Genomic DNA, 67,664 nt, shown 5'->3' on the forward strand with positions numbered 1-67,664 from the left:
ATTCGATTGTTATTTTTAAATTATTTATTAGAAATTGTTTTTAATTCGCCACGAGACCAGCTTCACATCTCTGGGAAAAGGTGACCTCTGCTTCCTGCTTTAAATTCCCTCGTTGCACTGGCACAGGAAAGCATTAACCCCCCCACGCCCCCCCTGCTCCCTGCTCTCTCATTGGCTTCACCAAACACACAAAAAAAAAAAAAAAAAAAAAAGCTGGGCAGGATTAAAAAGCAAAATGCCCTTGTGACAGAAATTAGTTTAATCTTTTTTAAATCCCCAATTGCCTCGCCAGCCTCTGGCCTCGCCGCTGCCAGCTCCGGGCTTCGAAGGGAATTTTAACACGGCAAAATTCTCCGCTTTCCCTTCCTGTGTGCCGTGGCAGAGGGAGGGGGAAGAAAGCAGGGATGGAAAATCATTGGCAATTTATCCCTCGCCGTGCTGAGGAGCCTGGCTGGGATGCAGCCTCGCTTTGTAGCAGCTCCTGTGCTGATTTTCCCTCCTCACCAGCCTGGATTCTGGGTTTTTTGGACCAATTTTCTCCCCACCCTGGGGTTGTGGTGAGAATTTGTGTCCGTGCAGAATTGCTGGGGCAGCTGTGCCAGAGCCTGGAATGGCTGGGAGGAAGGAGAGGACAGCAGAGCCTGCTGGGGGCAGGCTGGATGCTGTGAAAGAGAACAAGAAAAAACGCCAAAAAAGGAGAAAAACCCAACCCTAAACATGTTCAAAGTGTACCTTGTTGGAATTAATTGTAATGTAATATATTATTTGTTGACTGTAGTAATTAGGTATTTATGAATATATTGCTGTAATTCCTGAAAACATCCCCCAAAAAAACCCCCAAATAAACTCTTCCACAACGACGGCAAAGAATCCTTTCTCCCTGCTCCGAGCACAGCTCCTGCCGTCACTCCTGCCATCCTCCCGCCGTGCCAGCCCCTGGGTGGGCAGGAATGGCACAGGAATGGCACAGGAATGGCACAGATGGCAGCGGGAGCCCGGCCCAGGTGCTCGGGAAGGGCAGCGCCGGCAGCCTGGCACCCCTGGGCACCACCGGGGATAATGGGAGCTGCCAACAGCACAGCCCTGCTCCGGCCAGAGCCCGCCTGGATCCTGCTTGAATCCTGCCCTAGATCCTGTCTGAATCCTGCCTGGATCCTGCTTGAATTCTGTTCCAGATCCTGCCTGGATCCTGCCCTAGATCCTGCCCTGAATACTGCTTGGATCCTGCCCTGGATCCTGCTTGAATCTTGCCCTGGATCCTGCTTGAATCCTGCTCTACATCCTGTCTGAATCCTGCCTGGATCCTGCCTGGATCCCGCTTGAATCCTGCCCTGGATCCTGCCTGAATCCTCCCCCAGATACTGCCTGGATCCTGCTTGAATCCTGCCCTGGATCCTGCTTGAATCCTGCCTGGATCCTCCCCCAGATCCTGCTTGGATCCTGCTTGAAGCCTGCCCTAGACCCTGCCCCAAATCCTGCCTGGATCCTCCCCCAGATCCTGTCTGGATCCCGCTTGAATCCTGCCCTAGACCCTGCTTGAATCTTGCCTGGATTCTGCCCTAGATCCTGTCTGAATCCTGCCCTGGATTCTGTGTGGATCCTGCCCCCAATCCTGCCGCAGATCCTGCTAGAATCCTGCCCTGGATCCTTCCCTAGATCCTGTCTGAATCCTGCTTTGGATCCTGCCCCAGATCCTGTCCGAATCCCACCTGAATCCTGCTCTGGATTCTGCCTGGATCCTGCCCTGGACCTGCCAGGATCCTGCCTGAATCCTGCCCTGGATCCTGCCTAGATTCTGCCCTAGATCCTGTCTGAATCCTGCCATGGATCCTGTCTGAATCCTGCTCTGAATCTTGCCTGAATCCTGCCCCAAATCCTGCCTGGATTCTGCCCTGAATCCTTCCAGGATCCTGCCCTGAATCCCACCTGGATCCTGCCCTGGATCTTGCCTGAATCCTGCCCTGAATCCCACCTGGATCCTGCCCAGGATCCTGCCCTGACTCCCTCCAGGATCCTGTCCTGGATCCTGCCTTTGCCTGTCCCTCTGCCGCAGGGAAACGGGCCCGGAGCCAAAGGGGAGCTGCAGGATTTTCCAAGCATTGTTTGTGACACAGCCCAGGATTCATCTGATGCTGTTCTTCAGCTGCAATTATTTTATTATTATCTTTTTTTTTTTTTACAGACAGCTTCAGATTAAAACCCCAAATATTACAAAAATAAAGCTGGTTGATATTCTGGTATTTCCCCACAGCCTGGCATCTGAGAGGGAAAACCATTTTCTTTTGTCCTTCTCCAAAGAGCAGATGGATCTGCTTCCCAGCTGATCTCCCCAGCAGACACCTCATTGCCGCCACATCTTCCCTTCTTTCTCTTTTTTCTTTTTTTTTTTTTTTTTTTATTTTATTTTTTCCCCAAGGCTCTGAGGAAATCCATGGAAGCACCGCCCCGAAATTTATGCCTTTCAAGGCAGTGTGTGGCCTGTGCTGCCCTCAGAAGTTCCCTCGCTGAAGTACAACCCGAGAGATCCGCGCAGATTGGAGAGGCTGCACAGCTGCCACCCTGCCCGGGGCCCCGAGGGGACACGGGGACAGTGGCACCGCCCCAGGGGACATGGGGACAGTGGCACTGCCTGCTCTCATGCCCTGAGGGGACATGGGGACAGTGGCACCACCCTGAGGGGACACAGGGACAATGGCACTGCCTGCTCTTTGTGCCCTGAGGGAAATATGGGGACAGAGGCACTAACTCGAGGGGACAAGGGGACAGTGGCACCGCTCTTCTTGCCCTGAGGGGACACAGGGACAATGGCACTGCCTGCTCTTTGTGCCCCGAGGGGACATGAGGACAGTGGCATCACTTTTCTTGTCCTGAGGGGACACAGAACAGTGGTACTGCCCTGATCTTCATGCCCCAAGGGGACATGGGGACAGTGGCACTACCCTAAGGGGACACAGAGACAGTGGCACCACCTTCTCTCTGTGCCCAGAGGGGACATGGGGACAGTGCCACTGTCCTCTCTTCATGCCCCGAGGGGACATGGGGACAGTGCCATCACCCTCTCTTCGTGCCCTGAGGCACACAGGGACAGTGGCACCAGGATGTGGGGACACAAGGACAGCTGGGGCATCTCTGTGCCCTGTGGGGACACTGCAGTGGGGTCAAGAAGGACTGTGCCACAGACAGGGGACACGGTGCCACCATGCCAGGGGACACAGGGAGTGTTTAATGGGCAGGATGTGGTGACAGAGCTGGGGTCACACGAGTTGTGCCACAGTGACTCCAAGGGGGAAGACACACGGACAGGACAGAGTGACACAGAGCTGATGTCCCCAAGCTCACCCTGTGCCCTGTGTCACCCCCAGTGCCACACCCCAGAGCTGTAAATAGGGAAAGGGACATGGACAGGGCCGGGCACTGAACAAAGTTGTGTTTTGGGGGATGACAAAAAGGTGGGGAGGGAGTAAAAGTGCCCCAAGGGAGGACGGGGACAACCCCAGGAAGGAGAATAAAAACCCCTGCGATAAGGAGGGCAAAAAGCCCCTGCACTGAGGCTCTGGGGATGCTGCAGCAGCTCTGGAGCAATTCCCCCCAGCCCTGAGGGGGATCTGAGGGCTGGCAGTCCCTGCAGGGAGTGGGGGCTGCCCAGGTGCAGCAGCTCCTCAGCTCCTTCCCAGCTCCCCGTCAGAAGTCCTGGGAGTGGGAGCCCTCGCCAGGCTGGAGGTTGGTCCGGAGCTTGTACATGTGGTCCAAGGCCTGGGTGAGGAAAGTCCCGGTGGTGTTGATCTCCATCAGGGTTAAGTTATCCAGCTGGAAGGGGAAACAACAGGATCTGAGAATACAAGGTACTGGGGAAGCAGCTCACAGCTCACAGCTCCCTTTGGTGACACCCCAAGGGACTGACCCAGCTGCCAGCCCTGGGCAAGGGAAGCACCCAAGCACCATTTCAGGAGCACTCCCCATGCCTGGAAGTGCTCAAGGACAAGCTGGATGGGGCTTGCAGCTGCCTGGTCCAGTGCAAAGTCTGGTAAGGAGTGGAACGAGATCTTTAAGAACCAACCCAAACCATCCTCAAAAGGTTCAATATCCACCTCCAGCTCCTGAGTGACACACCCACAACCCAGGCCAAGCATTCCCCTGTTCCCTGACCCCCCTGGATCCCTGCTGGGAGGGTCCTGGCCCACCTTGGCATGAGCCTCCTGCTGCCGCACGAAGCTGTCGGCGGACAGGCGCAGCTTGGCCATGCGCGTGTCCCACGTGTCCTTCACCAGCGTCCGGATCTCGTCCGCCCTGGGGATGTTGTCAGAGGCACTGGGGCAGGGAAAGGGAGGGCAGGGTCAGGGCAGGCTCTGAGGGGGGTGTGGTTGTGCCCATGAGGGGTTATGTCACCCAGTGGTTGTGTCACTGAGCGGCGTTGTCACCACCTCACCCCACCCTGAGCTCGCAGGAGAGTTTGCTAAAAACCTGAGACTCCACACTAAAATCCTCTCTGCTCCTTGCCTGCAGCTCCACACTAAAATCCTCTCTGCTCCTTGTCCTGCTGGCACTTCTGGGATGGGTTCTTTCCCCAGGAATGCCCAGCTCCAATGCAGCAGCTGGCTGTCACTGGAATCCTTCTGCTCTTTAATTGCCCAGCTGGTTTGAGGCGCACAGAGGGCCCCAAACCTGATGAACCCAAGGGCTCAGGCAGGATGAAATCCCCACCTCGGGGCTCCTGGGGCTCCATCAGGGAGAATTAAGCTGGAAAGGCTGGATGGGATGTGCCACATCACCCCATGAAGGCCGCGCAGTGCTGCCATAAGGAGCTGGGAGACAGGATGGATGCACAGGGACAGAGCTGTCAGGGCTGCTGCAGCGTGCTGGGAAGGAGCAGCACGCCAGGAGCCTCCTCTCCAGGGGGAAAAGCCAGAGCTGGAATGCCCACCCTGCTTAATGGAGGGCTTAAAAAGTCAGCAGAGCCCTCGCCGGGACAAATCCCAGCCAGCAGATTTCACAAGTGAAATGCCTCAGCAGGCAGGAGCTCAGGCTCGGAATATCCCCGGCCTCCTGCTTCCCAGGCTGAGGCAAGAGGAGCTTTCCTCCTGAAGGAGAGCCAAGCAAGGAGCCTGGAGGCTGCTGAACAGATTGCAGCAGGGAACGTGTGGCGGCTCCTCCGGGCCTCCACGCCGAGCTGCTGCTCAACAAAGCAGCACAGCCCCAATGATGAGGCCGTGGAGGAGCCATCCCTGAGTTCCTGAGAGGCAGAGTCACCAGCAGGGAAGTGCTGCTGCGAAATCTTGGCAGGCTGAGGGATGAAAGCTCCCTCAACTCTCCCTCTCCCCACTGCCCTGCGGGGCTGCTGCCAAGCAAAGCTTGAAAAATGCTCCGTGCTCACACCAAGTGGGGTGGAAAATGGCCCAGCCCAGCTCCTACTCACTAGTTCAGCAGCAGCTTGGTGAGCTCCATGTAGTAGGGACTGGGCATTGGGGTGAAGGTGTCCTCCTTCCGCTCCTGATCCCGGATTTCCTCCAGTTTCCCTAAAACACAACCAGGGATGCTCAGCCCTTGCCAGGCTTTCAATGCTCCAGGGGTGTTTTCCCTCCTCCCCAGGAAAATCCACGTTGTTTCTGTAGGATCAGGACATGGATGCCTCCAAGGTCTCCCTCCTCACAGAGATTTTCCCAGGAATTGGTGACATGATGAGAGGAAACAGCCTCGGGTTTTGCCAGGGGATGCTCAGGTCAGACATCAGAAGGAATTCCTGGACTGGAAGGGTGGTTAAACACTGGAAGGGGCTGCCCAGGGAGGTTTGGAGTCCCCATCCCTGGAGGTGGCACTCTGGGCTGGATGGGCATAAGTTGATGAGGTTGGAGGTCTTTTCCAACCTAAAAAATTCTGGGATTCTGTGACCCAAAAAATCCCTCAAGATTCTTCTGAGCAAGTCTCACCACCCTCAGAGTAAATAAAGAATTCTAGTGGTGGGACATGAGATCCTTCTGTCTGAGCTGCTTTGTATTTTTTAATTAAGCTCCCCACTAATGGTGAAAACCAGATTATTTTTAATTTCATGTTTGCACTGCACCCACTGAAGGCCAGAGCTGGAGCCAGAGCCTCCATCCTCACCAACATCCATCCACTCTGGGGGAATGAGCCGACACTTCTGCCTCTGCTTCAGATTAATGGCCAACCACACAGGCACTTCCACTGGCAAGCCAGGGTTGAAGGGACCCAGATCTCCCTGGAAAACAAATTAAGGATGAGAGGCAGGCAACAACCAGGGCTTGGACTGCACAGAACTCTGCTAATGTGGTGAGAGTTTCCAGAGGATTTGGAAAAGCCTGAGTCAAACATTTGATCCTGCATTTCCTCCTCTCACTTCCCAGAATTTTTGCTCTCATATCCCTCGAGAAGGAATAACTGTTTCCAGTACATTTTCTATTCCAAGGTGTTTCAGAGGAGTTACAAACTCCATCTCCCTGGACATGCAGCTCCCAGAATGTCCCCAGGTTCTGGTCAGCCCCAGGACAGTCAGACACTCCCAGCTGGGGCTCAGAGTCCCCCCTGAGATGTGGGGGACAGCACAGCTCCCTCAAAACCTCCTGGGGGCTGCTCCTCTGCCTCTGCTCCCAACCCTCTGCCTGTCATTCCCGAATCCCTCCATCCCAAATCCATCCCCCATCTCCTCCCCCTGTTCTCAAACACCCCAGACCCACCCTCATCCCCTCAAACCCATTTTAATCCCCTCAGACCCACCCTCATCCCCTCAGACCCAACCTCACCCCCTCAGATCCACCCTCATCCCCTCAGACTCATCCCAATCCCCTCAGACCCTCCCCAATCCCCTCAGACCCACCCTCATCCCCTCAGACCCACTCCAATCCCCTCAGACCCACCCCAATCCCCCCAGCTCCTCTCCCTCACCCCCCCAGCTCCAGCACCTCAATCCCAGTCCCTCAAACCCCATTTCCCAGACCCAAACCCTGCCCCCAAGACCCATCCAGACCCACCCAGACCCGTTCCCGGTCACCCCAGGCCGTGTCCCCAAGGCCCCAGACCCGTTCCAGCCCCCTCAGCCCGGCCCAGCCCGGGCCTGCCGACCCCGATGAGGTGAATCCGGTCGAGGCTGAAGTTGGGTACGATCGTCACCAGCTCCTTCTCGGCCAGGAACTCCACCTCGGCCGGCTCCATGGGCCCGGGCCGGCCCAGCCGGGATCGGAGCGGAACCGGGATCGAACCGGGGCCGAGCCCGCCCTCGCTCCCTATTGGCTGCGCAGCCCCCAGGCCCCGCCCACCGCTTCCCGCTCCTGATGCCCGGCGCGTTTTCGCGGTTTTCAGGGGAGGCGGAGCCTGGCGCGGCGCGGAGCACGCTGATTGGCTGTCCCCGTCTGTTGCCGTGGCGCACGCCTCTCTGATTGGCTGTCCTGTGCGCGGCGTGCTCTGGCCGGGGCCTCGCGGGGGGAGGTCCGGATGGGAGCACGGGGACCAATCGCGGCGCTCCCCGCGGGCGCTCGGCCAATCAGCGCTCGGCACTTGTTGCCGGGGCGCCGAGGGAGTGGCGGAGCCCGCTGCTGTCGCCCTCTGGCGGCCGGGAGCGGCATCGACCCCCGGGCTGCGATGAGTGACACCGACTGTGATAGGTGACGCGGATTGAGATGGGTGACACGGGATGTAATGGGTCACACAGACCATGTGCGGCTGTCCCTGGGCTGTCCCTGGTGCCCAGGCCCCAGCAGCCTCCCTCCTGTGCATGCACCAGCAGCAGCGTCTGTCTGTCTGTCTGTTCAGTGGCCCCTGTGCAGACACCCATGCTCAGGCACCTGCCATCACTCACCTGTCCCTTTCCTCTGCTCCCCATCCATCCATCCATCCATCCATCCATCCATCCATCCATCCATCCATCCATCCATCATCCATCCATCCATCCATCCATCCATCCATCATCCATCCATCATCCATCCATCCATCCATCCATCATCCATCCATCCATCCATCCATCCATCCATCCATCCATCCATCCATCCATCCATCCATTCATCCATCCATCCATCCATCCATCCCCACACCCACACCCAGCTCAGCCAAGTGGTTTCTGGATGATTTTGGGGTGAAGGCTGCATCCCATTTGCAAGTCCCCAAGGAATCCCTCCCCACCAGACAAATCCACCTCTCCCAAACCACCTTGGGCTCAGCCCTGGGACCACCCATGGATCATCCACCACCCTTGGGATGAGCGTTACCCCCATCCTGGGGTGTGATCCAAGCCCTGGGCACCCCCAGCCCACCGTCCCCATGGGTGGCACGAGGAGGGTCCCCGAGCCCCGTTCCCGGAGCAGCCCCCGGTGCCGCCAGCACGTTCTGGGCGCTCCGGGAGCGTCTCCCCCACGCTGCGCTCCCCTCGCGTGTCTTTTGCCATCTGCTGCTGTCATTAAAAAATTAAATTTCCATCTGCTTTCACACTCCCGCCTCTCCCGCCGGCTCCGGTGCCGCCGCTCCCCGGGAAGCATCGCCCCCGGCTCCGGGCTGGGATGGGGCTGCTCCGATCCCGATCCCGATCCCGATCCGGCGGGATGCAGGTGACACTGGCAGGATGCAGGTGACACCGCTGAGTTCATTTTCCCGCTGCTCTTTGCTGAAATGGATTTTTCAATCCCTCCTGAAGAGCTGGGGACACCAATTTTGGCCCCCAACAGACACAGGGGGGTGGTCCTGGGGTGTTTTTGGGTGCTGGGGTGTTTTTGGGGTGCACAACCCACGCTCCCCATGCGGACACAGCCAAGCTGGGTGAGCAGGTGACAGCGCCGAGTTCATTTTCCCGCTGCTGTTGGCTGAAATGGATCCTTCAATCCCTCCTGGAGAGGTGGGACCACCGCTTTTGCTCCCAAGAGGCATAAGGGGGTGGTCCCGGGGTGGTTTTGGGGGGCAAAACTCACTCCTGGAGAGGTGGGGACACCAATTTTGGCCCCCAAGAGGCACAGGGGGTTGGTGTTGGGGTGTTTGGTGGTGCTGGGGTGTTTTTGGGGTGCACAACCCGCCCTCCCCGTGCCGACACAGCCAAGCTGGGAGTGCAGAGCCCATGGGGTTTTATTCACCGAGGGAGGCTCCCCCTCCCCGGCGCTGCCAGGAAAAGGGACAAACCCCAATCCCTGGTGTCCAAACCCACCCGTGTGGGTGCCCCGCGTGTCCCTGGCAGCAGCAGCCGTGCCCTGGGGGCTGTGGCTCCATCCCGATGGGTCCTGCAGGGCTGGGTGTCCCCGGTGTCCCCTCTCTCAGCAGGGGCTGCAGGGCGAGGGACCCTCCCCACGCCGGGCCAGCGCGGTGCCCGTGGGCGTGGGCGGTGTGACGATGATGGAGGGCACGTGGAGGTGCTTCTGTCCCGCCCTCGGGGTCCCCTCGCTGCCGTTCCCGCTGCTCACACACATCTTCAGGCCTGGGGAGGGACATTTTGGGGATAAAACAAGGAGATCAGGCACCAGCATCCTCCGGCTCGCCGCCCTCCTCCGTGCCAGCCCTTAACGAGCCACAGCATCCTCACATCTCCTCCCCATGATCCACCTTGGATTTTGGGGGGTTTCAGAGGTGGATCCCCCCCCCTCCCTGGACCACCTGCCCAGCCCACCCCTCCTTAGGGGGAAGCAGATCGCTTTAATCTGCTTTTTTTTTAATCAGGAGAAGGCACAGGCACAGGCGGCATCCAGGGAGGTTTCAGCTCTTCCCAAGCAAGGAAATGCCTGGAGGGGACAGACACTGATATTTTTAATCTCTTTTTAATTAAGGATAAAGCCCTGCCTTATGTAAGGGAGCTGGAAAAGGGGGAGGGTCTTTTCATTTATTCCAGACTCCAAGCTCAGCAGAGGGGTTTGGAAGCACAGGGGAATATTTTGGGGCTTTGTCCTGGATTTGGGGCAGGATTGGGATTCCTTGGCTGCTTCAGTTATCCCTTGTTGGACAGGGGTGGGTTGTGAGACCCCAAACCCCCCTGACCACTCCCTGCCAACATCCCTGATGTGGAGAGGGGGCAGAGCTCATTTTTGGGTGATGCATCCAACTCCGTGCCCATCACACGCAGAATCCCACAGGATGTGGGCTTGGGAAAGGCCAGGGAAGATGCAGCCCTGCATCCTGGAGAAGGATCCTCATTAAGCTCCATCCCTAACGAGCCCAAGGGCGATTAGCAGGAGTCAGAGGGATGCAGAGCTAGTGGGAGATGCCATATCCAGCCCAGGCCAGCAGCACTAAAAGCTCTGCCCCTGTGCAGACATCCCTGACGCCATTCCCAGCCCGAATCCATTAAGAAAATTCAACTTGGGGAAGAAGCTCCTGGTTGGAGTGTCCCTGGGGAGGGTGGAGCAGCGAGGGATGCTCGGGGCCAGCATCCTCCACCCCACCCATGTGTCCCTGAGCAGCCTTTCCTGCCTCTGAGCAAAACCCACCTGATTCACTGAACCCATGCGTTCTCCAGAGCAAAAGGTGCGGGGCAAGCACGGGAATGGGAAAACAAAGCTGGGAAAACAAAGCTGGGAAAACAAAGCTGGGAAAATCCTCTTTGGGGTGATCCACGCGCAACAGGTGGTACTTGAGAAATTCCGCCGCATTCCCAAACTCCACCCAAACCCGCCCACACCTGGGCCTCCTGTGGGTACAACCATCCCTTCAGGGAGCAGCAGCAACACCCCAAACCCTGAGCCCAGGCTCACCTTTCAGGCAGGATAACCTGAGCCCCATGTTCTCATCCTCTCAGCGGCATCCAGCCCTCCAGCCCCGCCGCCGGCCCTCGCTGCAGGCGCTGGGGGAGAGACAGGGGAGGGAGGCTCAGGGAGGCGATGCTGGGGGCAGGAAGGAGCAGGAGCTCGGAGCTCACATCCCTCCCTGCGTGTCTGTGCCTTCGGGAGCCACAGGAAACGCGGCTGCTCGCTCGCGAAACCACCGCTGATGTCACGGCACCGGGGTGACTCAACCCGGCCCAACGGGGCCCAGGAAGAACTTTTTGGGAGGGTGGAGAAGGAGCCTGGTGCTGGCTGAGTGGTCCCATCCCAGCTTCTCCACCCCTGAGAGTATTTCAGGATGAGAAGGCTGGGAGCAGGAGGAATTGGGTTGGTTTTAGGTTGGTTCTTGCAGAGAAAACCCCACAATTTCTCTGTTTCCCCCTGTGCAGTCCCATCCCAGGTTCCCCACCCCTGAAAATATTTCAGGATGAGGAATTGGGTTGGTTTTAGGTTGGTTCTGGCAGACAAAACCTCACAATTTCTGTGTTCCCCGTGTGGTCCCATCCCAGCTTATCCACCCCTGAAAATACTTCAGGATGAGAAGGTTGGGAGCAGAAGGAATTGGGTTGGTTTTAGGTTGTTTCTTACAGAGAAAACCCCACAATTTCTGTTTCCCCCTGTGCAGTCCCATCCCAGCTTCTCTACCCCTGAAAATATTTCAGGATGAAAATTGGGTTGGTTTTAGGTTGGTTCTTGCAGAGAAAACCCCAAAATTTCTCTGTTTACCCTATGTGGTCCCATCCAAGCTTCTCCACCCCTGAAAATACTTCAGGATGAGAAGGTTGGGAGCAGAAGGAACTGGGCTGGTTTTGGGTTGGTTCTTGCAGACAAATCCCCACAATTTCTCTGTTTCCCCCGTGTGATCCCAGAGCTGCCTCCCTTGGGCTGAGCAGGAGCAGCTGCTGGGACGCACTGCTGGAATCCACATCATCCACTGCTCCTCTCAGGCATCCCTGATATCCCCAGAGCTTTTGGATGGGTAATTCCCGCTGTGGGACACCATTCTTTCAAAATGCTGAAAAATTTTCTGCAAAAAAAATTCCCTTTATTGGGAAATCTTCACCCCTCCTCCCACAGCTGCTGGGAAAAGTTCATTGGGATGAGGGTCAGTGGCTCATTTTGGCTCTCCCAAGCTCTGGGCCACACAGAGAGCCAAGGAAAGCCTCTCCCTCCCTGCCTGACCTCTGCCTTTCCAAGAAGCTCTGAAATGGGTTGGCAGCATCTCGCAAGGGGAACTGAAAATTTGCTATCTCTGCTTTTAATTCTGTATTTTTATCAGTTCCCCAGGTGCAGCCTGAGCTGTGACCCAGCCCCACAGGGCTGGGGAGTGAAGTCCTCCCCAGGACCTCACTTTGCAGCTCTCCTGGAGGCTGCCCAAAGATCAACAAATCTGTTTTGAGGCAAATCCTGCGGGGTTTGGCACCTGCTGGTGGCTCTGGGACAGAGGAGGGTCGTGCTGGGGACACACAGCTCTGTGCACAGGGGGTCTCCATCCTCTGGAATCTGATCCTCTGGGATGGGGACACCTAGATCTGTGCACAGGGGGTCTCCATCCTCTGGGATCCGATTCCCTGGGATTTCATCCTCTGGGATCTGATTCTCTGGCATGGGGACACCCAGCTCTGTGCACAGGTGGTCTCCTCTCGGATCTGATCCTCTGGGGTCACCCCCTGTGGCCAAACCCTTGCAGAGCACACAGCAGCCCCCTCCCCATGGATAAGGGCCAGAATTGGGGTGGAGGATTCCCCCTGCCATCATTCCAGCAGGATTCCTCCAGCTCGGCTCCCGTGTGCCAGCACCAGGCCAAAGGAACGTTTGCATCCCGGCGAGTTCACGCTCCAAAAAGCCCCAGACGCTCACGGCAGGTGTCACCGGAGCGGGGACCGAGCTGCCGGGCCAGGGGGGACCCTCAGAGAAAAGGGAAAGGGACAAAGGGACAAAGCCGGGGCGCCGAGGGGGTGGCACTTACCCGGTGCCCGCAGCGGCGACGCCCGCGGTCGCATCCCAGCTCCCGGGTGCCGCAGGCTGGCACGGGGGATGCCCGGGCAGGAGGTGCCAGCCGGGCGCCTTTGGGCTTGGCGGGGTTGGTTGGAACCCGGTGAATGAGTGAGGATGGCGGAGCCCCGGCCCCTCCTCCCATCCAGCCCCGCTCCGAGCCCCCGTCCGCGCCCTGCAAAGCCCTTGGGTGATGGGGGAGCGCGGATTTACTCTCACCCCGCTGCACAAGGCAGCTCAGAGCTGAGAGAGAGAGAGGAAGGAGTGCTCTGGTGTGCCAGCAAAGCCCCTGGGCATCCAGCATCCCTACGAGCAGCCTGAGGGGTACCAAGTGCCCCGACAGTGCCCACACCCAAGGACAGCAGCATCCCCGAGGTCCTGATGAGCCATCAACCCCTGGGAGCAGCTCCACCTTCCAGGAAGGATCTTTTCCCATTCCCAGCCCTATGAGCATCCTGAGGGCCACCAAGTGCCCCGACAGTGCCCACACCCAAGGACATCAGCATCCCTGAGGTCCTGATGCCACCAACCATCAACTCTGGCAGCACCTCCACCTTCATCACCTTCCAGGAAGGATCTTTTCCCCTTTCCAGCCCTACGAGCAGTCTGAGGGCTACCAAGTGCCCTGACAGTGCCCACACCCAAGGACAGCAGCATCCCTGAGCTCCTGATGCCACCAGCCACCAACTCTGGGAGCAGCTTCACCTTCTCCACCTTCCAGGAAGGCTCTTTTCCCTTTCCCAGCCCCAAAGCCAGCCTGGCACGGGAAGGGCTCCTCACCGTTCCCGGGATGAGCGCTCCAGGTCGGGTCCCACCCAGGGCAAGGCTGTGCCTCTCGAGCACCTTCCCCTGCATCAGCAGCAGCAGCCAGAGGCTTTTCCATGCTCCCCCTCCTCCTCAATTAACAGGCCCTGAGCCTTCCAGGCTCATTTTCAGGCTCCTTTTCAGTCTCCTTTTCAGTGGTTCCAATGCAGGGCACGCCAGCCGCACATTAAACACCCCCGGCTGGGGAAGGCAGGAAGGTGGAAGGGAAAGGAAGGGAAAGGGAACTCGGAACTTCACCCCGGGATCAGGAAAGAGCCGATCCCAGGGTTTGGGAGGGATCCTGAGGGATCAGAGCCCCACCAAGCCCGGCTGGGATGGGGGTGAAGGGCAGCAAAGGGGTGGTTTTGCTCCACTTTCTGCTGGTTTGGTCCTGCCATGTCTGATGAAAGTCAGAAACCTGGGGAGAGCTGATTTCCTTCCCGACCTGACTCCTCTGATTTGTCAAATAACTGAGATATTGCAGAGCTCCAGGAGAGGGGAGGGTGGCACAGGGCAAGGCTGCAGCTCCAGCTGTGGGCACAGTCCTGGGCAAAGACATTTGCAACCCACAGCTCCCTTTTTTCTCCCCAGAAAACTGACAATTAATCAGTTTATGTGGGTATTTTCACCTGTTCAGCTGCAAAGTCTAAGACTTAGGGACAAATCCTGAAGCAGAGCCTGGTAAACTTAATCTTTCAAGATCCCATCCCAAACTCAGAGCAGGCAGCATCCCAGGCAGTCAGGGATCGCTCCCTGGCAGCACAAATCCAGTCAGAGCAGCACAAATCCCACCTCCACTTTGATCTGTTTTACTGCCTGTCCCCAAAACAACCTGCTTGCTGCTGCTGGGTGAGAGCAAACAGCCCCAAACCCACGAGCGCTGGAATTAGCCTGGCCTGGAGCAGCAGTTGTTGCTACAACAGTGACAAAAAGCGATTGTCTTGCTGCAGCAGGGATGGGAAACATAAACACCAGGCTGCTAAAATACCTGTGGTTAGCTCTGCGGGCGCAGCACAGCTCCAGCTGCTCTGCTGACACCTGATAGGCACAAACACAGCGTCAAACACCCCTTCCTGCCCTCCCCGGGGCTGGTGAACAAAGCAAAAAACCTTTGTGAAGGTTTATAAAGTGGGGGTTGATCACTGGGAATGGCCTGGAGCCTCTCTGGTGCGGGGTCCTGGTCACTGCTGGGTGAGCAGGGTTAGGGAGAGCTGAGTGCCAGTGGGCTCAACACCTCCCTTCCAGGAGCTCCTGGTTCCTGTCGCGAGGCTCTGAGCTGTGACCTGCTGAGCATCACGTCAGGGCAAGTGGCCAAAGCCCACCAGGAGCCAGCTGGCCAGGGGAGGAAGAGGATGGGCTCAGGGGGTGTGTGGGTATGGAGGGAAGATTGTCCTTGCAGAGCTGGCCAGAGCCTGCCTGTCCCCTGAGGTGCTCACTGCCTGTCCCCTGAGCTGGTCACTGGCTGCTTTCCAGTCCTGCCCGTGTCCCTTTGGTACTGGGCTGCTCCTCTCCCCTCCTGCTCCATGCTGGCCTGGGGCTGAAGCCCTGCTGGGGGGTGAGGATGGAGGGCAGCCTCCCAAATCCCCTCTGGGGGTTGAGGATGGAGGGCAGCGTCCCAAATCCCCTCTGGGGGGAAGGAAGGGCAAGGAGAGCTGCTGCTGCTTCCCAGGCGCCAGCGGAACCGCAGGGACAAGGGACGCCTTGTGCAAGCGCTGGCCACAAGAAAAGCTTTGGCTGGAGAGCCCAGAGCTGCTGGCTGCCTTCAGGAGCTGCTCTGCAAACACCAGCTGGGCTCCCCTTCCAGCAGGGAGGGGCAGGAAGCAGCTTTCTGGGTCACAGAGTGTGAGCCAGGGTGTGCTAACGCAGGTGACACGTCACCCCCGTGCTAACGGAGCAGCGAGGCCACCTGTCCCCTCCTGCCCCCGGCCCTTCTGGGAGAGAAAGGGCTGCTCCCAGCCTGGCTCTGGGGCTGCCCCAGAAAGGGGCTGCTGAAAGGTCCTTGCCAGAGCTGGAAGTGGCAACCAGTGCTGGGAGTGGAGAAGAAATTCCCACCCGGAGATCCAGAGTCACCAGGGCTGGCGAGCAGCACCCGGAGGGGATGCCAGGCATGGGGAGGGAGGGAAGGAGGGAGGAGGAGGATGTCACGAGGAGGCAGCTGAAGATGCAGGCTCTGGGGGAGCTGGAGCAGCTCCAGCACTCCCCAAGCACGGGCTCTTGGCAGGACCAGCAGAGCGAGGCAGCGGCAGGAACCGCGTGGGCTGGAAACAACCCCGGAGAAAATCCAGCGGGATGGGGCAGGAGAGGGGGTCAGGAGGGAAGGGGGAGCGAGGACATACCTGAGGCACAGAGCTCCTGCATCCAGGACAAAGCACCTCTCCCAGCATGGATCCAGCCGGGAACAGGCCACGCTGGGAATTGGCTTAGGGACCTGGCCACGGCTGCCGCGCTTCCCGGCTCGCTGAGCTCCAGGTTAATCTGGGCCCGGCTTTCCCTTTTATCCCCTGCTGCTACAACCTCGATAGAGTTTTTCAATTAGGTCCATCTCTTAAGCTCCAGGGTGCATTTCTAGGAAGGGCGGCGGCGTTCTGCCTGGCCTGGCCGTGCGCAGAGCTGTGCCTGGCACGGGTCCTGCCCGCATCCCGCTGGAGCTGCAGCCCAGCAGCCCTGCCTGGAACACTCTGGAGTGAGCCCTCATCCCCAGGGCACCTACCGGGTGTTCCTAAGGGCAGAATTCCCTGATTCCCTCATCCCAGCTGCGTCAGGATGGAAGTGCCACAGGCAGGAGCGCTGTCCCCCCTGCCAGCTGTGTCCCCGTGTCCGTCCTGTGCTCTGGAAACCAAGAGGAAGGGATGCAGCTGAGGAAGGGATGCAGCCGAGGAAGGGATGCAGCTGAGGAAAGGATGCAGCTGGGGTGCACTTTCGAAGGAGAAGGCTGGGTGAAAATGTGGTCTAAAAGCGACAGTGAAAAAAATAAAAGAGGGAAATCGATAAAGCCCTCAGCGGCTCCTTGGGCGCACAGAGAGCGCTGCCGGCTGCGGGAGGGCTGGCTCAGGGCTCAGGGGGTTGTGCTGCACGACTGGGATGTGTGGAGGTGCTCAAGTCCAGCTGGGAATAGCAGAGCCTGGGCGGGATGGGAGGGGAGCAGCCCCACAGGGACCCCAGCCCGGCTCCAGGAGCTGAATTCCACCCGAACGAGCAGCAGAGCTCGCAGACCGAGCACTTTTCCCCTCGAGGCCATTTTCCAGGCTGCACTCAGCCGCAAGCCCACCCCGCTAACAGCCTCCTCCATTAGCATCAGCGCGGCTCTCCCTGGCAGTGCCCTCCTCCTCCTCCTCCTCCTGCTCCGGCATCTCCAGCCCGGAGTGCAGCGATTAGGCCGGGAGCCAGCGAGCAGAGCCCGGGCACTGCTCCTGCATCTGTCACCGTCACCTCGCCTCGCCTGCCACTCGCTGCAGGAATTCCTGGGGGCAGGGGGCTGCTCCTCAGGGCTGGGGTGGGCTCTGCACATCTGTCTGCTGCTGGATCCAGCTGTGCCAGGTGATCTCTGAACCGCTCACCTGCTCCTCTACCGGCTCCAAGAGCTGGAGCTGTTACATCTCTGCTGGCTTTCCTCGGGGAGGGAACATCCCAGGAGCAGATGGGGAGAGGGGAAATGCCAGCAGCAGGCTGCTTTGCTTGCTGGATGGGGAAAAATTTCCCCAAATCCTTGTATGGACACACAGAGTGATGAGCTCAGGGAAAACGGGAGCAGGGAGCATTCCCTGGGAGCAGGGACCTCACTTGTGAGTGCCCCAGAGCAGCTGCTCAGGGATTCTGTGGCTCCTGTCACCCATCTGCCTGTGGGGATGTTTGTCACTGCTCTGGAAAATTGGGTTGAGTGGGGAAAAGAGAATCCCACAGGCTGGGAGAGCTGGGGGTGCTCACATGGGGAAGAGAAGGATCCAGGGAGAGCTCAGAGCCCTTCCAGGGCCTAAAGGGGATCCAGGAGAGCTGGAGAGGGACAAGGGATGGAGGGACAGGACACAGGGAATGCCAGGAGTGGATTTAGATGGGATTTTGGGAAGGAATTCTTCCCCGTGAGGGTGGGGAGACCCTGGCACAGGTACCCAGAGCAGCTGTGGCTGCCCCTGGATCCCTGGCAGTGCCCAAGGCCAGTTTTCCACTCCAGGGCTTGGAGCAACCTGGGACAGTGGAAGGCTTCCCTGCCCATGGCAGAGGATGGAATGAGATGATTTTAAGATCTTTTCCCACCCAAACTATTCAGGGACTCTTTTTTCCAAGGACTTCAGGTCGTGTGGATGAGGTAAAAAGTTGGGAGTTAAAACATCTGGGCAGGCAAATGCCCAATCTCCAAATTTTGGTGGATAGGGAGAAAAAAAGTTAATCCTGAAAGTCAGTAATTGCCAACAAACCAAAAAAGAGTAGGACACACATTCCCAGTGCTGCCTTCCCAACTCTCAGCAAGAGATGCCTTCCCCAAGATTTCCTCCCCCTTAAGTTTTAAAAGGAATTACCTTGAATTCCTGCCCTGAATGCAGAGGATCCCCCAGCCAGGAAAGCAGCATTTGCCCGGGGCACATCAGCAGGAGAGGGAACACAGCCTGCCCTGAGCCCTGCAGCTTCCTCATTCTTCCAGGAGAGCCACCGTGGCTGCCTGGATTTATGGAATTGCTGCTTTTGTCCAGCCTTCAATGCAAATAGGCCAGGGGAGATCAGATCTGCAGGTTTGTCCTCTTTGCTTAAAGCCAGCCTGGGCTTCTGCTGGTGGCAAAAAATCCTCTTTGAAAGCAAAGAGATTTAAAAAAGGGGAAGACAAAGCACTAAAAGCTGCTCCCCTTCCAGCAGTGTGTCCCAGGTTAGTCACAGGGAATATTCCAGCAGGTTACACACTGAGGAGACAAACTGCCTAACAGGGGAGCAGGATTAGCCTGAATTTACATATTTATGATCAAAGCTTGATTAGGAGATGCTGTTACAAAGAAAAAGAAAAACATTTCCTGTGGCTCAGGAGACCCAGCAGCTCCTTCTGACAACCCCACACGAGGAATCTGCCCAAGATAAGGATCTGCCTCTGCAACAATACCTTGGATTTCGCTGGCTGTTTGTACAAAGTCCTCTTCCTGCAGCCTGGGTGCTCTGCATTCTGCTCCAGGGAAATCTTTTCCTACAGATATGGAGTGGAGCAGCCACTGGAATGTGTTATCTCACTGGTTTGGGGAGCTAAATACATGTTTTCAGTCAACAAGTGAAAACATTTCCCTCTCCTGCAAGCCTGACTCAGCCTAGGGAAGGTTCTTGACTCGGTGCCAAGCTCTTTGGTAATCACACCTCACCCATGCACAGCAGGGAGATAAAAACCCAAGTGCCCAAAGCTTCCTCTAAGCCCTGTGGAATCCCACCTGGAGTGAACTCCACAGCCTGGGGGCATCCAGGGTCTATTCCCTGCTGCAAATGGGATTTTAGCCTTACCCCATCCCTCTCAAAAACCAGGAGCAAAACTTGAGCTTATTGACTCAAAATCAAAACTTTGAAATAAGCCCAGGTTGGATGGGGCTTGGAGCACCTGCTCATGGGGAAGGTGTCCCTGCCCATGGAATGAGATGATCTTTGAGTCCCTTCCAGCCCAAATTTTGCTATGATTTCAACACTAAGACTGGAGACAGGCAGAGATTTTGTGGATATTTGAATCTTCTTGTAACAACGTTTCTGGGCAGGAAGAAAAGGAAATCTGGAGGAATTGCTGCAGGTTGAGGCTGTGTTAAACTACAGTTAGGAGAGAGGCAACAAAGAGCTTTTCTAGGCTGGTATAAAGCTGCATTGTCCAGAAAACTTCTCCTCGGAAATAAATATTAATGGGAATGACAAGGCAAGCTGAACAAGGCTGTACCCAGGCTCCCTGATTCCATGTACTTGGATCATGTGGAAAACGAGATCTGTGATTAACTCCCCCCACAAATACGAGAAATTAATAAAGTATTTCACCACTGTAGACTCCAACTGCAGATTCAAACTCAGCAGTGCGCTTCCAGTCCTTTTTATAAATCATTTACTTTGGGTTTAACACATTCAAGCAGTAACTGTGCTTGCCAAGCCCATGGAGAGCAGGAATCACCAGATTATTTGGGAATACTGCTTTAAAACTCTCTGTCATGCTAAAGCACTGCAAAACAGGTGACACATGAGCATGGAACATCCTCAGCAGTTTGCATTTTACTGTGCCAAGAGAGTTACAATTCCAACCCAGGCCAGAAGAAACCACCTCCCATTTGATCTATTTGCCATTAACATCTCTCACCTGAGGACAGGGTTGATTATTTTTTTTTTTGGAAAGGTATTTCCAGAAATCGTTAAAAAGTAACCTCTCTAAAGATTAGAAAAGCTGAAGTCAAAACTTTGGAATAGGAACAGTGGGGGCCAAGCAGAAGCAGTTCTGGTTTCCAAGGAACAGCAACATTCACTACAAGTGGGATGGTGTCCACGAGGACAGCTGGGAGTGACAGCTGGCAGCTCTTCCAGGGAATGTCACCACCAACATCCCGTGGCTTTACGGACACAGCACCGCGCCACGGACACGCCTCTCCCCTTTAATCAGTCAGCTTTCCACACAAGGTACTGAATATGAATTCTATTTACATTCAAAAATAGCGTTTTTCTCTCTTCAGTACAGAGTGGGAATGCCCATGGATTAGTCAGGAGGATCCCTCCTAGCACAGGTGCAGCACAGCTTTGTTGATCTCGGGGTTTGTCCAGTCGTTGCGGATGTCGTCCAGGTGATTATCGAAATCCACCAGGGTCTCGTAGGATTTGCTGTCCAGCAGGGAGGCAGCGATGCGCTGGGCTTCGGTCCAGTCTTCACAGAAGTCACTAGGATGGAAAAGAAGCAGGCAGCAGTTGGAACCTTGGATGCTGAGAATTTTCAACTTTCTGTGCTTACAAGAGAATGCTGCATTTGACCTGAGGCCGTGGAACAGGCTTCCAAAATTAATTGGTAGAACTGGGTGTGGAGTTGGTGAGAGGTGTGTGATATCACAGGGTAGAAAACTTACAAAGTTTGGGGGTTTAGAATATAGAAATAAATATGAAGCAAGATGGAGGTTTTAGGATGGAGGCAGGTTGTTCCTCTTTACCTTCTTCCTTCTTCTTCAGGGTTTGGGTGATGTTTCGTAATTGGACAGAAAAGTCCACATTGCGGGTTTCAAGGGATCAGCTATTGGCTTTGAGGGATCAGGTATTTAAGTTTTCTACCCTGTGCTATCAGTAATAGCAATAGCAATAAATACAAAGCAAGATGGAGGTTTTAGGGTGGAGGCTGGCTGTTCCTCTTTACCTTCTTCTTCCTTCTTCTTCACGGGTTTGGGTGGCATTTTGTAATTGGACAGAAAAGTCCACATTGCAGACTTCAAGTGATCAGTTATTGGCTTTGAGGGATCAGTTATTTAAGTTTTCTACCCTGTGCTATCAGTAATAGCAATAGAAATAAATAAAAAGCAAGATGGAGGTTTTAGGGTGGAGGCTGGTTGTTCTTCTTTACCTTCTTCTTCCTCCTTCCTCATGGGTTTGGGTGATGTTTTGTAAATGGACAGAAAAGTCTGCACATTGTGGGCTTGGAGGGATCAGTTATTGGCTTTGAAGGATCAGTTATTTAAGTTTTCTACCCTGTGCTATCAGTAATAGCAATAGAAATAAATACAAAGCAAGATGAAAGTTTTAGAGTGGAGGCTGGTTGTTCTTGTTTACCTTCTTCCTTCTTCTCCATGAGTTTGGGTGATGTTTTGTGATTGGACAGAAAAGTCCACATTGCAGGGTTTGAGGGATCAGTTATTGGGTTAAAAGGGAAAATAATCTAGGTGTCATTTCTTAATTGGATAGTTTAGTCTTAAAAGACCTTGTAACAAGAGATAGTTGGCCATTTTGTGCCTGGTTAATGAAAGGCTGCAGAACTCATGGTTGTGAGACTATTTTGCTGATAAGAAATAAACACCTGAGTCTGAACATGAACTGTCATCTCAAGTGCCTTCAATCCAGACCCAGGGAAATCAATAGGAATCACCCCAGAAAAACTCTGAATTAAGCCAGGCTGCAGTGCCCTCACAGGGACAGCCTGTTTTCCCCACAGCCCGTGGAATTCCTGGCTCACTCACACGTGGGGGTCCTTGCACCTCCACTTGTTCTCGTGCAGCTCGTACACGTGGATGGCAGGCTCCACACACTCCATGGTGAACTTGGTGTTGTCAACCTGGGGTGGGACATGGAAACAACACCTCAGTCTCCTCCTCAGCATCCCAAGAGAGGAAATAAACCCAAAATCAGTTTGTAAAAACAGGGAATCTTACACCCACCCACTGTTCTACCCTCCAGCTGCCAAATGTAAGCTGCCAATGTCCTTTGTCACAGCAGTGAGGAGGCAAAGCCCTGTTTGTGACAATAAATATAAGAATTTAAGTTGCAGGAGGTGGGCTGGAGCCAGAAATTGCTGCCTGAACATGTAGATAAAACCTCAAGTTCTTCTGAGGTGGCAGAGAGCTCACCACAGTCTCTCTGTGGATTTACACTGTTCTTCACTGCTCATTGCACCTCCTCCCCAGAGCATTCTGGAGAGGAAGAGAAACTGAATTCCTCATGAAAGCAGCCAGAGAACTGCATTTCCCTGCTCCAGCAGCAGGGTCAGAACACACAGGGAGTCAGGGGAAGGAAGTTTTTACCATGATGAGCGCCGTGTCCGTGAAACCCTCGGCAATCCGGGAGGCCACTTTCTCTGCAACCTGGTTTGGGCTGGAGCAGAAAGGAAAAGGAACTGAGTGATGGGAGCCACGAGTTTCAGCTGAAAGCAGCAGGAAATGAGCTCAGGGAGATGTGAGAGTGACTCTGGGTGATGGCAAACAGGAACAAGATAAAGGAGCTGATGGCACAGCTGATAGAAGGCAGCTCAGCTGGGTTCAGGAATGGCTTTGGAATGACATGGAATCAACATTTGGTGGCCTCCTGTCTTCTTCCCCCAGACCAAAGACTCTGCCCTGGCAGGCATTTAAAACAGAAACTGAGTTTTCTCCCCAGTCTGCACTGAAAACTTGTCCAAAATCAGATAACCTGTGACAACCTTCACCACGTTTCAAAGGTGACAAAGGTGACCATCTCTATGTGGTGCTACTTCATGTGGTGCCATTGACAGTCTCTGTGTGCTGCCAGTTATCTTCAGAAATCAAACTGAACTTTCAAAAAACCACCAAGCCTGTGACATTCTCTCAAACCTCAAAGAGAAAAAAATTGTAACTTCTCCTTTAAAATGTGTGCAGCAGATTTATAAGGAAATGACAAATAAAGATTTTATCCCTGACGGACACCTTAGAAAATACTAGTGTTGCTTAAAAAACATAATGAAGTCTGAATAGACATTAAGAAATAACTGGAATCAGAGCATCATGGAATGGTTTGGGTTGGGAGAGACCTTGAAGATCCTCTCATTCTATCCCCTGCCATGGGTGGGACACCTTCCACAATCCCAGGTTGCTCCAAGCCTCCTCCAGCCTTGGACACTTCCAGGGATGGGGCATAATACTTTAAATAAGTTGCTCTTATTCTAATTAGTCCCAATCCTGGATTTGTCCAACAGATAGAGGGGAAAACATGGAATGCACAGATCTAAAATTAAACTGTGGCTCCACAGGAAGGTTCCTTATTGTTTAGTGAGTAATCTGAGTCAGCCAGCAGGGAAAAAAAATGACTAATCCTGAGGAAAAGAAGTGATAAATGAGAGCTATCACTGCCTGACTGACATCATTTTCCACTTCTTTACCACGTAAAAAACTGCTCTGAAAAAACTCAGCGACGATGAAGAAATTTAGAAAGAATCAGGTCACTCCTGACTTTCCATAAGAACCTGGGAGTCGCCAGACTTTCCAAGATCCATACTGCACGAGCAAACACTCTGCAGATTTTGGCTTTTTCCCTGACAACTGCAATTCAAGAAGCTGGCACTGGTTCAAAGAGTGGCCTTTTATAGCAGCCACGGGAGGAGAGCAGGGATTGTGCAAAGCCAGGACTTTCTGCACCTGACCAAAGGCCACATCCCGCAGCCCCACGGAGACAATGTGGAAGCAGCTGACAGTTGTCAGAGTGAATCACACACGCCTGATTTATGGGGATGATTGCTGCTGGCAGAGTCCAAGGTACGAGCTAAAAGAGCAAACAGAAGGAAATATTGGCCCAACACACCTGGCATCTTTCACGCGTTCGTTCGCCTGGTAATATCCAGCTATCACGTAGCTGTTCTCCTTGCACCAGGAATCAATCTGGAAAAGCAATGGCAACAATGAATCCTAGGGAAAAAAAAAAAACCTACAGGATCAAGAAAAAAATAAAAATAAAGCAACCCAGGATGAAGGAAATCTCATGGCTGTCCTGTAAATAAAGCAGCGTTGCTCCATCTCTGCCACGGGGTTCTTGAAATAAATCCATATTTCTGTCTGCTTGTGGGAGTGCTCACAGTTGGGCTGATGGAGCTGGGGTGGAGAAACCCAACAGAGCATTTGGAGGATGATGGGAAGCATTAACCAAATGGAGCAAAAGAGCAAGGAGCTGTCTCAGTCAAAGCCTGGCCTAAATCCCAGTGACAGGACAATTAAACTCAGCCTGGAGAGGGTTCTGGGCTCACCCACCAAGGGCTGGGACAATTTTCTGGCAGTGTTCACCTGCCAAGGCACTTCAGGGAATGCTGCCCTGTCCCTGCAGAAAGGTTTTATTTCTAATGTCCCATTTCTAGGGGAAAATGCCACCATTTGGGGCCTTCATTAGAAAATCAAAGCTGATTTTCTAATGGAGGTGAAAGGTGAATGTGAGGCAGAAGTTTGTCCCATTTAGCAGCTTTTCAACTGAGATAAAATTGTTTTGCATTGAGAGTTCTTCCTTATTTAACCTTTCTATGTAAATGCTTAACCAAATGTACTTCTGGCATATAATTTAGACAATTTTTGATTTACACTCAGGTAGTTTTGTTGGTTGTTGCTTTTCAATTAAATGAATTGAAACACTGCTGTTCTTACTGCTTTAAACTGGAGCTGGATTCCTCCTGCTGAGTCTGACTTTGAAAATATCTATCTATATATAAATACATGGTATCTATATATATATGATGCTTTTTATTAGAATTGAGGGTATCAAGTCAGCAAAATACAAAGACAGAAGGGGAGGAAGCAGCTCGAATTTTCCTTTGCAGTCCCTAGAGAGCACGGCCTCAAAAAACCCTGCCCAGCTCTATTAAAAAGGCCTCCAAAAATACATCTGGTGCTGACCTGTGGCATCCTGGGAGTCAAATCAATCTCATTTTCAGCAATAATTATTGTATTAGACTGCAGAACCAACCAAACAAAGCAGCCATGTGAATAATCCAAGGGATGACACGGATTTAAGTGATAGAAAAAAAAAAAAAGCTGTGCAGCCCTGCAAGAGCTGCTGTTTCAATTCCAAACCCATTTTGAGGGCTTAGGACTCTGGTTTTAATTGTTAGTGGTTTGAAAGCTTGGCATTAGAGCCAGCAGCCCAGGCAGTAAAATTAATAATAATAATTATTAAAAAAAAAACCCCAACTCCATCCATTTAAAAATTAAAAACCGCAGTCCTAAATCCATTTTTGCTCCCTACCAAAAATTGTCTTGAAAAGAAAGAAGAGAATGATTTTAAGTTCTCACTTTCCTAACTGGTAATTAAAAATTGCTTCTGCATAAAACAAAGAGGGGGAGAAAAAAAAAAAAATCGATCTCATTTCGGAATGAAAGCTGTTTCAAGCTGTAATTTCCAAGCCCACCACTGATCCCACAGCAATTAGCTCCTGTTAGAAAAATTAAAAATATTTTAGTGTAAAAAATATTTTTAATGGTAGAAATAGTTTCAATGTTAGAAATATATTTAGGATTAGGAATATTTAAAATGTTGGAAATATTTTTAATGTTAAGAAATATTTTTAATGTTAGAAATATTTTTAATGGCAGAAATATTTTTAATGTGAAGAAATATTTTTAATGGCAAAAATATTTCTAATGGTAGAAATATTTTTAATATTAGAAATATTTTTAGTCACATCCAGTCCTGCCAAGGAAAATTCCAAAGTAGCTTTGGTTTGCTGCAGCCAGCAGGGCTGGAAAACCCTGGGAGGAGGAGGAGGAGGAGGAAAATGAGGAGGAGGAGGAGCTGAGTGCCGGTCCAGGAGAGGGAAGTGCTGCTCGGTTTCTCCTTTTTGGAGCTGTTCTTGTAAAACCACATCAATTAGCAGAGAAATTCAGAGGCTCAAGTGCAACTTAATTCACTTTTTCTTCATGACTCTGGCTTGGGAAAGGATCTCAGAGCGCAAATGAAACACAGGAACTGCTGTGTTTGGACTGGAGCTCCCAGTCTGGGGAAATCAGAGGATCCTGGAATGTCCTGAGCAGGGAGGATCTCAAGGATCATCAATCCAACACCCCAAAATCCCTCCCTGCACCTGGCAGCGCTGTCCAAACGCTCCTGGAGCTCTGGGACCTCGGGAATGTGAACATTCCCTGGGGAATTCAGTGCCCAACCACCCTCTGGAGGTGCTGTTTGGGGTTTATTCATTCCCCCTAAAGTTTGAATAGGCAAAGCCTTAAAGTTTGAAAGTCTCTCCTCTATTTTCTATATTTTTGCATCCCATCCCATTCTGGGATGACTCAGGGCAGGGAAGAGGAGGTGGAACTTGTGGGGTTGGTTCTAAAACCCCTCCCACAGGGCCATCCTGACCAAGAATCAGCAATAATTGAGCCTGGAAAGAAGCAGATCCCACCAAATCCTGCCACAGCTCTGAAATCCTTTAGGAGTGAAGCTGCTTTGCCACAAAAATGGAGTTTAAGCACCCTGATCTCCCTGATTTATTCTGGATCCGCACGCCAGCTCGTACAGAAGATGTGGAATCACCTCCTTCCAACCTTTTCCATGAGAAAATCCAATTTTCACAGCTGCCCTGACAGGATTTACTGACACCTTTGCCTTTGTTTAAACCCAGAACAGCAGCAAAAGGCTCTGGGCTCATGTAAAATTCTGTTTTTTAAAGGATCACAGCAGTGGCTGTGAACCACACAGAGCCCTAATTATTGTGGGGAACACCAGGAGTTTCCAATCTTTAACTTTTTGTACCAAAAACTGAGAGTAAATAAGTGAAAACCTGCCATTGCTTTGGCTCTGGGATAATTTTCTTCCTGCAGATGTTGCAAGAAACAGGATTTATTTCCTAATAATCTGATCCTGCTGCAAGATCTACACTAAAAAGCTGCACTGAAGGCCTGAAGTTTACCAAAATTCAGTGCCACAAACCCTGTGGAAAGACATTTAATCCTGATTTAATGAAAACACACAGTGCTCTGCTACTCCCACACTGCTGTAAATATATTTAAAATTATAGATTCTGGGTGTTTAATGATAAAGCTAACTGGTCAGGGCTCAGGCTCAGCCCCTGTCCTGTGCCTCTGGCTGCATTTCATCATTTTAGCTTCCACAAAGATGTCAACACTGCCATGGCATCATCTCAGCTGGAGAAAACTGGAATTTCTTTCCGAGTTACTGGGATCTGTTTCCAAATGAAATCTTTACTGGGATGAAAAATACTGAGGGAAACTTTAAAGATTAGACTGGAGGAGCCAGAAATTTGTTCTTTTTAATGGCATAAAGAAGGGATGGATATTCTTTTGCTCACAAATATGGGAGGAACCATAAATTCGTTCTTTTTAATGGTATTAAGAAGGGATGGATATCCTTTTGCTCACAAATATGGGAGGAACCATAAATTCGTTCTTTTTAATGGTATTAAGAAGGGATGGATCTTCTTTTGCTCACAATCATGGGATGGTTTGGGTTGGAGGGAACCTTTAGCTCATCCTATTCCATCATCCACTATCCCAGGGCGCTCCCAGCCCTGTTCAGCCTGGCCTTGGGCACTGCCAGGGATCCAGGGGCAGCCCCAGCTGCTCTGGGCACCTGTGCCAGGGCCTCCTCACCCTCATGGGGAAGAATTCCTTCCCAAAATCCCATCCAAACCCACTCTGTGGCAGTGGGAGCCATTCCCTGCGTCCTGTCCCCCCATCCCTTGTCCCCAGTCGCTCTCCAGCTCTCCTGGAGCCCCTTTAGGGTCTCTGAGCTCTCCCTAAATCCTTCTCCTCTCCATATGAGCACCTCCATCTCTCCCAGCACAATTCCCCCAATTTTTGGACCATTTCCCCACCGTGCCCTAAGCAGCACCCCGCAAACCCCTTCCGGCACCCCTTTCCACATCCCTCACCCCTGCGGGATCACCTCACCAGGGTCAGGGCCACCTCCAGCATGGGAGCGAGCGCCAGCGTGCCGTGGAAGAGCGGGATGCAATCCACGAACAGCGCGGGCTGCGCCGGCCGCGGCGCCGGCGGTCGCTCGGCCACCAGCAGCCCATTGACGGCGCAGTGCGGGTACTTGGCGCCGTGGAGCACCATCTTGCAGTAAGCCTGGGTGGTCAGCTTCATGGTGCCGAGCCCCGGCCCCGGTTCGGCCCGGTACGGCCCGGTGCGGCCCCGCTGCCCGCCCTGCGCCGCTCCCCGCCCGCCGCACAGCGCCGCCGGCTGTCGGCAAGCGCCGCCAAGCGCGGCCGGCTTTGCGACAGCGATTTTGGGGGATTTGGGGAGGATTTGAGGTGTGGGGATGATGATGAAAATCCCAAATATCTGTGGGATGGGGGTGTGGGGTGAGCGGGGTGAGGGGAGCGGAAAGCGGGAGGGATGAGGAAGATCGGTGCCGGCGGTGCTGCGGGACCGCGCCGGGGAAAGCTCTGGGATCGTGGAGTGGGAAAAACCTCTGGGAAAAGATCTCTGGGATCATTGTGTGGGAAAAATTCTCTGGGGAAAGATCTCTGGGAAATGATCTCTGGGAAAAGATCTCTGGGATCATCATGTGGGAAAAGATCTCTGGGATTGTCGGATTGGAAGAGATCTCTGGGAAATGACCTCTGGGATCATATGGCTGGAAAAGATCTCTAGAATTGTGGGGTGGGAAAAACCTCCAGGAAAAGATCTCTGAGATCATTGTGTGGGGAAAACCTGTGGCATCGTCGTGTGGGAAAAGATCTCTGGGATTGTTGGGTTGAAAAGGATCTCTGGGATGATCCAGTCCAGCCTGTGGCCCATCACCTCCATGTCACCATGAATTACAGGATGGTTCAGGTTGGAAGGGCCTTAAAGATCCTCCATTCCCACCCCTGACACCTTTCCCTGTCCCAGCGTGCTGCAAGCCTGGCCTTGGGCACTTCCAGGGAAGCGCCTAAATAATAAAGGAAAGGAAATCCCAAATAATAAAGGAAAAAGGGTTTCTGTATAAAAAATTACTTCAGTGATGCCTCGGCCACGTCTGTCCCCAGCTGGCACACGGATCCCCCTCATGGTGCTTTTCCATCCTAGGCTCCAAACCTCGAATCCTGTGCAAAATTCCGGGCTACTCACAGGACATTGAGGGTCTGGAGCATTTCCAGGGAAAGGAATGGAGCTGGGAAGGGGCTGGGGAATCCTGAGAGAGCTGGGAAGGGGCTGGGGAATCCTGAGGGAGCTGGAAATGAATGGAGAATCCTGAGAGAGCTGGGAAGGGAATGGAGAATCCTGAGGGAGCTGAGGGGGCTCAGCCTGGAGCAAAGGAGGCTCAGGGGGGCCCTCCTGGCTCTGCACAGCTCCTGCCAGGAGGGGACAGGGAACAGGGACAGGGACAGGAGCAGAGGGAACAGCTCAGGCTGGGCCAAGGCAGGCTCAGCTCGGACAGCAGCAGGAATTTCCCCATGGAAAGGGGGGTCAGGGGTGGGAACTGCCCAGGGAGGGTTGCAGTGCCCATCCCTGGAGGTGTCCCAGCAATTCCTGAGGTGGCACTCGGTGCTCTGGGTGGGGACAAGGTGGGGATGGGGCACAGCTGGGCTCCGTGATGCCGGATGTAAAAAATGCATGTATTTTATGATTGGCTTTTTGCAAATATTGAAATGAATATTACATGTCTTGTGTTAGAAAGTAATGCTGTATTAATTCTCTTAAGTACTGTGTTAAATGTAGTTTTAGGTTATAAAAAAAATGTTAAAATAGAAACTATGCTATGTAGGATACTTTTTTTAAAGAAAGGACTCACAGCGAGATAGCAGCCACAGGACACCTGAATCTTTCAGAGAAAAAGGATTTATTGCTCTCTTATCAGAAAAATTGAACTTCTTCCCACCTCGAAGGCGCTGTTAGGATTTGAAGGAAGAAGTTGAGGATGACCAGACAGAATCCTGTGTTTGAATAGAATTTATGCATCATGTATGAAGTGTATGAATATGCAACAGGCTATTGGTTTTAAGGGTTAATCCTTTGTTAACGTGTTTCTTTTTTCCAGGCTTATGCTGCCCAGAAAAAGGTACCCAGACGTCCGTAACTCTGTTTCCATTGTCTCATATTGTCCTAATCCAAATTATCCAAATTATTATTACTCTAATTGTATTACTATTTTTATAACCATTTTATTACTATTAAACTTTTAAATTTAAAAAAAACCAAGCGATTGGCAAGTTTTTCACACCCACCCTCAGACATGCCGGGATTTTGGGAATCCTGGATAAACCTCCAGCGGCGGTCCGCCCGCATCCCATCATCCCCCGCGCCGGCCGCTCCAGCCCGGCTCTCTCGCTGCCCCGCGCTCCCGGCGTGCCCCGCGCTTCCGCCCGCGGCTCCTTCCGGTCTCGCCAGCCGTAGAGGACGGTCGCCAGGTCGTGGGGCCGGGCCGGGCCGGGCGGAGCGCGGGGACGGGCGGGGAGCGGGCAGGGAGCGAGAACGGAGACCCCCCGGCATCCCCATGCACGGCCGGGCTGGCGGGGCTGCGCGGGTTGGGGGGTGCGGGGAGGGCTGTGAGGGGGCAGCGGCGCGACCCCGCCCGCCGGGTCCGTGAGGGGTTCTGACACCGGGACGCGACTGAGGTGACAGGCGGGGAGGGCAAGGTCAGGGACAGACAGCGGGTCCTGGCGGGAGCTGGGAGGGCATTGGGCTGGGCTGGGGTCAACAGAGGACCCCGAATCCCTTGTGGGGATCCCGCCCTTCCCTGGGATGCTCCCTGCTCAGGGGTCTCTGCAGTGGCTCTGGGATGTGCATGGCGCCCCAGGAATGGTTTATTTTGGAATTACAGAATCCTAGAATGGTGGTTTAAATAAGGCAATGTCATTTGCTTCCAGTGCAGGAGGCTGGGGTTAAAAACAGGGAGAGAAAGGCTCATCCAGATCGGTTTAGTGGGAGAAGATCCTGCAAAATCTCCTCTCCAGCATGGAGTGCTGTGCTGCCCTCTGGAGAAGGAGCAGGAAATCTGGGCTGTATTTCATATATACATATATAAACTCGTGGGAAATGTTCTTCTGTCACCGTGGGCACTGACTGTTGCTGCCTGCCCTGCAGGATGTTGGCTTCCAGAGTGTTCAGCCTGGTCGGGAGGAGATCCATCTCCACCTCCCTGTGCCTCAGGGCACATGGACACGGTGGGTCAGGGGGATAAAGGGGGGAGCACAGAAATCTGCCCTGGGTGAGGGGAGGGTGGGGATGGAGCCTGGGGAGTAGCAGGAGTGACAATCATGGCATCATCCAGGTGGGAGAAAGCTGCAAGGTCACCGAGTCCCAGCCGTGTCCCATCCCCACCCAGAGCACCGAGTGCCACCTCAGGAATTGCTGGGGCACCTCCAGGGATGGGCACTGCAGCCCTCCCTGGGCAGTTCCCACCCCTGACCCCCCTTTCCATGGGCAAATTCCTGCTGCTGTCCGAGCTGAGCCTGCCCTGGCCCAGCCTGAGCTGTTCCCTCTGCTCCTGTCCCTGGCAGGAGCTGTGCAGAGCCAGCAGGGCCCCCTGAGCCTCCTTTGCTCCCTCAGGTGCCCCAGGGTCCCTGGCAGTGCCCAAGGGAGCCCTGGGACACTGAGAGCTGTCCCTGCCCATGGGATGGGCTTTAGGGCCCTTCCCAGTCCATCCCAGACCCGTCTGTAATCCCCTGTTTGTGCTGGTGGAACACGAAAGTTCTCAAGTTCAGCGTTGCCCCTGAGCCCTGCCACCCCCTCCCTGCACCGCTGTGCTTGTGCCCTGCTGGGCTGGGACTGGGGACCTGTCTGGGCTGATTGTGACCCATGTCCCTGTGTCCCTGTCCCCCTGTGTCTATCCCTGTGTCCCTGTGTGTCACCCATGTCCTTGTGTGTTTCCCTGTGTCCCTTTGTGTTTCCCTGTGTGTGTCTCTGTGTGTCCCCCTGTGTGTCCCCCATGCCCCCCCTGTGTGTCTCTGTGTGTGTCCGTGTGTTCCTGTGTCACCCATGTCCCTGTGTCCATCCCTGTGTCCCCGTGTGTGACCCTGTGTGTCACCTGTGTCCCTGTGTGTGTCCCCGTTGGTGTCCCCATGTCCCTGTGTGTGTCACCCATGTCCCTGTGTGTGTCACCCATGTTCCTGTGTCCATCCCTGTGTTGATCCCTGTGTCCCCCTGTGTGTGTCACCCATGTCCCTGTGTGTGTCCCTGCATCTGTCCCTGTGTGTTTCCCCATGTGTTGCCCATGTCCCTATGTGTCACCTATGTCCCTGTATGTCCCTGTGTGTCCCCGCATGTCACCCATATCCCTGTGTCCATCCTTGTGTCCATCCCTGTCCCCCTGTGTGTCCCCCATGTCCCCATGTGTCCCCATGTCCCTGTGGGTGTCACCCATGTGTGTCCCTGTCTGTGTCCCCATGTCCCTGTGTCTCCCTGTGTGTCCCCATGTCCCCCTGCGTGTCCCCCTGTGTGTCCCCCATGTCCCTGTGTGTCCCCATGTCCCCCTGTGTGTCCCCCTGTGTGTCCCCCATGTCCCCATGTGTCACCCATGTCCCTGTGTGTCACCTGTGTCCCCGTGTGTGTCCCCGTGTCCCTGTGTGTGTGTGTCCCTGTGTGTGTCCGCGCATGTCACCCATATCCCTGTGTCCACCCCTGTCCCCCCGTGTGTCCCCATGTCCCCGTGTGTCCCCGTGTCGCGCAGGCGTGGTGAAGGCCGAGGATTACACGCTGCCCGTGTACATGGACCGGCGGGACGTGCCGCTGCCCGAGGTGGCGTTTGTGCGGGAGCTGTCGGCGCAGCAGCGCGCGCTCAAGGAGAAGGAGAAGGCGTCCTGGAGCGCCCTGTCTGCCGAGGAGAAGGTGGAACGTACGTGGGGGGGGCTCTCGGGGACCCCCCAGCGCCCTGCCCGTCTCTGTGTGTCCCACTGTGTTAGCGTTCAAAAACACAGAATCACGGGGATTACAGCGACCTGAGTGGGTCGCTGGGGTGGTGAGAGGAAGACGAGAATCTTGTTTCTTGATCAGAGGGCTGGATTTATTGATATATGATATATAATACATTATAACTCTACTAAATAGAATAAAGAGAGAGGTGTTGCAGAGGCTGCTGCTAAGCTGAGAATAGAAAAGAAAAGAATCTCTAACAAAGTTGTGTCCAGGCACTCTGTCCCCAGCTTGCTCCTGTGATTGGCCCTTAATTATAAACATGGGAACGTGAATTAATCACAGGTGCATCCTATTGCATTCTACAGCAGCTGATAACAATTGTTTACATTCTCTTTCTGGGGCCCTCAGCTTCCCAGAAAATGCAGAAATCTGAAAGAAAAGATTTCTGTGAAAAAATGTCTGCGACACACGGGGGATTATATGCGGTGCTTTTTTATTAAGAGCCCTGGGAATCGGGGTATATTCAACCCAAATCTGACTCCGACCATACATCCGAGATGATCATGTTTTATACTCTATCATGTTAATTATTAAACTTATATTGTTCTATTGTATACATAAATTTAGCCCCTCTCTGAATTTCCATCATAGTTTCTCACTATTCTTCTTATGGTTATATAGTAATTACATTTCATTACTAAACAATCATCACATCTAACAATTATATAATTTATCATACTGCTTACGCAGGTGCAGTTGATCTGGGAAAGCACAAAGCCTAACATTTTAGATTCTATCTTTAACTTTTTCCAGGGTTCCACTGTCAGTTGGGTGGGGAGGGAGCTTGGGGATCGTCTCCTTCCACCACCAGGGAAATGGGGATCTCCTGGAGCTCAGGAAGGGAAAATGCCAAAGTGCTTGGAGCAGAAAGGGATGACTCCATGTGCCACTACACACTGGGGAATGCTGGGAAAGCAGCTTGCAGGGGGATCCTGGTCATTCTATCAAACTTTATTATTCTATCAAACTTCTTTAATTTCACCTTGGCCATTTTTAACCAAGATCTAAACAGAATTTTGAATAGAAATTTGTTGTTATTCTATGTATTATGAATATTACTGTTCTATTATTGATATATTCTATTATTATGCTCCCAGCCCTGTCCATCCTGGCCTTGGGCACTGCCAGGGATCCAGGGATCTCTGGGTACCTGTGCCAGGGCCTGCCCACCCTCACAGGGAGGAATTCCTTCCCAAAATCCCATCTAAACCCACTCAGCTCAAAGCCATTCCCTTTGTTTTGGCACTCCAGGCCCTTTCAAGTCTTTAGACAGCTTTTTGTTCCAGGCCATGCTTGGAGCAGCTCCTAATCCTTGTTTTTCCCTGTGGCTATGAGCAGAACTGATCCATGGAGGAATTATCTGAATTATGATGGAACTCCTTGTGTGCTCCATGGTTTTTATTCCCAAGATCTTTGGTGCTGTTACAGAACATGCAATGCCCCTGTTGTGGCTTCTGTTCCATATCTGAGGTCACATTCAGCCATTCCTTCCTCTTCCAGAAACCAAATAATAATAATTAGATTTATTTCTTGATTCCCATCTATTTTCAACCAGCCAGGAGAAAAATCCTTTCAGTACCACACCATTGTTAGTTCAGCTGGGTGAAGTGAGCCCCAAACACAAACATGGATTTGAATGTTAATAACCACTGACCTTGGCATGAACCAAATTCCAGCTAATGAAGGCTCCCCCTGGGTGTTTTGACTTGCAAATAAAATTCCCTCATCTTTTCTAACTGTTCTTATGGTATGAAGGGAGAACCTGGTCTGGGAAAGGTTTAAAACTTTGAGGAATTGCTCCAAATTTTCTGGTGCTTTGGATTTTAAATTCCTGTGGATTTCAGTGGCAGCTGGGCTTGAAACATTCCTGTTGGAATTATTGGTGCTAGGAAACTTTGGGGTCAGTAACCACACTGGGAATTGGAGGGAAGGAAGGAAGGAGAACTCCCAGTTTTCCCTCTTTCAGGTCTGCACTGTAACTTGTGCCCAACTTTAGGATAATCTGTAAAATGGAGACTAAAATTGATGTGGGGGTGAAAGAACTGATTGGCTTTGGTGTGTGCCAAACCTAATTTAAGATCCATCCCCTTTGGGCAGCCTCAGCCTTTGTTCACCTCCCTCTGCAGAGTTCTGGTCACCTGCAAACCCCAGGAAAAGTTAAAAGAGAGGATTTGATGTTTTTTTCCCCAGTGTACCGGATAAAGTTCAACGAGAGCTACGCAGAGATGAACAAAGGGACAAACGAGTGGAAAACCGTCCTGGGGGGAGTTCTGTTCTTCCTTGGCCTCACTGGAGTCATCCTCATCTGGCAGAAGCACTTCAGTAAGTAACTCCTCCATGGAGAGCAGGATCAGGAGATGCCTGATGGGAATTGTGTGGGGCCAGGATGGTTTGGGGAGCAGCCAGAACAGGGACTTGCAGCAGGAGCTGTCTGTTAGTCCCTGAAAGCTCCATCCTGGAGCTGTCTCTTGTGGGGATGGAGCAGAAATAATCAGGAAGCTGACTCAGAGAAATCTGGGAGCACAGGAAATGGAAGGGAATGAGTGGTGAGATTGCTGATCCCAGAGCTTCCCCTCTTGTGCTGCCTTGGGTAGTGAACATTTGGGTTCCTGCCACGTTTGGCTGCCTTCCCAGCTAAGGATTCAGCCTCCAGAGAGCCTCCAGCTGCCAGCAGGCAGAGCAGCAGTTAAAGGAGCTGCTTCATGCCTTGAGGCTCCCAAAAATAGGAGAGCAGGAAGCTGTTATCTTGGTGATGGAGGAAACCACTGGAGAATCCGTGTGGGAGTGTGGCTTGAGCTGGATGCTGCATGCACGGAGTGGAGGTTGGAGCAGATCACAGAATCACAGGTTTGGGTTGGAAGGGATCCTGAAGATGATCCCATTTCACCTCCATCCATGGCCAGGGACACTTCCCCCTGTCCCAGGTTTCTCCAAACCCCATCCAGCCTGGCCTTGGACACTTCCAAGGATGAGGCAGCCACAGCTGCTCTGGACAACGAGTGGGATGGCTTCAGGGGGGAAAAAGCCCTTTTATTAGCAAAACTTTGCCCAGAATTCCCAACTTGCTGACGTGGCATGAGGACATTACTCCATAACTCCATAACTAACTCCATAACTCCATAACTCCATAACTAACTCCATAACTAACTCCATAACTCCATAACTAACTCCATAACTAACTCCATAACTCCATAACTCCATAACTAACTCCATAACTCCATAACTAACTCCATAACTCCATGACTCCATAACTCCATAACTAACTCCATAACTCCATAACTAACTCCATAACTAACTCCATAACTAACTCCATAACTCCATAACTAACTCCATAACTCCATAACTCCGTAACTAACTCCATAACTCCATAACTAACTCCATAACTCCATAACTAACTCCATAACTCACTCCATAACTCACTCCATAACTCCATAACTCCATAACTAACTCCATAACTCCATAACTAACTCCATAACTCACTCCATAACTAACTCCATAACTCCATAATTCCATAATTCCCTCCTATCCTGCAGTGTACGGCCCTGTCCCTCACACCTTCTCTGACGAGTGGCTGTCAGCTCAGACCAAGAGGATGTTGGACATGAGGGTGAACCCCGTGCAGGGCATCACAGCCCAGTGGGATTTTGACAAGAATGAATGGAAGAAATAAAGCAACTCAGTGGAACCTGCTTTGCTTGAACATGAAATGATTCCATCACCCATGTGTGACCTCGTTGCTTGTTGTACTGGAACACCCTCTCCACCTCCAGAAATGCTAATAAATGTCTGGTTAACTTGACAGCTGCCTGTTGCTGGTCTCTGCATGGGTTTTTTGGGGTGGGACATTGGGTTCCTGAATGAGATTTGCTGCCTGGATTAATGTTTTCAGGGCTAAGAAAGCTGCTGCCAAATTTCTCCCTTAGCTGAGCTGGTGTCTGCTGGACCCTGCAGGTTTTTAATCCCTGTTTTTCCCAATGTCTCTGTGAGCAGAGCTGATCCATGAAGGAATTTTCTGAATTATAATGGAGCTCCTTGTGTGCCCACACATGGGCATCTATGGTTTATATTCCCAAAATCTTTGGTCCCTCTGATCCCTGCCTTTCTGAAACCTAAACCAAGCTTGGACTTAAGTTTGCTCTTTTCCTGTTGGAACAGGAAACCATCAGGAAATGGATGTTGTGGTTTAGGAGCTGTGCTGGGCTGTTGCTGCCCCTCTTTCCCTTCCACTCAGAAATTTGGGAACATTTTTAAGGTGAGGTAACCTGGTGGGAATTAAACAGTGAGCTCCCCTTCCTACAGCTGAAAAATCCCTTAAGTGATTCATTTATTTCTGGTGCTGAGATGGGTGAGGGTGACAATCCCAGGAATTCTGCTTTTCCCTGCTTTTTGCACAGCCCCTGCTGTGGTACTGACCTGGGTGAGGGACATGGAGCTGCCAGGGTTTTGTGCCTGGAAAATTGATTTATTTTGGAGCAAATGGGGTTTGTGCCTGGCAAATTGATTTACTTTGGAGCAAATGCTGGAGTTTCAGTGCTGCTGGGATGAGGGAGTTCCTCTGGGACTGTCCTTCCCAAAAAGCTATGGAACCCAGGGAGGCCAGAGAGAAACCTGAGCCTTGCCATGATCCCAGATCTTTATTTCATCCTCCCCTTCCTGGCACAGCCACTCTCTGCTCCCTTCCCTCCAGAGCAGCAGCAGGACCTGCTGGAGCAGCCTCAGGTGAGCTGAGTTTGCCAGGGCTCTTCTTGCTCCCCTCCTGGTGTGTTCCCCTTCCTCCTGCCCTGGGAGGGGGTCAGACCTCATCCTCCTCCCTGGGAATTTGGGGTGTTTGTTTGCAGGTAGCCTTGGAGACTGAGAAACCATCAGAATTCTGATCCTGGGGAGAGAAAACCCATGGGGACTGGAATGAGCAAGGTACGGGGGACAGTGGGATGGTGGCCAGCACGTTCTCTCCTTCTGCAGCCCATGGATGCCCTTCCCAGATCCCTAAATACAGCTATTTGCACCTTCCCCTTTCCCACAGCCCTTTGGAATTCCAAGCACTTCAAGAGAATTAGGAAAACAAACAGGGATTTAAATCTGAGCTTTATATCCGGGGTGAAACCTCAGTGTGTGCAGGTGGCAGAAAAGTGACAGCTGGCATTCAATGCTCATCCCTGGGGTGGTAAAACCTTGGCATTTTCATCCTCAGGGATAACAGGGAAAATCCCCCCTTCCCACCCTCGGGGTGTGCCCCAGCAATGGGGGATGTGTGCTCTCAATGCTGCTTTTTCCTCCAGGGCTGGAGGAGGGGATCAATTTCTGTCGCTGTCCTTAAATAACCACTTGGAATGTGAGTCCTCCGGTTTAAAATTAGACTCTGGGACAGCAACAGAGAGATCAGATCGGGGCAAACTCCCTCTGCATGGCTCTGATGTGGTTTAACACCGGGGATTCACCCCCTGTGAACTCAGCCTGACAGGCAAAGTCCCTTTTCCAGCCCCCAAAGTGTCTTTCACAGCCCCCAAAGTGCCTTTTACAGCCCCCAGTGCCACCAAACCCTTTGGGGAGCCCAGGCTGTTGTTGCCAAGGGCTGGATTGGTGCAGACACTTTTGTAGGATCCAATTTTGGACTCCCATGACATGCAGGGCTCTGCATTCCCCTCCACAGCTTGTGCTGTGCTGAATCCAGGTGTTTGCACCCAGCAATGGGCTGGGGTTCAGCTGGATGTGACCCAGTGCTGCTGAAAACCCTAAAACTCCTCAAACCAGGGTTCTTTGGCCAGAGAGGCACCAGCAAGTCCAGCTGATAATCAGCTCTGTCTTTCTGTGCCTCTGGAAATGCTCTGGCAGGTTCTCACACCCCTTAAACACCCCCAGCTGTCCCTTTTCTCCTTCATAACCCTGCAGCAGCGAGTTGGAGACCAAATCTGCAGCCTTGACATCTCTTAAACTGCAATAAATAGAAATCCTGCTATAAATAGCATCCATCCATCCCCAGCTGGCAGATGCAACCTTTGGAGCTCCAGAGGATCACGTCCAAACTCCTCCCATTCCCATGCTGAGTTGTTCCTGAGCTCTGCTCTCTTGAGGGGTTTGGGCTCAGCCTTTCCTGGTTGTTTATGGGGATGATCCATGGATTTGGGTGCTTGGTTTGGCATGGCCTGGGCAGTTTGGTGCCAGGTGTCCATCCTGGTCCTGCTGGAGCTCATTCCCACCACATCATGTACCATGTTCCTGGTGCCATCTGAATTCTCTCTTTCCTTTTTGTCACCTCCCAGATTGTCACCGGCCTCTACCTGGGGAATATTCGTGGTGAGTGAATTCCCTGCCCCTCCCTGGTGCTGTGGGGTCCTTGGGCAGCTGGCAGGGCTGGAGGATTCCTCTCCTTGGCAACTCCATGTGCTGGGAACCTCAGCATCTTCCAGAGCTCCAGAGCTGCCCCAAAACCCCTTCCTAATTTCCAGTGATCCCAGTCCAACCAGAAAAGGGATCTGTCCACTGGGAGCTGTGTGTGACGGTGTTCACAGGGGTCTTATGTTGAGGGAAGAGATGAGGATCTGACTCCATGTTTCAGAAGGCTTGATTTATTATTTTATGATACATATTACATTAAAACTATACTAAAAGAAAAGAAGAAGAGGTTTCATCAGAAGGCTGGCTAAGAATAGAATAAGAAAGAATGATAACAAAGTTGTTATCAATGGACAGTGATTGGCCATTAATTAGAAACAACCACATGAGACCAATCACAGATGCACCTGTTGCATTCCACAGCAGCAGATAATCAATGTTTACATTTTGCTCCTGAGGCCTCTCAGCTTCTCAGGAGGAAAAATCCCAAGGAAAGGATTTTTCATAAAACATATCTGTGACAGCTGTGCTCACCAACCATGTTGGAACCCCAGGAAATTCATGGCATGCCTTGAAACCTCCCCAACAGCAAGGACACAACAGCCTTGTCTGAGTTCTCAGGGTAATTTCTGATTTTGGGGATGGCTTCGGGAACCTGCTGAGCACCCAGCGCATCCCAGGGGTGTCCAACCTCCTCCCTGCAGCATAGGGGATGAGAGGCAGGGCTGGAACAGGGGTCAGGGCAGGTAATTCCCACGTGGCTCCCGTTTCCAGACTCTGAGGACCACGAGAACCTGCAGAGCAAGGGGGTGACGCACATCCTGTCCGTCCACAGCGGCGCCAAGCCCGTGCTGGAGGTGAGAGCCTGGCTGGGGACACCCGGGGCAGCGGGGGCTGGGAAGGGACACCCGGGGGCTCCTCCTGGCCTGGGGAGAAGAAACGCTGGGTTTGCACCGATTTACACCAATTTACACCGATTTACACCGATTTACACCGAGTTGCACCAATTTATACTGGTTTACACTGATTTACACCAATTTGTACTGATTCACACAGATTTATACTGTGCTTACAGTATAAATCTGTGTATACACAGATTTATAAATCACCAATTTATACTGGTTTACGATTTGCACCAATTGGCACCAGGCAATGCTGCCCAAAGGGGGCTCAGTGATGGATGTGGGGAGGGGGCAGGGGGGTGTTTGGGTGGATTTTGGGGGGCAGCAGGGTTTTTGGGGGACAGCAGGGTGTTTGGGTGTTTTTTTGGGGGCAGTGGAGTGTTTGCGTGGTTCTGTGGAGTGCAGTGGGGTGTTCGAGTGGTTTTTGGGGGACAGCGGGGTTCTTGGGTGGATTTTGGGTGGTTTTTGGGGGGCAGCGGGGTGTTTGGGGTGCGGTGGGGTTCTTGGGTGGATTTTGGGGAGCACCGGAGTGTTTGGGTGGTTTTGGGGGGGGGCAGCGGGGTTCTTGGGTGGATTTTGGGGGACACCGGGGTGTTTAGGTGGTTTTGGGGGACGCCGGGGTTCTTGGGTGGTTTTTGGGGGGCGGTGGGGTTTTTGGGGGACACCGGGGTGCTCGGGTGGTTTTTGGGGGACACCGGGGTGCTCGGGTGGTTTTTGGGGGCCGGGCGGCACCCGCAGCGCTGCGGGGCCGTGCCCGGAGGGTGCCCGGTGCCTCTCGGGTCCCCACGAGAGGGCGGCGGCGCCCCGCGAATGGAGCCCCGGCGGGAGGGGACACGGCGGGACCGCAGCCGGAGCTGGCACCGGTGTCCCCTGCCCGGTGTCCCCGCTCGGTGTCCCCGCTCGGTGTCCCTGCCCGGTGTCCCTGCCTTGTGTCCCTGCCCGGTGTCCCTGCCTCGTGTCCCTGCGCGGTGTTCCCCGCTGTGTGTCCCCGCTCGGTGTCCCCGCTCGGTGTCCCTGCCCGGTGTCCCTGCCCGGTGTCCCCGCTCGGTGTCCCCGCTCGGTGTCCCTGCCCGGTGTCCCTGCCTTGTGTCCCCTGCCCGGTGTCCCTGCGCGGTGTTGCCCGCTCTGTGTCCCCCGCTCGGTGTCCCTGCTTGGTGTCCCTGCCTCGTGTCCCCTGCCCGGTGTCCCTGCCCGGTGTCCCTGCCCGGTGTCCCTGCGCGGTGTTCCCCGCTCTGTGTCCCCCGCTCGGTGTCCCTGCTTGGTGTCCCTGCTCAGTGTCCCTGCCTCGTGTCCCCCGCTCGGTGTCCCTGCCCGGTGTCCCTGCCTCGTGTCCCTGCCCGGTGTCCCCGCTCGGTGTCCCTGCTTGGTGTCCCTGCTCAGTGTCCCTGCCTCGTGTCCCCCGCTCGGTGTCCCCGCTCTGTGTCCCCGCTCCTCCGGGCTCGCTGCGGGATGCTGTCTGGGGAAACTGAGGCAGGAGGGAGCTGGGCTGGTGGCAGAGGGGTGGGACGGGTCTCCCCTGCACAAATCCTGCCCCGGATGGTTCCAAGTGTGAGGAGCAGCTGCAGGTTCGGCTCCCAGAGGAGCGAGGGGCACGGCCATGGGGTGCTGGGGGACAGGGACACCTTACACCGTCCCAGGGTGCTGCAGCTCCAATGTCCAGCCTGGCCTTGGGCACTGCCAGGGATCCAGGGGCAGCCACAGCTGCTCTGGGCACCTCCCCACCCTCTCAGGGAACAATTCCTATTCCCAATATCCCATCCATCCCTGCCCTCTGGCAGCGGGAGCCATTCCCTGTGTTCTGTCCCTCCATTCTTGTCCCTAGTCCCTCTCCAGCTCTCCTGGAGCTCTTTAGGGGCTCTGAGCTCTCCCTGGAGCTTCTCCTCTCCAGGTGAGCACCCCCAGGTGTCCCAGCCTGGCTCCAGAGTTTTCCCAGATTTTGGAGCAGCTCCCTGGCTCCTCTGGGCTCTCTCCAGCAGCTCCACATCCTCCTGGTGCTGGGGGTGCTTCACCCCAGTGTTGGGGTGCTGCAGAAAGGGAACGGGACCGCCGGGACCCCTCATCCTTTTGGGATCCCCAGCAAAACCTGGGCCCTTTCCCCTGCTGAGGTGCTGAGTGCTGGGAGTGGGACAGAGCCCAGGGAGGGACAAACGCGCTGGGGCTGGGGCTGGTGAGCGCGGGGCTGGGCCAGACGGGGAGAAAAGCACACGGAGCGCCTACGACGCTGAGCAAAGCGCTTGGAGCGCTTACACTGTGGAGCAAAGCACACAAAGCACTTACACCACGGAGCAAAGCGCACGGAGAGCTTACAACGGGGAGCAAAGTGCACGGGGTGCTTACAACACAGAGCAAAGCGCTCGGAGCACTTACACCACGGAGCAATGCATACAGAGTGCTTACCCCATGGAGTAAAGCGCACGCAGCACTTACACCATGGAGCAAAGTGCTTGGAGCGCCTACAACACTGAGCAAAGCGCTCAGAGCACTTACACCATGGAGCAAAGCGCTCAGAATGCTTACACCATGGAGCAAAACGCATGGAGCACTTACACCACGGAGCAGAGCACACGCAGCCCTTACCCCATGGAGCAAAGTGCACGCAGCACTTACACCATGGAGCAAAGTGCTTGGAGCACTTACACCACGGAGCAAAGAGCTCAGAATGCTTACACCATGGAGCAAAGTGCTCAGAATGTTTACACCATGGAGCAAACAGCACGCATCCCTTACACCACGAAGCAAAGCATACAGAGTGCTTATCCCATGGAGCAAAGCGCACACAGCCCTTACACCACGGAGCAAAGTGCCCATAGCCCTTACACCACGGAGCAAAGCGCTCAGAATGCTTACACCATGGAAGAAAGAGCCCACAGCCCTTACACCACGGAGCAAAGTGCACACAGCCCTTACACCATGGAGCAAAGCGCTTACACCATGGAGCAGAGTGCAGGCAGCCCTTACACCATGGAGCAAAGCGCTCAGAATGCTTACACCATGGAGCAAAGTGCACACAGCACTTACACCATGGAGCAAAGCACATGCATCCCTTACACCAGGGAACAGAGCCCACAGCCCTTACACCGTGGAGCAGAGCGCACACAGTGCTTACACCGCGGAGCAGAGCGCACACAGTGCTTACACTGCGGAGCAGAGTGCACACAGCGCACACACCACAGAGCAGAGTGCACACAGCGCTTACACCGCGGAGCAGAGCGCACACACCACAGAGCAGAGTGCACACAGTGCTTACACCGCGGAGCAGAGTGCACACAGCGCTTACACCGCGGAGCAGAGCGCACACAGTGCTTACACCGCGGAGCAGAGTGCACACAGCGCACACACCACAGAGCAGAGTGCACACAGTGCTTACACCGCGGAGCAGAGCGCACACACCACAGAGCAGAGTGCACACAGTGCTTACACCGCGGAGCAGAGTGCACACAGCGCTTACACCGCGGAGCAGAGCGCACACAGTGCTTACACCGCGGAGCAGAGTGCACACAGTGCACACACCACAGAGCAGAGTGCACACAGCGCTTACACCGCGGAGCAGAGTGCACACAGTGCTTACACCATGGAGCAGAGCGCACACACCACAGAGCAGAGTGCACACAGTGCTTACACCGCGGAGCAGAGTGCACACAGCGCTTACACCATGGAGCAGAGCGCACACACCACAGAGCAGAGTGCACACAGCGCTTACACCGCGGAGCAGAGTGCACACAGTGCTTACACCATGGAGCAGAGCGCACACACCACAGAGCAGAGTGCACACAGCGCTTACACCGCGGAGCAGAGTGCACACAGTGCTTACACCATGGAGCAGAGCGCACACACCACAGAGCAGAGTGCACACAGCGCTTACACCGCGGAGCAGAGTGCACACAGCGCTTACACCGCGGAGCAGAGCCCGCGGAGGGGAAGCGGAAGGCCCGGGGGGGTTTTGCAATGTGTCAATCACGGCCCCGGCGGTGACCGCAAACCCCAGCGGCGCTGCCACGGTGGGACGGGGATGGGGACAGGGATGGGGACGGGGACCCCCAGCCCCAGGAGAGGGACACCCAGCCCCAGGAGCAGCCCTGGGGTTCATCCTGGCCTAGGGCTGCGGGTTGAGTTTTGGGGTGGGTCAAAATCCTTTTGGCTTCTCCACTATGGATTTGGTGCCTCTCCCCAGCCTGGGGACACGTTGGGATGCACCAGGCGTGGAGCTGTGGGTGGAAATCCTGTGGGTCACCTCAGCACAGAATTACCCCTGTGCCCGTCCTGCTCTGCCCCTTCCTTCCTTAAATAATCCAAATTTTCAGCCTCCTGGGCTGGAGGGTGGTCCAGGTGAAGCTGATGGAGATGGGGCAATCCCTGGCGCTCTGGCTGCAGGATTTCCCCCCCCATATTTTGCTAAGAAAGGATTAAAAAAGCCACCCCAACCCCCAGATGAAAAGGATCTAAATTTAGCCCCGAGCAGGGAGGATCGAGGAAGCGATGTTTTAAGGGGAGTAAAGTAATCTGACCCAGGCCAGCAGGCAGCAGATGATTTATGGGGTATTAAAAGGACAGGGAGGAAATAACTCATTGATGAGAGTGGCTTTGTCAGTGCACGTCTTCCTGGTGGAGTTTGGGGCTCCCTGGCTCCGTTTTGGGGGGCTCCTGAGTATTTGAGTTGTCCCCACAGCCTGGTTTGTCCTGTGGGATTGAGAGGAAATCAGTGGGATGGGATGGATGCTCATCCATTGCAGTGGAGCAACCCCCAAAGTGGTTTTCAGCTTTATCTCCCCTCAAGGTCAACAGAGGAAGGAAAAAAAAGAGAGAGAAATGGAGGATTTTGTGATTCTTGGTGGTGTTTCATGACTGTTTTATTTTGTATTGCAGGACATGACCTATCTGTGTATCCCAGCCTCGGATTCATCCAGTCAAAACCTGTAAGTGATTTCTCACCCTTTTTCCTGTTGGTCAATAAAAGCTCAGGTTGTGCAGGATGAAGGTTTAGTCCATTCATGCTGTGAAATTTCTCATAATCCCTGAGCTTCCCAGAAGCTGGGGTTCATTTTTATGTGGTAAATAACATTTTAGGGCTTAAAATCCATTTTTAATGTGTGCTTGCAGTCAGGAAATGTGATTTTTTGTCAAATTTCAGAGCTGTTCCACTGGGCAGGATTTAAAACTGGAGTGTTTGAAAGATGATTTGTGTCAGTCCTCCTGGCATTTTTTTAAAGACAAATTTATTAAAATATAAATTATTTTTGCCATATAAAGCAATGACCCACGCTCATAACTCTTGGAGTGCTGTTTTGGAGATGAAGCTGAGAGGAGCTGGGATGAATTCCCAGGATTTTTTTGGGATGCTGCTGCTTTGGGTGACGAGCACCAATAAATCATCAATTTGCACCAGCAAATTGGCAAATCCAGGGGATTTTTCTCTACAATCAAGCCCTAAAAAGCATCAAAACTTAATTTCCAAGTCCCTGCCTGTGGAGGTGCTGGTTTTTCCAGCATCCTTGGCAGCAGCCGTGCCTGGGGGTGGTGGAATCCTGCTTGCTCATGCTCTGGCTGAGCGGAAAGAGAAGCTTTACAAGAAAACCCTGCCTCAGCAAGAACTGGGATTTTTTTGGTTGTTATTTTTTCCCCCTTCGCTCATTTCTCTGCGCTCGTGGCGTGTCTACGAAAGGGAAAAAAAAATTTAAAAAAAAGGGGAAAAAAAAAAAAAAAAGAAGATAAGGCTGCCTGCAGGAAGGAAGAGTTATTCAAGAAACTATTTTCTGCTTGTCAGTTTATGCCTTGGATTTCACAATCCTGGTGAACTTTGTGTGCTGCTTTGTGTGATTGGGGAGCTCAGCACTAATTCCACTGCCTGATCCCACGCTTGGAAAAGCACAGGCAGAGCTTCCCCTGTGGGAAAAACACCCGTGGAGTGGGTGAGGATGGATGGAGGGGATAAATCCTTTGGGATATGGGACAGGGATGCAGGATGGAACATGAGCATTGTGTCCTTACAAGCAGAGGAGATTCCTGCTGGTCCTGCCAAGGGGCTGGAGGGCAGGACTGGGATCTGGGGAGTTTGGAGCTCAGTAAGCAGCACCTGCAGGCCCGGGGGGGTGTTGTGTGCTCTGTGAAGATCAGCAGGACAAGCAGGGAAATCCCCTGGGATGAGATTGTGATGCCTTGGGAAGGCTGAGCTAGAACAGAGTTTGTACAGAGCTACAGAATAAAGCAGGAATTTATTAAAAGGATCTCCTCAATGGATCCACCTTGGGCAGCACAAGAGCCCAGCCAGGGCTGCACCCAGGATGGACCAAAATGATCCCAAAATGAACCCAGGATGAACCAAAATGGCCCCAAAATGAGCCCAAGATGAACCAAAATGGTCATCCCAAAATGAACCCAAGATGAACCAAAATGGGCCCAAAATGAACCCAAGATGAACCAAAATGGCCCCAAAATGAACCCAAGATGAACCAAAATGGTCCCAAAATGAACCCAAGATGAACCAAAATGGCCCCAAAATGCTCGAGTGCTCCCGGGGTCTCTCCCTTGGATCAGTTCTGCTCCATTTGCACCTTGCAGTTCATTGTCCCATTCCAGCTTCAGCCCCTGCAGTCCCACCCTGCTTGTTTTTCTCTCTCCAGCCCACGATGTTTGTGCTCTTGGGGCTGAGATTTGGATCATTTGTCCTTGGTGCCCAGCTGGAGCAGGAATTGTTTTGTGTCCCTGCTCTGTGCACAGAGCTCAGCATCCCCTGATGTGAGCCCAGACCCACACACTGAAGCAGCACAGAATGTGAAAAATAGAGAAGTTTAACTCTGGGGCATCACTTTGGGCAGGGAAAATCCTCCTAGATGGTGATGCTGCATTTGCTGGAGGATCCTTGGACTGACATCTCCTTCCAGCAATGAGAGGCTCAGTATTTTTAGCTGCTCACAGTGTCAGACCCTCCCTCACCTCCCCTCCTGTTCCTGGGGAGCAGAACCCCTGCAATTCCTGAATTAATTGATTTTGGCTGCTCAGACAGCACCGAGCCCAGCGCTGCAGGGCAGGGTGAAGAACAAACACCCTCTCCATGGGCCAGCAGGGATGGAGGAGCTTCTGGAGAGCTCCCAGAGGGAGAGCAGCTCCCTTGGCAGTGGGAATGGCTGCGGGAGGTCAAGCTTTGGCTTCTGAGAAATCAGGAAGGCAGCGAGGGCTCACGCCCACCCCGTCACGCGCAGCAGAGGAAGTCCAGCATTGTGCACAGGGGCTGCCAAAATCCACTCTTCTAAGTGGGATTTTTTGTTTTCTTTTCTTTTTGTTAAGGTTGGGATTAAACGTGTGGGATGGTATTTTTTTTATTTAGATGTTTATTGGTTTTTATTTATATTATTTTTTTTTAGAAGGTTGGGATTAAATATGTGAGATGGTATTTTTTTTAATTTAGATGTTTATTGTTTTCTATTTATATTACAGGGTTTTTTTTGTTAAGGTTGGGCTAGATGTGTGACACGTTATTTTTTGTTTGGGTTTAGGTGTTTATTGGTTTTCATTTATATTACAGATTATTTTATTTCTATTATTTACATAACAGATTATTTTATTTATATTATTTGTATTACAGGTTACTTTATTTATATTACAGATATTTCACAGATTGTGAGTTTTATAGTGCTTTAATAAGTTAAAAATGGAGTTGTATCTCCCTATTTTTATAAGATTTTTTACGCATAAGCTGTTTAATTAAGAAATGATACTTAAATTATTTATATTTTTAACTTAATAGCTATTTTATAAGTAATTTTTAATGTAGCAACTAATTTTTAACTTGATAACTTAATACTTGAAAACTATTTTTTAACTTAGTAACTAATTTTTAACTTAATGACAATAACTGTTTTTTAACTTAATAACTAATTTTTAACTTGATAACTTAATACTTAATAACTATCATTTAACTTAATCACTATTTTTAAACTTAATAACTAATTTTTAGCTTAATAACTTAATAACTATTTTTTAACTTATAACCAATTTTTGACTTAATAATTTAATACCTACTTAATACCTATTTTTTAACTTAATAACTGAGATAATACCTATTTTTTAACTTAATAACTTAATAACTAATTTTTAACTTAATTACTTAATACTTAATAACTAATTTTTAACTTAATAACGTAACTCTGTGAAGAGAGCTCACCATCCCCTAGTATGAAGCTCAGACCCAGCCACTAAAGCAGCACAGAACCTGAAAGATAGAAAAGCTCAAACCTGAGGCATCACTTTCAGCTGGCAGAGGAAGGACCTCTGCTCCCACCCCACTCTGGTGGCCCCGGGGTGGTGGAAAACCCTCGGCAGTGACAGTGCTGGTGTTTGCAGGGTGCCTGCAGGGACAGGCAGCCCTTCCCTCCTCACCTCTGCCTCTCCCCCTGCAGGCTGCAGCACTTCAAGGAGAGCATCCAGTTCATCCACGAGTGCAGGCTCGCAGGGGGAGGCTGCCTGGTGCACTGGTGAGAGCTGCTGGGACCCCTCAGAGCCCAGCCAGACTTGGGGATGGTGCCCTGGGAAGGCTGAGCTGGGACAGAGACTGGGTAGAGTTACAGAATAAAGCAGGGATTTATTAAAAGGATCTCCTCAATGGATCCACCCTGGGCAGCACAAGAGCCCAGCCAGGGCTGCACCCAAGGTGAACCAAAATGGTCCCAAAATGAATCCAAGATGGACCAAAATGGTCCCAAAATGAACCCAAAATGGTCCCAAAATGAACCCAAGATGAACCCAAATGGTCCCAAAATGAACCCAAGATGAACCAAAATGGTCATCCCAAAATGAACCCAAGATGAACCAAACTGGTCATCCCAATATGAACCCAAGATGAACCAAAATGGTCCCAAAATGAACCCAGGATGAACCAAAATGGCCCCAAAATGAACCCAAGATGAACCAAAATGGCCCCAAAATGCTCGAGTGCTCCCGGGGTCTCTCCCTGGGATCAGTTCTGCTCCATTTGCACCTTGCAGTTCATTGTCCCATTCCAGCTTCAGCCCCTGCAGTCCCACCCTGCTTGTTTTTCTCTCTCCAGCCCACGGTGTTTGTGCTCTTGGGGCTGAGATTGGGATCATTTGTCCTTGGTGCCCAGCTGGAGCAGGAATTGTTTTGTGTCCCTGCTCTGTGCACAGAGCTCAGCATCCCCTGATGTGAACCCAGACCCACACACTAGAGCAGCACAGAATGTGAAAAATAGAAAAGCCAAAACCTGAGGCATCACTTTGGGCAGGGAAAATCCTCTCAGATCGTGATGCTGCATTTGCTGGAGCATCCTAGGCCTGGCATCTCCTTCCAGGAATGAGAGGCTCAGTATTTTTAGCTTGCTCACAATGTCAGACCCTCCCTCATCTGATATGAATCTCAGAACTGCACGCTAAAGCAGCACAGAATGTGAAAAATAGAAAAGCTAAAGCTGAGGCATCAGGGATGGGGTCCCAAAAGCGTCCTTGGTGTTGAACATCACTGACCCCCTGAGCACCCAAGATGTGGCTTGAGGAGGGGACAGGGAGGTGACAGCAGCAGTGAGAGTGCCAGGAGAGCTCCTCATCCCCTCCATCCCAGGGGGATCTGCATCCCAGGGGTGATTCCTGCGGGATCCCCTCCCTGACGGGCTCCTCCCGGCCCAGCCTGGCCGGGGTGTCCCGCAGCAGCACCCTGCTGGTGGCATACCTGATGACAGTGACAGAGCTGGGCTGGCAGAGCTGCCTGGCTGCCACCAGGGCCGTCCGCTCCTACGCCAGCCCCAACCCCGGCTTCCAGCAGCAGCTGCAGGAGTACGAGAGCACCCTGCTCCACGAGGTGAGGCACCCTTGGGGGCTTTTGGAGGGGTTTGCAACCAGGCACGGCTCCTCTGCACGCAGCTGTTTGCCCCAGCTGGATTTGGGAATGTCGTTCATCACCTGAGGTTTTGGGGGTTGTGTGCAAAAACAAAAACAATTTTAAAAAATTAATAATTGCCTTGATATTGTGTGAGTGCACTTTAAAAAGCTCTTAAAAACCCCAAACTTGAAAACCCCAAACTTAAAAATCCCAAACTTGAATACCCCAAACTTGAATACCCCAAACTTGAAACCCTTGGGTACATTTTGGAGGGGTAAACACCAAACTTGAAAACTCCAAATTTGAAGCCCTTAGGTGCTTTTGGAGGAGTTTTCAACCAGGCACGGCTCCTCTGCATGCAGCTGTTTGCCCCAGCTGGATTTGGGAATGTTGTTTACCACCTGAGGATTTTGGGGTTTGTGTGCAAAAACAAATTAAAAATTGCCTTGATATTGTGTGAGTGCACTTAAAAAAGTTCTTAAAAAACCCAAATTTAAAAACCCCAAACCCCAGACTTAAAAACCCCAAATCTGAAACCCTTGTGTACATTTTGGAGGGGTAAACTCCAAACTTGAAAACCCCAAACTTAAAAACCCCAAACTTGAAACTCTTGGATGCTTCTGGATGGGTTTGCAACCAGGCACGGCTCCTCTGCATGCAGCTGTTTGCCCCAGCTGGATTTGGAGGTTGTGTGCAAAAACAAAAAGAAATTCTAAAAAATTGCCTTGATATTGTGTGAGTGTACTTTAAAAAGCCCTTAAAAACCCTAAACTTGTTTTCTGGCGTTGGGATGCAGCAGGAAGGATGGGAGAGCAGTTTGTCCCTTGGGAAGCTCAGGAAGGAGCTGGGAATGCAGCAGGGAGAGGAGGAGTGGGAGGGGAGGAAGGCTCTTGTGAGGAGTTTTGGGATGTCTGGGCACCCTCTGCCACCAGTGCCCTGCTCTAGGGGCAGGTGGAAGGCAGGAGAGGAGAAATCTCCCATTTTCTCCCCAAAATGAGGTTTTGGGAGAGCAGGAGCTGAGGCTGGCTGGGTCCCAGCAGGGAAGGGAGGATGGAGCAGAGCCCAGCTGCATTCCAGGGAGAGCATTCAGTGCAGGGGTCAGGGCTGCACGTTTGACCTGGAAAGCCTTAGAAAGCAGAGGGAAAAACCTTAAAAAGCAAAGGGAAAAAAACCTTAAAAAGCAGAGGGAAAAACCTTAAAAAGCAGAGGGAAAGGCCTTAAAAAGCAAAGGGAAAAACCTTAAAAAGGAAAGACCTTAAAAAGCGAAGGAAAAATCCTTAAAAAGCAAAGGGAAAAACCTTAAAAACCAAAGTGAGAGACCTTAAAAGGCAAAGGGAAAGACCTTAAAAAGCGAAGGAAAAATCCTTAAAAAGCAAAGGGAAAAAAACTTAAAAAGCAAAGGGAAAAAAATTTAAAAAGCAAAGGAAAAAAACCCTTAAAAAGCAGAGAGAAAAACCTTAAAAAGCAAAGGGGAAAACCTTAAAAAGCAGAGGGAAAGACCTTAAAAAGCAAAATAAAAGGATTTTAAAGCACAGCACCCACCTGGCTCTGTGGCTGCCTCCAACCTTTCACTCTGGACCCTGCTCCTCCACCCATCCCAAACCTCCCATGGGGCACAGACAGCTCTGCAAGGGAAGGGAAACCCTGGAAATGATGTGTGCAAGGGGTGTCACAGCTCCTGTCACCCCTAAATCCATGGGAATCCCTTGGACGTATTCCTGTGGCAAACAGGATTCCCATGGCAAATAGGGGGTCCCTGTGCTCCCCCTGAGGCCCTACAGGAGGGATTCCCAAGGCAAACAGGGGATCCCTGTGGCAAACAGGGGGTCCCTGGGGGGGTTCCTATGGCAAATAGGGGGTCCCTGTGGCAAACAGGGGGTTCCTCTGCTCCCCCTGAGCCCCTGGGGGGGTTCCCATGGCAAACAGGAGGTCCCTGTTGTCCCTCTGAGCTCTTTGGGGATTCCCATGGCAAACAAGGGGTCCTTGTTGTCCCCCATAGCCCTTGGGGGATTCCTGTCCTGGCAGGAGGGAGCAGGGACAGCCAGTGACACTGTCCCCATGGCCAAGTTCCTGTGACACTGTCCCCGTGGCCAAGTTCCTGTGACACTGTCCCCAAGGCCAAGCTCCTGTGGCACTTCCCCCAAGGCCAGGTTCCTGTGGCACTGTCCCCAAGGCCAGCCCTGTCCCCGGGTGCTGTCACACGGGGGATGTGGCCCTGCCCCGTTGTCACCGCTGCCAGGAACGCCCCTGGAGGAGGCTGGCAGATGCTCCTGGGCATTACAAACCACCCCCGGTGCTGGGGATTCCCTGCAGGGCTTCCCCTGGCAGGGCCGGCTCTGCCCAGCCCTTCCCACAGGCCTGGGCTGGGCCTTGCTGTCCCTCCCTCCATCCCAGCCGTTCCTCCTGCTCCCAAACCCACCCTGGACACCACAATCTCCTCCTTTTCCCTTCCAAGCTGCTTTCCCCACCACCTCACAGCTTTGCCAGTGGCTTTGCAGGCCTTTCCCTGCAGCACAGCCGAGGGTGGAGGTGCTGGGATGTGTTTTCCTGTCTGTGGGATTTAGCAAGAGCTGCCTTTTCCTTGAAACTCCCACTCGTGTGTGATGTCAGCCCTGGAATGGCCCTGGTGGGCGGCAAACCTCAATCCTGGCTGGTTCAAACCTGTGAGGAACATCCTGGACCTTCTGGGGACCTTCTGGGGCTGTGCTGCCTCAGTTTCCTTCACCCCAGGGAGCTCAGATGGGAGGAGGGAATGGGAAAGATGCTCCAGCCCCACTGCTGTGGTTTCAGGCTGGGAGGAGGAGGAGGAGGAAGAGGAGGAGGAGGAGTGTGGCCATGTTCACAGGGGTCTCAGGATGAGGGAAGAGATGAGGATCTGACTCCATGTTTCAGAAGGCTTGATTTATTATTTTATGATATGTATTATATTAAAACTATACTAAAAGAATAGAAGAAAGGATTTCATCAGAAGGCTGGCTAAGAATAGAAAAGGAAAGAATGATAACAAAGATTTGTGGCTCAGGCCCTGTGTCCAAGACAGCTGAGCTGTGATTGGCCATTAATTAGAAACAACCACATGAGACCATTCACAGATGCACCTGTTGCATTCCACAGCAGAAAATAATCATTTCCCACACTCTGTTCCTGAGGCCTCTCAGCTTCTCAGGAGGAAAAAATCCTAAGGAAAGGATTTTTCATGAAAAGATATCTGTGACAAGTGGGGTGAGAAGTTCCCCACAACCTCCCGAGGTGCTCTGACATCAAACCTGCCCCACCTTGTCAGGACCAACTGCTTGTGGGGGGAAAAACCAGCTTTGGGAATCATCCCTTACAGGAATTCAGGCACATGAGGAGCAGCAGCAGCTTCTTGGCAAGGAGGAGTAAATAAAGCTGCTGTCCCAGCTGCAGGCAGTGTGGGAAGCTGAGGGTGCTGCCAGCTGTCTGCTGGGGATGTGGGGAGTGCTGGGATGGGGGATCCTCTGCATCTGTGGGGATATCCATCCACACTAGTTTCCTTTTCTAATCCTACCCATCATCCTAGCGCTGGAATGGGGGTTCCACTGCATCTGTGGGGACATCCATCCACACTAATTTCCTTTTCTAACTCTACCCATCATCCTAATGCTGGAATGGGGGTTCCACTGCATCTGTGGGGATATCCATCCACACTAGTTTCCTTTTCTAACCCTACCCTTCATCCTAGCGCTGGAATGGGGGTTCCACTGCATCTGTGGGGACATCCATCCACACTAATTTCCTTTTCTAACCCACCCATCATCCTAATGCTGGAATGGGGGTTCCACTGCATCTGTGGGGACATCCATCCACACTGGGTTCCTTTTCTAACCCTACCCATCATCCTAGTGCTGTGATGGGACATCCACTGCATCTGTGGGGACATCCATCCACACTGACTCCCTTTTCTAACCCTACCCATCATCCTGCTGCTGCTCTTGGTCCCTTCCTTCCTTCTTCATCCCTCCAGCCTGAGTGTGAGATCCTGTGGGGCTGAGACCTTCCTGCATGCTGGGTGTGCTGGGGATGGGGATCCACTGCATCTGACGGGACATCATCCACACTGACTCCCTTTTCTAACCCTACCCATCATCCTGCTGCTGCTCTTGGCCCCTTCCTTCCTTCTTCATCCCTCCAGCCTGAGTGTGAGCTCCCATGGGATTGGGACCTTCCTGAGTGCGCTGGGTGTGCTGGGGATGTGGGAGTGCTGGGATGGGGGATCCTCTGCATCTGTGGGGACATCCATCCACACTGGCTTCCTTTCCTAACCCTACCCATCATCCTGCTGCTGCTCTTGGTCCCTTAATTCCTTCGTCATCCCTCCAGCCTGAGTATGAGCTCCTGTGGGATGGGACCTTCCTGCATGCTGACTGTGCTGGAGATGTGGGGAGTGCTGGGATGGGGATCCACTGCTTCTGTGGGGACATTCATCTACGCTGACTTCCTTTTCTAACCCTACCCATCATCATCCTGCTGCTGCTCTTGGCCCCTTCCTTCCTTCTTCATCCCTCCATCCTGTGGGATGGGACCCTCCTGCATGCTGTCTGTGCTGGGATGGGGCATCCACTGCATCTGTGAGCTCCTGTAGGATTGGGACCTTCCTGCATGCTGGCTGTGCCTGGGATGCTGCAGGAATTGCTTTGCTTGCTGCTTTCCCCCTGCTCTCTCTCTCTCTCTGGGGTTTCTCAGCTTTTCCCTCACCCTGGAACCTCTCGTGCCTCTTTTCCCGGCAGTACCGCGCCTGGATCCGCCGGGAGTATGGCAGGAACCCCTTCCAGGACCAGGAGGAGCTGCAGCGCCTGCTGGGGCAGCAGCAGCAGCCTGGGGACAGGGATTGATCCTGGCTCTCCTCCTCAGTTCCCACCTTGTCCCCTCCGTGCCGTGCAGGTGGCACTGATGGTGGCACTGATGGTGGCACTGATGGTGGCAGCAGGTGGATGAGCAGATAAAGCAGCCAGGGGCTGTTCCTGGGCAGGAATTGGCCTTGGGGCTTGGAAAATTCAGTTTTCCCTGTGCCAAGCACCTGCAGGGATTGGTGTGTAGGGCACAAAGCTGCAGGAGCAGGGTGGAGCAGGGGACAGGAGCACAGAGCTGCCAGCTCCATGGATGGGGGGCTCTTGGGATCTCTGCTGGTCACAGTGATCCCAAGATGTGTTAGAAAATCTCTTTTCCCAGCCTGGCAGTTTCTTTCTTTCTTCCTTTCTTTTCTTTTCTTTCCTTTCTTTTCTTTCCTTTCTTTTCTTCAGTTCTTGTTCTCAAGGTTGTTTATTGTTTCCTATCTATAAAATTTTTTCTCCTGTCCACCCGAGACAGACAGAGGCACTCTGCCTCCCCTGGGGTGGTGTTATCTTTTTATACTAAAAACTACGTGTACAATATTTACAATTACTTCCCAATCACCTGTGCTAGACAGTGAGCTTCTACTCTAAACCAATCTAAAAATGCCAACATCTCAGCAGAAGATGGAGGCCAAGAAGAAGGAGAACACACCCAGATTCCTCCATCTTGCCCCTTGAACCCTCATTGTAAAAACGCCAAAAATCTATTTTTCATCCTCTGATAAATTCACTACCATTCTACTTAAACTTTCGTGGCTTGTAATCCTTCGTATAAAGGTTGGTAATTGTTTTTTTTCAAGGGTTAGATCAAAGGCACAAGAGCCTTGGGGTCTGGGGCTTTTTTTATCCCAGCCCCAGGAGTAATGGGAAAGGAAAACCCAAATTTACCTTTTTTCTGACATTTTCCTTTTCCCAAACTCAGGGATAAGGGGAAAAGTGAATCCAAATTTACCTTTTATCTGGAATTTTCCTTACCCCAGCCTCAGGGATAAAGAGAAAGGAAAACCCAAATTTACCTTTTATCTGGCATTTTCCTTATGCCAACCCCAGGGATAAGGGGAAAGGTGAATCCAAATTTACCTTTTATCTGGCATTTTCCTTACCCCAACCCCAGGGATAAGGGGAAATCCAGCAGTGCCTGTCCCATTGCCTCCATCCCTGCAGCCAGAGTGGGTTTAGGATTTCCCTGAGCCCCATCTGAACGTCCCTGCTTGCCAAAGAAACCAAAAGCTTGGTTGGATTCACTCAACCCATGGACCAATTTAACTCTGTGCCTCTCCAAATGCCTTTTTGGTACCTAAACCATGTGGCCATGTCCAGTTTTTCATCCCAAACTCAGATTGTGCTTTTCCAGAGCTTTTTTTTTTGACATGAATTCCCTCATCTCCCTTACAATCCATCCCATCCCATGGATTCAGCCCTTCAACCTTTCCATGCCATCTCACCCTTTTACCATAATTACCCTGTTTGTCCACTCAAAAAATGTCTGTTCTGCAATTCCTTCCAAGAAAAAAGGGATTCAAAACATTTCTAGGAATTCTCTGGATGAGGATTTTTGGGTACACATCGCGTGACAGCACCAGGGGTGACTCACCCAGCTCCTAATAAAGACAAAAAGTGATTAAATCCTGAGGGTGCCTGGACTTGATTTGTGGTGTTCCTGGTGGGAATATACAGAAATGGACTGAAATGACCTCCCTGCTTCCCATTTTCTTGATGAAAACCACCAGAAAAACTAAAATTTTTAAATATTTTGTGTTTGGCCATGAGGTATAGAATTCCAGGGGAAAAAATTGGGTTTTTTCCCATTTATTTAGATGGAGAAAAGGGTCCCTGTGGCTGTTATTCCACATGGAAATAATGGGAAAGCAATTAATTGATGGAGTGGGCTGAGGGGAGGCTGAGCAATCAACTCAGGGATCAATATTGGAATTAAAGCCTCATTTTTCATTTTAGGAAGCAGAAAAATGGAACTTGCAGGGCAGGAAGAGAAAAGAGAAGACAGTGGGAGTTAATAGGAAGTCATTGGAGATGGGTGATAAGCAGAGATTAGAGGTGCAGGAGGTGTGATAAGCTCCACAGCCCGGGCTTCAAACATTGCCTGGGAACCACAGCCCCAAAGCAAAACCTGGGAAAATCCCCCAGATTTGGGGAATCACAGGGAATGCAGCAGAAGCCTCCATGCCTGACATCACAGCCACAACCATGCCCCTAACCCAAATTTTCCTGGATTTGAGGGCTATCCCAAGTGAATATATAGATCTATTTTATATTATTTTATATAATAGATGTATCTTTCTATCTGTTTTTCCACTCTGGCCTCCATCAGTGAGAGCTGAGGTGGCTTTAGGAATTCTGGGGGCTGGGAGGCAAACCCCAAACAGGTAAAACTGGGCTGATTTTCCACTTTTTGGATATTGCCAAGAGCACATCAGGCTGTCCCACATCAGCAGGACTGAGCTGCCCAGGCTGCTGCAGACACGGGGAAATTGTTCCCAACACATTTCTGGCCCTGCTGCTCCTCATCTTCCCTTCCCTTAAAAATTATATTTTAACCCCCTATTTTATTTGGGTTAATTTTTTATCCTTCCCACAGGAGGAAATCCCTCCTCACCCCAGAGAATTTGGATTTATTTTTCCACCTTTACCTTCACCTTGCCTAGGAAGATGCAGAGCCAAAATGAAGATGGGAATGATGAAGTCACCTCGTCCCACTGTGATGAATTTCCAGGTTTTTGGTCTCCAGAAGGGGTGGGGAGTTTGGTTGTGTGCAAACCCTTTAAAATATCACAAGTTTTGCAGAATTTTAACAAAGCAAAGAGGTTTTTACAGGAGGGTTTCTATCTAGCAGGAGGATGCAAAGCCCTTGCAAAGCTTAAAATTTTATTTTTTGGTCAAAAAAGAAAGTGAATCCCTCTAAAAGAAGATGGTTCTTGGCTCACCCCAAATCTCCTGGGGGGGATCCAGTGAGGATCAGTGGGGTGTTTAAAAACAGGGGCCATTCCAGCCATCCTTTATTAGACATGACAGGAAAGGTTGTGCACCTCAGAGCGTTGTTTTTATTGAACCATCTGTCCATACATTTCCCATTTCTCTGTATTACCCACGTGGGAGTAATTATGGTTTTCTTCCAAGAAATGTGTGTGTAATCTGGTAATCCCAAAAAAATCCCCCTCTGAAGTCAGGCTGCACATGGGCCTTCATGCTCTGCTGGGTCTGGCTGGGTTTGGACACCAAATCCGGACTGGGAACAGTGGGAGCTGCTGGGAGGGAATGATCCGGGACTGGGCTGATCCAGAAAGGAACTGGGAACTGCCTGCACTAAACTGGGACTGGGGGTCGACCAGTCTGGGACTGGGGAAACTGGTCTGGGACTGGGGATGGACAGTCTAGGACTGGGAAAAGTGGCCTGGGAGTGGGGATGGACTGGGGAAACTGGTCTGGGACTGGGGAAACTGGTCTGGGACTGAGGAAATTGATTTGGGAATGGGGAAATTGGTCTGGGATTGGGGAAATTGGTCAGGAAATGGGGAAACTGGTCTGGGACTAGATTGATCTGGAACTGGGGAGACTGGTCTGGAATTGGGGAGGTTTATTTGGGGATATAGTGATCATGGGCTGGGGATGGATTGGTCTTGGACTGGGAATATTGGTCTGAGACTGGGAATGGACTGGGCTGGGACTGGGATATTGGTCTGTGTCTGGGAATGGACTGATCTGGTACTGGGATTTTGGTCCGAGACTGGAAATGGACTGGGCTGGGACTGGGATTTTGGTCCGAGACTGGAAATGGACTGGGCTGGGACTGGGATATTGGTGTGAGACTGGAAATGGACTGGGCCGGGACTGGGATATTGGTCTGTGTCTGGGAATGGACTGGTCTGGGACTGGGATTTTGGTCCGAGACTGGGAATGGACTGGGCTGGAACTGGGATATTGGTGTGAGACTGGGAATGGACTGGGCTGGAACTGGTAATGGCCCAGTCTGGCTCTGGGCAGATGCTCTGGGACTGGGGAAGCTGGGTTGGAAGTGGGAATGGATTAATTTGGGATTGGGAACGACGGGACCGAACCGGCCCGGGATAGACCCGGGACAGGGGCGGGTTAACCACGCCCCCTCCCGCTCAGGCCCCGCCCCCCAGGTCAGCTGATTTCGGGGAAAGCCGCACTTTAAGAGAAACTGTGGCGCGCGCCCCGCCGGGACGCTCCTCATTGGTCAGCGCTGCACGGCCCCGCCTCCTCATTGGGTAGAGCGGGAGCGGCGAGAAGCGGGTGATTGGTGGAGCGTGGAGTGGGCGTGGCAGTGGGCGTGACCTCATTATCTCTCTGGTATATATAATGAGCTCAGCGAAACCGCGGGCGCGGCACCGGGAGCGCAGAAACGGGGACGGTACCGGGACCGACCGGGGGAAAACAGGTACCGGCATCCCCACAGCAGCATCTCCTGTGGGTGAGCAGGGACCGGGACCTGAATCTCCCGTGGGAGGGCAGGGAGCGGCTGGGGGACCGATACCGGCATCCCGATACCAGCATCCCCCATGAGAGGGCAGGGAGCGGCTGGGGGACCGATACCGTCACCGGCATCATCCTTGGGAGGGCAGGGGCCGGCTGGGGACAGGGACCGGCACCGGCATCATCTGTAGGAGGGCAGGGACCTGCCGCAGGACCGCGTCCTGTACCGGCATCCTCGGTGAGAGGACACCGGGAAGGCACCGGCACCGCTCGGGGAAAGGCTGGGACCGGTCCCGAGCCCTTCCCCGTTACCGGCATGGATGCGGGATGCCCCCGTGTCGCGGGATGTCCCCGTGTCGCGGTCCCTGCGGGTGGCAGAGCCCGGGATGGGCGGTGGAGCCGCTGCCAGCCCGGGGGAGGCGGCTCCTTGGCGCTGTCCCGAGCCTGTGACTCCCTCTCGGGGAGGGACATGGAGCCCTGGTCTCCGGCAGGGATGGGAAGTAGATTTCTAGAAAAAGTGTCCCATTTCTGCGGGATTTCTCGGGTTCTTCCCTTTTGGCATCTCTCGGGGTGGGCGCTGGAGCCCCCAGAGAGGCTGTGTGTGCCCCATTCCTCCAGGGATGAGCTGTGCCGTGTCCTTTGGGACATCCAGAGCTGTGCCGTCTGTGGTGTTTTGGCTGGTGGTGTTGGTGCTCACCATCCCTAAAATCCAGGGGCTGTGCTCTGAGTAGCCAGGGCCATCAGGAAGGGGTGGAATTTGGTGGCGCTGAGCTGGTGGAGCCCATGGCAAGGCAGGGGTCACAGGCTCTCAGGCTGTGCTGGGAGCATCCCTGTTTTCTCCCCAAAAATCTACCAGTGGGGCAGTAAATAACAAACTAGAGAGAAACAGTCTTGTAAAATGTAGAGCCCAAAATGCCTGGGAAGTTGATTTAGGGGCTGCTGATCGCTTCTGCCAGGCCACCAGCTCCTGCCATGGCATGGAGGTGACAGGGAGGGTGAGCCTGGCACTTTGCTTGCATTGGTTGTGTGTTCCTTATCCCTCTGAGGATTTGGGGTGCAGTTTGGAGCTGGCATCCCCTCCCCAAACAGTGCTTGGTGAGAGGAGCTGCTGCCCCCTCCGGGACAAATCCTTGTGCCAGGGACAGCTCTGGCACCCCAGCATGGCCTGCCCGGTGTCCCTTGCTCAGGTGACAGCACAGCTGGGGGCTTTAATCCCCATCCATCTGCTTCCTCTGTGATTTATCCCGCAGCAGAATAGGAATAGGCAGAGCACTGAGTCAGCCACTCTGGGAGCGGAACTTTGGTAGGGCTGCAGGAGGAATTTGTAGCAACTCAGAAGGAAATTGCCTTCATTTTTATTCTTTTTTTTTTTTTTTAATTTTAAAAGCAGCAGAGGATTGGGGTGGGGTGTGGGCTGGGGGTGTTTTAATCTTAGAATTACAGAACTGTGGGATCCCAGGAGGGTTTGGGTTGGAAAGGATTTTAAAGTGGGCAGATGTTGGCATGTGGGGCTTCCAAAAGCTGCAGGTGGTGCTGCTGCCAGCTGAGCAAGGGGAAAAGGGGCAAAGGAGCCCAATCCCTGTTCTGGGATAGAACTGGGATGGAGCTGGCAGAGCTGAGAGGGCTCACTGAGTGTCCTTGCATGTGAAAAATGCCAATCACTTGTTTTTAAAATATTTTAAGTTTAATAGTAATAAAATGGCTATAAAAATAGTAATATAATTAGAGTAATATTAATTTGGACAATTAGGATTAGGACAATATGAGACAATAGAAACAAAGATTTACAGACAGTCTGGGTACCTTTTTCTGGGCAAAATAAGCCTGAAAAAGACACACATTAACAGAGGATTAACCCCTAAAAACAATAACCTGTTGCACATTCATACACCTCATACATGATGCATAAATTCCATTCAAACACAGGATTCTGTCTGGGCAGTGTCAGCTTCTTCCTCTGAATCCTCACAGCATCTTCAGGGCTGATCCAGGTGGGGAGAAGTTCATTTCTTCTGATAAGAGACAATTCTGATAAATTCTCTTTCTCTGAAAGATTCAGGTGTCCTGTGGCTGCTGTCTCACTGTGACTCCTTTATTTAGTAAAAGTATCTTACCTAGCATAGTTTCTATTTTAACATTTTGTTATAACCATGGGAATCTACAAAATTAGGTGGTTTTGGGGAAAGCTGCAAAAGGTAGGCTTCAGATACAGCATTGATACTTCCCATTGTCATAATCATGTTGTGAGACTGATGCTGAAAAAGAAACAGCTCGAGGCACTTTCCACAGCAGCCGCGTCTGTAAACAGCCGCCCCTTGCCAGCGCCAATAACCTCAAACTACATTTAACACACTACCCAAGAAAACCAGCACACCGTTACTTTCTAACACAGCACACACAATATTCCCTTTAATATTTGAAAGAAACCAATGACAAAACGTGGATTTCCCCCCCCGTGCAGGATGTGTGACAGGAACGGCGGGCGGCGGCTGCGGCAGTGGCTGATCGAGCAGATCGACAGCGAGCTCTACGCGGGGCTCATCTGGGAGAACGAGGACAAGTCCATGTTCCGCATCCCCTGGAAGCACGCCGGCAAGCAGGACTACAACCAGGAGGTGGATGCTTCCATTTTCAAGGTAGGGAATGGCTTTTTCTTGGTGGTTCCTTCCTGGAACCCAGGAGATTCCTCTGGCTGCCCTGGAGGGCTCGAGACCCCACCAAGGGGATTGGAGACCTTGGCACAGAGCCCAAGACCCCTGTGCCTTTGATCTAACCCTTGGGAAAAAAAATGACCAACCTTTATATGAAGAAGGTTATTACAAGTCAAGTGAATGGTAGTGAATTTATCATGGGGTGAAAAATAGATTTTTGGGGTTTTTACAATGGGGGTTCAGGAGGCAAGATGGAGGAACATGGGTGTGTCCAGCCTTTCTCCTTCTTCTTCTTGGCCTCCATCTTCTGCTGTGATGGTGGCACCTTTGGATTGGTTTAGAATAGAAACTCACTGTCTAACATAGGTGATAGGTATTGGGAAGTTATGGTAAATAATGTACATGTACATTATAGTTTTTAATATAAAAGATAACACCAGTGTGTCTCAACCAATCTGCCAGACAGACCTCAGCAGTTCAGAGAAAGAATGTTATAGGTAAGAAATAATAAACAACCTTGAGAATGAGAAGAGAAAAATCCTGACTCCTCCTTTGACAGCCAGGCTGGGAAAAAGAAGCTTGTACATATCTCAGAGTCACTGTGAGCAGCAGAGATTCTGAGAGTTCCTGAGCTCTGTGCTGCTGGTTTTGTCCCTTGGTGGGACATGGCCACGCTGTCTCTGGGTTTTACATCTTTAACCCTTGCAGGAGATGCTGCAGTTGGTCTCCTGGCTTTTTAATTTGGGATGATTTATTCCTTTTCATCAAAATTTAGGACCAGTTCTAAGCATGTTTGAATCCAGGTGTGATGTGAGAAGCAGCTTTTGACCTGCTCTAAACTTCTCATCAGCTTGATGATAAAATACTGATGAGCTTGATGATAAAATACTGATGAGCTTGATGATAAAATGCTGGGTTTATGTTAAAAAAAAACTAAAAGGACTTTATAGGTGGGAAGGAAGGATTTCACTGAAGCGGGGATTTCCAGTTTTGGAAAAAATGGGAAAATTCCATCCTGAAGCAAAAAGTTCAGGTCTTCCCCAGGAATTCCCTTCCCTTTGACCCCACTTCCAAGTATCTGTACTGGTGAAGGAGTTTAATTTCAATAAGAACTTGTTTGGGAGCACTGAGTTATGAGGGCTTTGAACTCAGCCCTCTGAAAATATAGAAATAGTTATAAAAGAAATCAACCTGTATATTTAAAAAAATGTAATATTTTTCATTCTTCCTTCAGTGGTAAAATATGTTCTCCTACCAAAAGCACAAATTATGTTCTGATCTTAGAGAAACCAATTATATTTATTAATCTAATAGTTTATATTGATTTAATTATATTAATTAATTTTATAATAATTAAATCTAATATTAATATAATATTTTATTATATTTATTAATATTAGTCAGGAGCTGGGAAATGAGGTTTTGAGCAGCGATTCCTCATGCTCCTGACCATTAGGTGCAGAAGTGAACGCACAAGTGATGATTTTGACCTCTGCTTTTTGCAAACCTGGCTTTTACAGGCCTTTCCTGCATTTCTGAGGTATTTACCAGCCTTTTCTGCATTTCTGAGGCAGGCAGTGCTGCTCTGCACCCCAAGCCCCCCAGGTGTGGTGGCTGTGCAGGTGGCTGCAGTCTAGGAGTGAAACAGCAAATCCCCAAGGGATGCTCGAGAGGGTGCAAGATGCAAAATGCTCTCTGCAACCCCAGCTCTTCCTCCCTGGGAGGTTTTGTAGGGCTCACAGGGAGGATTTTCTTAGGGTTTTTTTCTCATTCTTTGTTTCAGGCCTGGGCTGTTTTCAAGGGCAAGTTCAAGGAGGGTGACAAAGCCGAGCCGGCCACGTGGAAGACGCGGCTGCGCTGCGCCCTGAACAAGAGCCCTGACTTTGAGGAGGTGACAGACAGGTCCCAGCTGGACATCTCTGAGCCCTACAAGGTCTACAGGATCGTGCCAGAGGAGGAGCAGAAGTGTGAGTTCCCCAGGAAAGGGCTGAGCCCTGTTTTGGCTCCATCCTGTGAGCTCAGCCCTGCACCTGAGCGTGGCTCCCTGGCCAGCCCCGCTCTGTGTTCTGTGCTTGTCCTGCTCTGCAGGTGTCCCTGGGGTGACAGGGAGGGGAGGACAAAGCCCAGGCTTGGGGCTTTTAACCCCTTAAACCCCTTAAAGGAAATATGGGACAACTGCAGCCTCGTGGGAGCTCTCATTCCCTGTGGATGTTGTAGGCGCAAATTCCACCTTCCTTGCTTCGGGGAGGAACATGAGCCTCAATCTTTATTTTCCTCCCAACCCAACCTCAATCTTTTCTTTCCTCCCAACCCCTGCCCTGTGAGGATGGTGGGGAGCTGCAATAAATCCCTTTTCTTGCTGGAGGAGCAATCATTTTGCAGAGAGCTGCTCTGATGTCCGGTGTGGCTCAGCTCACACTAACTATAACTCTATTTGTGGTTAGGGGAGCCTGTGTGCTTTGTCCTTTAAGTTAAAAACTTGCAAAAAAAAAAAAAAAAGCATGATTTTGCAGTCAGGAAATCTGCCTTTAGCATCTCTGTCCCCCACAGCCCGTTCACACAGGGGCTGTGCTGCCACTATGCAAATGGCACTGCAGGTTCCCACCAGCAGCACCACTGCCCTGGCGTGGCTGGTGGAAAAAAGAGAAGCGGCAGCCCCAGCCCCAGTCTCTGGGGTGCTCAAAAAAACCCCAAACCCTCTCCTCTCCTCCAGCTCTGTCTCTGTCACCAGCCAGGCTTTTGATTTTTCTTGCTGCTGGTGCATGTGCAGGGGGGAAATGAGTTGTAAAGTGACTTTTGGCCCCAAAAGAGCAGTTCTGGAGGGGCTGTGAGCCTCTCCAAGCTGCTGTTCCACGGCTCTGCTGTGGTTCCTGCTTTCACCACTTTCCCTGGGTGAGAGGTTTCCAAAACCCTTCAGGATGAGCTGTGCTTGGCAGTGTGGGTGTTCTGATGCAGCCCCACCTCTCCCTGCAGGCAAAGCAGGGGTGGCCAACGGGAGCAGCCTGAACGATGTCACCGACATGGACTGCACCTCCTCTGCCATCGATGACCTCATCAAGGAGGTGAGGCCTCACCCTGGCTGCAGGGCAGGGCTTGGGGTGTTCACAGGGGCTCTTGGATTGGGGGAGAGATGAGGATCTGACTCCGTGTTACAGAAGGCTTGATTTATTATTTTATGATATATATTACATTAAAACTATACTGAAAGAATAGAAGAAAAGGTTTCATCAGAAGGCTGGCTAAGAATAGAATAGGAAAGCATGATAATAAAGGTTTGTGGCTCGGACAGAGAGCCCAAGCCAGCTTACTGTGATTGGCCATTAATTAGAAACAACCAACATGGGCCAATCACAGATCCACCTGTTGCATTCCACAGCAGCAGATAACCATTGTTTGCATTGTGTTCCTGAGGCCTCTCATCTTATTAGGAAAAATCCTAAGGAAAGGATTTTTCATAAAAGATGTCTGCGACATTGGGTCAAGCTGTCAGCTTTGGGAAAGCACTTCCTTCCCCAAATTGCCTCTGCAGAGCTGCAGGGTTGGGTTTGCAGCTCCTCTAGGTGAGCCAGCACCAGCACACCAGGTTCTGATGTTGGTTCCTGCTTTCCTTGTGCACCCAGCTGGGAGAAACCTTCCCTGGGGATGGGTCTGTCACAGCTCTGTGCCCCTCCTTGGCCTTGTCACACCTGCCTGCTCACCCTCTGTAGCTCTTGAGGGTCATATTCAGATGTACAACCTGGGCAATGCCAGACTTGGTCTTTCCAACTCCCCAAAAATTGGTTGGTGTTGCCATTTGGGCCCTCCCTGAGCCTCGCTGGAGGCATCAAACCCGCTCTGATCCTGGTATCTGCTGTCCCACAGCCCTCCTGTGTGGATGAGTACCTGGGCATCATCAAGAGGAGCCCCTCACCCCCGCAGGAGACCTGCAGGAACCCCCCAATACCCGACTGGTGGGTGCAGCAGCCCAGCCCTGGTAAGCAGCCAGCAGCTTGTGTGGTGTTTGGGAGGTTTTTGGGGCAGGAGAAATCTTCCTGTGTGGGGATAAACTGCTCCCCGTTGTCTTTTTTATCTTCCTTATTAAGAATGTTTGAAGTACTCATAAAGAAATCCAGCTGGGAGATTTTTGCTGGCATTTCTCATGTGGGAAACCTGGGGCAGAAAATGAGGAGGGTGGTGGGGGGAGCTGAGGGATTGGGATTTGGGATTTGGGAATGCAGGCTCAGCTTGGCTTTCTGTGCCCACAGCATTGCCCCTGATGAATGGATACTCCAGCTATGAGCAGTATCACTCAGGTAAGGCTCCTCACCTGGCCAGCAGGTGTGTGTGTCTCTGTTTGTGGTGGCAGGAGGTGGCTCTGACTCTGTCCCCCACCTTCAGGGAGGCTTTGCTTTGGGTTTGGGAGGTGCTGCACATTATCCACATTTCCATGCTGGGATGAATCCTGCCTGATGGCATGGGGGCAGAGAGCAGTGCTCAGAATGGGGGGAGCTTTTGGGATGGGGGGATCTGCTCATGGCTTGGGGGGAGTGTGGAGCAAAAGCAGGAGGGAGAGGTTCAATGGGTTTGAAACTAAACCACCAGAAGTTCTACCTCAACATGAGAAAAAACTTCCCATGGAGGAGGGTGTCAGAGTGGAATTTCCCTCTCTGGGGACATTCAGAGAGGAATTAGTGGAACAAACTCCACCTGGATTTGTTCCTGTGTCACCTGCTCCAGGTGATCCTGCCTGGGCAGAGGGCTTGGACTGTGTGGTCCAGAGGTCCCTTCCAACCCCAATCCTGTAACATTGGGAGCTCTCACTTGCTGATCAGCCCTGGAAATGTCACTCCCAGGAGATTTGGGATTTGGGCATAGCGGCCGGGAGCAGCTTTGTCCCTTCCCTGATGAGACCCCCACAAATCCCTCACCCCCCAGGTTATTCCCAGATGGTGATCAGCTTCTACTACAGCGGGAGGCTGGTGGGCCACGTCAGCACCTCGTGCTCTGAGGGCTGCAGGATCTCCCTGGGGCAGCCCTCGGGCCATGGGGAGAAGCTCTACGCCCCCGACGCCCTGGAGCACGTGCGGTTCCCCTCGGCCGACGCCATCCAGAACGAGCGGCAGAAGCAGATCACCAGGAAGCTCTTTGGCCACCTGGACAGGGGTGTCCTCCTGCACAGCAACAAGCAGGGCATCTTCATCAAGAGGCTCTGCCAGGGCAGGGTCTTCTGGAGCGGCAACACCATGGCCTACAAGGACAGGCCCAACAAGCTGGACAGGGAGGACGTGGTGAAGATCTTTGACACCAATTTGTTCTTCCGAGGTTTGTAGGAGCCACCTGATTATTTTTATTTTTTGGTGTTGGGATTTCTGCTCTTTCCTGTGGGAAATAAATCCTCTGCATTGGGTGGTTGAGGATGGTCAGCCAGCAGATGTGGTGGACAATCCTGGGTGGCAGCAGTTTTGGATGGGGAAACCTTCAGGAGGGGATGGGAGAACAGGGATATGACTCTGGCCAGAAACACCCTGGAAAAGCTGAGGTAATTCTGGGATCCCAAAGCCTTGGGATAATGCACAAAGGATTTCTGGAGCTTAAACCTGGTGTGAGACCCCATTGGGCCCTGTGGTGGGGTTGAAAGGGTGCAGCCCTTTTTCCTTGCACACTTTGAATCCCTCCCTGCTGGGTTCCCAAGGGTGAGCAGGTGACACTACCAGACCTAGGAAAGGATAATGGGGTGTTTGGGGTCATGTGGCAAATTGGCAAATTCCAAACTGGAGGCTTTGCTTGAACCCACAGTTTCCTTGCAGGATGTTTGATCCCAGGGATGTGTAACAAAGCCCCTGGAGGGCAAGTTCCAATTTTTCCTGTGTCCTTGCAGAGC

General features: G+C 52.2%; 5 protein-coding genes and 1 long non-coding RNA gene across 9 annotated transcripts in view; 3 read left to right on the forward strand and 3 right to left on the reverse strand.

The window, feature by feature from the left end:
• Positions 1-3,620: 3,620 nt before the first annotated feature.
• On the reverse strand, positions 3,621-7,196 carry GINS2 (GINS complex subunit 2). The gene is made up of 5 exons (XM_054269524.1): positions 7,075-7,196; positions 6,100-6,214; positions 5,414-5,513; positions 4,182-4,308; positions 3,621-3,807 (listed from the first exon to the last, which is right to left on the reverse strand). The coding sequence occupies exons 1-5, from the start codon at positions 7,162-7,164 to the stop codon at positions 3,682-3,684; spliced, it is 558 nt and encodes a 185-aa protein (XP_054125499.1). The 5' UTR covers positions 7,165-7,196; the 3' UTR covers positions 3,621-3,681.
• Positions 7,197-9,224: 2,028 nt separating this feature from the next.
• Positions 9,225-16,382, reverse strand: LOC128932720 (uncharacterized). 4 transcript variants are annotated; one of them, XR_008482719.1, is made up of 3 exons: positions 16,249-16,382; positions 10,671-10,759; positions 9,225-9,403 (listed from the first exon to the last, which is right to left on the reverse strand). It is a non-coding gene; the product is annotated as an uncharacterized LOC128932720 (long non-coding RNA). The 4 variants fall into 4 exon arrangements; XR_008482718.1 differs by lacking the exon at positions 16,249-16,382 and adding an exon at positions 15,875-16,099; XR_008482720.1 differs by lacking the exon at positions 16,249-16,382 and adding an exon at positions 14,527-14,549.
• Positions 16,383-20,105: 3,723 nt separating this feature from the next.
• Positions 20,106-28,076, reverse strand: EMC8 (ER membrane protein complex subunit 8). The gene is made up of 5 exons (XM_054269345.1): positions 27,836-28,076; positions 23,751-23,827; positions 22,241-22,310; positions 21,680-21,774; positions 20,106-20,402 (listed from the first exon to the last, which is right to left on the reverse strand). Exons 1-5 carry the CDS (start codon positions 28,031-28,033, stop codon positions 20,243-20,245), a joined length of 600 nt encoding a protein of 199 aa, XP_054125320.1. The 5' UTR covers positions 28,034-28,076; the 3' UTR covers positions 20,106-20,242.
• A 2,122-nt stretch (positions 28,077-30,198) lies between these two features.
• Positions 30,199-36,587, forward strand: LOC128951151 (cytochrome c oxidase subunit 4 isoform 1, mitochondrial). Its single transcript, XM_054296388.1, has 5 exons — positions 30,199-30,282; positions 30,959-31,038; positions 32,544-32,708; positions 34,979-35,110; positions 36,322-36,587. Exons 2-5 carry the CDS (start codon positions 30,960-30,962, stop codon positions 36,456-36,458), a joined length of 513 nt encoding a protein of 170 aa, XP_054152363.1. The 5' UTR covers positions 30,199-30,282; position 30,959; the 3' UTR covers positions 36,459-36,587.
• A 1,094-nt stretch (positions 36,588-37,681) lies between these two features.
• LOC128932855 (dual specificity protein phosphatase 22-A-like) lies at positions 37,682-54,701 on the forward strand. Its single transcript, XM_054269592.1, has 7 exons — positions 37,682-37,702; positions 39,049-39,082; positions 39,896-39,978; positions 44,887-44,936; positions 48,417-48,491; positions 49,656-49,827; positions 54,597-54,701. Exons 1-7 carry the CDS (start codon positions 37,682-37,684, stop codon positions 54,699-54,701), a joined length of 540 nt encoding a protein of 179 aa, XP_054125567.1.
• A 6,914-nt stretch (positions 54,702-61,615) lies between these two features.
• Positions 61,616-67,664, forward strand: part of IRF8 (interferon regulatory factor 8) — a 7,394-nt gene continuing 1,345 nt past the window's right edge. Inside the window, exons 1-7 of the mRNA XM_054269460.1 lie at positions 61,616-61,789; positions 63,588-63,771; positions 64,778-64,866; positions 65,666-65,777; positions 66,049-66,096; positions 66,719-67,105; positions 67,662-67,664. The exon at positions 67,662-67,664 is cut by the window's right edge and continues 113 nt beyond it. Coding sequence (XP_054125435.1) covers positions 61,616-61,789; positions 63,588-63,771; positions 64,778-64,866; positions 65,666-65,777; positions 66,049-66,096; positions 66,719-67,105; positions 67,662-67,664 — 997 coding nt within the window. The remainder of the gene's footprint in view (positions 61,790-63,587; positions 63,772-64,777; positions 64,867-65,665; positions 65,778-66,048; positions 66,097-66,718; positions 67,106-67,661) is intronic.

Source organism: Melozone crissalis, unplaced genomic scaffold, assembly GCF_028551555.1.
Source record: "Melozone crissalis strain CALT ecotype California unplaced genomic scaffold, PUWL_Pcris_2 ptg000007l_1, whole genome shotgun sequence".
NCBI lineage: Eukaryota > Metazoa > Chordata > Aves > Passeriformes > Passerellidae > Melozone > Melozone crissalis.

Excerpts from the sequence above, each read along its gene's own strand:
- GINS2 (XM_054269524.1), bottom strand. The coding sequence starts at position 7,164 with ATGGAGCCGGCCGAGGTGGAGTTCCTGGCCGAGAAGGAGCTGGTGACG. Across the intron at positions 5,514-6,099 it reads CCCAGAGTGGATGGATGTTG|GGAAACTGGAGGAAATCCGG; the intron begins GTGAGGATGGAG and ends GTTGTGTTTTAG. Across the intron at positions 3,808-4,181 it reads AGCAGGAGGCTCATGCCAAG|CTGGATAACTTAACCCTGAT; the intron begins GTGGGCCAGGAC and ends TTCCCCTTCCAG.
- EMC8 (XM_054269345.1), bottom strand. The coding sequence starts at position 28,033 with ATGAAGCTGACCACCCAGGCTTACTGCAAGATGGTGCTCCACGGCGCC. Across the intron at positions 22,311-23,750 it reads GAACGCGTGAAAGATGCCAG|CCCAAACCAGGTTGCAGAGA; the intron begins GTGTGTTGGGCC and ends TTTCTGCTCCAG. Across the intron at positions 20,403-21,679 it reads AGGTGCAAGGACCCCCACGT|TGACTTCTGTGAAGACTGGA; the intron begins GTGAGTGAGCCA and ends TTTCCATCCTAG.
- LOC128951151 (XM_054296388.1), top strand. The coding sequence starts at position 30,960 with ATGTTGGCTTCCAGAGTGTTCAGCCTGGTCGGGAGGAGATCCATCTCC. Across the intron at positions 31,039-32,543 it reads CCTCAGGGCACATGGACACG|GCGTGGTGAAGGCCGAGGAT; the intron begins GTGGGTCAGGGG and ends CGTGTCGCGCAG. Across the intron at positions 32,709-34,978 it reads TGCCGAGGAGAAGGTGGAAC|TGTACCGGATAAAGTTCAAC; the intron begins GTACGTGGGGGG and ends TTTTTTCCCCAG.
- LOC128932855 (XM_054269592.1), top strand. The coding sequence starts at position 37,682 with ATGGGGACTGGAATGAGCAAG. Across the intron at positions 37,703-39,048 it reads TGGGGACTGGAATGAGCAAG|ATTGTCACCGGCCTCTACCT; the intron begins GTACGGGGGACA and ends GTCACCTCCCAG. Across the intron at positions 44,937-48,416 it reads GATTCATCCAGTCAAAACCT|GCTGCAGCACTTCAAGGAGA; the intron begins GTAAGTGATTTC and ends CTCCCCCTGCAG.